General features: G+C 43.0%; 4 protein-coding genes and 1 long non-coding RNA gene across 7 annotated transcripts; all 5 read right to left on the minus strand.

Annotated features, from left to right (window-relative positions):
• Positions 1 to 6,686: 6,686 nt before the first annotated feature.
• On the minus strand, positions 6,687 to 17,288 carry LOC310795798. Its single transcript, XR_014553643.1, has 3 exons — positions 17,146 to 17,288; positions 9,212 to 9,363; positions 6,687 to 6,846 (listed from the first exon to the last, which is right to left on the minus strand). It is a non-coding gene; the product is annotated as an uncharacterized lncRNA (long non-coding RNA).
• A 925-nt stretch (positions 17,289 to 18,213) lies between these two features.
• LOC310795261 (tripartite motif-containing protein 16-like) lies at positions 18,214 to 19,878 on the minus strand (the record flags this gene model as incomplete). Its single annotated transcript, XM_083657319.1, has 1 exon — positions 18,214 to 19,878. The coding sequence occupies one exon, from the start codon at positions 19,876 to 19,878 to the stop codon at positions 18,214 to 18,216; it is 1,665 nt and encodes a 554-aa protein (XP_083513445.1).
• A 10,487-nt stretch (positions 19,879 to 30,365) lies between these two features.
• Positions 30,366 to 39,191, minus strand: LOC310795795 (tripartite motif-containing protein 16-like; the record flags this gene model as incomplete). Of its 3 annotated transcripts, XM_083657886.1 has the most annotated exons (4): positions 30,366 to 30,658; positions 33,235 to 33,374; positions 35,950 to 36,178; positions 36,500 to 39,191. In XM_083657886.1, the coding sequence occupies one exon, from the start codon at positions 39,174 to 39,176 to the stop codon at positions 37,512 to 37,514; it is 1,665 nt and encodes a 554-aa protein (XP_083514012.1). In that variant the 3' UTR covers positions 30,366 to 30,658; positions 33,235 to 33,374; positions 35,950 to 36,178; positions 36,500 to 37,511. The 3 variants fall into 3 exon arrangements, with proteins under 3 accessions (XP_083514012.1, XP_083514011.1, XP_083514010.1); XM_083657885.1 differs by lacking the exon at positions 35,950 to 36,178 and having other exon boundaries at positions 36,500 to 39,176; XM_083657884.1 differs by lacking the exon at positions 33,235 to 33,374 and having other exon boundaries at positions 36,500 to 39,176.
• Positions 39,192 to 46,356: 7,165 nt separating this feature from the next.
• LOC310795262 (uncharacterized protein) lies at positions 46,357 to 70,415 on the minus strand (the record flags this gene model as incomplete). The annotated part of the gene is made up of 3 exons (XM_083657320.1): positions 46,357 to 47,687; positions 53,729 to 54,151; positions 68,756 to 70,415. 3 exons carry the CDS (start codon positions 70,413 to 70,415, stop codon positions 46,357 to 46,359), a joined length of 3,414 nt encoding a protein of 1,137 aa, XP_083513446.1.
• LOC310795796 (uncharacterized protein) lies at positions 62,428 to 68,726 on the minus strand. The gene is made up of 3 exons (XM_083657887.1): positions 67,681 to 68,726; positions 66,535 to 66,626; positions 62,428 to 63,714 (listed from the first exon to the last, which is right to left on the minus strand). The coding sequence occupies exon 1, from the start codon at positions 68,225 to 68,227 to the stop codon at positions 67,712 to 67,714; it is 516 nt and encodes a 171-aa protein (XP_083514013.1). The 5' UTR covers positions 68,228 to 68,726; the 3' UTR covers positions 62,428 to 63,714; positions 66,535 to 66,626; positions 67,681 to 67,711.
• Positions 70,416 to 72,089: the final 1,674 nt, after the last annotated feature.

Below are 72,089 nucleotides of genomic sequence, written 5' to 3' on the forward strand. Positions count from 1 at the left end.
CTTCGATGAACGAGCGCAGAGATACGGACGTATTTTCAATGAAGGTAACTTTCAGAAAAAATCATGAAAATGCCAATTTTCGACTGCCAGCTAATTTTCACAAAAAACATAAGCTAGCTTCATTGATCCATCCATCTCGGTCTAAAGGCTTTAAATCAGTAGTTTGCACTGGAAAATCCGGGTTCCCAGGTCATGTGACATGTTACCATGACGATCACTGTAGTGTATATTTCATATCAAACTGCATGCAATTGGGTGCTATGCCAGCACTGATCAAAATTTGGGGCGGGGGCAAACACAATAGAAGCTACAAATTTGATGTCTTGACTCGAGCTGAGAGGTGTAAGATCAGAAAAATAATTATTTTTGGGGAAAGTAGCTGGGAGTCGGAAAAAATGTATTTTTGCTAAATTAACATTGAAATCAATGGGAAAACTATGCAATGGATTTTGAAGGCTTGTAACTCCACCAAATGTTCAACCAACTCCAAGGTTAGATATTAACACGTTCAGTGCCAGCGACGCCATATGGCGTCATTAGAAATTTACCGTACAGTGCCAGCGACGCCAAATGGCGTCATAACTCCAAATTGTTTTTTTTGACGGGGGGGTGTCGATCTAAGCTTCTTACGTCGCCTCTAACAATATTGTAGCTATTGGAGGTCGATAACCTATTTTACAAACCCATTAGGTGGCGACAGCACTCTCCTGATCAGAGAAAAAGGAGCCAAACACACAGAAATAGTCACTGGGGAAAATGAGGAAATCGCATCGCATCCGTCCGTATGCATCGACGTGCCTCCATAAACGAGCACAACGCCAGCTGTGCCCCCAGCAGCAGCATCCGCTGTCACAACTGAGCACCTCCATGTACGCTGCAACAGCACATTCACATAATCAGCCTTATTATTCCGAACTGGAAGCATGCCAGCCCGTGACAAACACACGCGGAACCAAAAAGCTGAATGTCGCGCACCATTCACTGTGTGTGCGCAGCAAACTCAGCAGAGACTGAGAGCCACCAGACACATAAGACACACCCAGGAGGCGTGTGCAGTTGAGGGGGGGGGGGGGGGGGGGGGGAGCACGCAGAGCAGCCTACATCCATGAGAGCAGCATACACTTCACCCAGACAGACCCAGACATCAGAAAATTAGCTTCAGAGTCAGTGATGTGCTTGAAATGTTTAATTTCACAAAAGGCTCATTATCTCAGCTCGTAGAAAAAAAGGGATGTTTTTGCTTCAATCAAGCTATCTTCTCCGGCTCATAACTAAAGAACGGAAAATGGGATCAATAAACTTTTTTTTGCAGGTGATAGAAGAGAGTCTCATCGTTATTTGTGCGTGTTCAGTGTTTACATAGTAATTATTAAAAAAATTATATGACTGTTTTAAAATGCATTGCGGCCTATGTGGCACAGCAAGCAACCTTTTGCTCAAGGGCCGTGGCACTCAAAGTGTTAAGGTCAAATTTAAAGGTATTTGGTAGGTTGGTAGTTTTAATGGTTTTAATACGCCGGCTGCTGGATCTTAGGGGGAACAACGTGAGTATAGCACTTACTTTGTGCCAGGAACACTTTTTTAGGGTAGCGGAAGGGTGAATTACAATAATAAACCAAAAAAAATGATGGGGAAAATTTCAGGCCTGAATTCCCAAGACTTTTTTTTCCACAGAAAAAAATAAACACAAAGCACACCTTTAGATCCATCTGCTGGACCAGGGGGGTACAATAAGGGTGTTACTAAACCTTGAATTTGTGAATGTGATCAACCTTGTGGACATTCTGTTTCTTATCCATTAGGTATCGAGTATCATATCTGTATCGAGTATCGAAGCAGATATTTATGGGTTATCGTATTGTTTAAAAAAATCCATAATATCCTGCATCCCTAAACACAAACAGGGAAAAATGGTGGAAAATCAGACGATGGCTTATATGTGTTCTGTTGATTGTTAAAATGTGTATGGGTATACAGGGGTGATGATCCCATGCACCGGCCGTATGCCAGGTTTCGACCTGGCCTTGTTTCCTTGCTAACGTGCTTGACTTTTAAATTGATAGGTTTGTTAGATTAGAATGTAATCCATGAACCATTTTAGATTTAAAGCACAACATATTTCCGTTGAACTATGAAGCTTTTTATTTTTCCCCCCTTTTTTTCCCCCTGAAAACGTTTTGCGGACCCCCTTGCAAAGTGCCATGGACCCCTGGGGGTCCCCGGACCCCCATTTGAGAACCACTGGCTTAGATAACATGTGAACTTAAAATAACAAAATGATTTGCTTGGCAGTATCATAAATATGAAATCAAAATAGCAATATAACTTGCATGAGTCATGTCTTGATATGAATTTAGACATAGGGTCATTTACTATTTAACAACAACACGTGCAGCTGATTACAACGTGCAGCCATGAGACCTGCTGTCAAGCAACTTTTGAAATCGCAAGAATATGTCGCCAATGTCGCATGATGGTCGCCAAATTACGACTGAAAGCAGGTGACCACTGACTGTACATTTCATTTCAGGGCCGTCCCTACAGTAGCCTAAACACTAGTGCGCTCAGTCCCTGTTGCTGAAGAGTGGACAGATGGCTCACAAGTTTCATGTCTCTCTACCAGCTAGTCCAATTTCATCCATCACAGAGAAACCTGTCAGAAATCAAGGTAAGACCTTTGACTGTCTGCACCCATAAGGTGGTGGACAAATCAAGCCTGCCAGGTAAGTAAGGCCTGGATTCACCAGCATGGATTTATTGATCCTATGGCCCCTATTCATCTATATGACACCCTTGTGTTTACTGGAGAGGAGCTTTGAGGGGAAGCCAGATCCTCTGCAGATGATCTGTGAGCAGCACTGTTTCATACCAACAGAAACACCAGCTGAAGCCCATACGACCAGAAGACAATGAAAAGTAGAGTTCACCTGTAGGCCTGTTGGTGCTGCTTCTGATTGAATATCATGTTTCTATAAAGATTGAATATCATGTATCTATATAGATTGAATATCATGTTTCTATATAGATTGAATATCATGTATCTATATAGATTGTCTCGAGGGACTTTCCAGACGAGAGTTGTGTCTCTCACTGACCTGACAGGCAAAAATGGGCTGCCTGTAACTAGTGAAAAGAGTGAGGGGGAGAAATGCAGTCTGATCGTTCCTTAGGGAACAGTTTATGACGATATGCGTCGAAAACGGGAATAAAACTGTCTATTTAAATGGAGGAAAAGCATGGTGCCACTTGGCCCTCACAGAGCTCCATTCTAGGAGTGGCTTGGACGCTATTGATCTCAAAACAACGCCTAGGACGACAAAAACGCTGCGGAGAGCACTGGGTGAGTCGTCAGATCATAATTAATGTGAGGAGAGGGCTGCAGGTTAAAAAAAAACGAAATTCTCCTCTAGCGTCGTGGTACGGCAAAACTAGGGTTAAACCTGAAGTTACCTCGCTAAGCCAGTAATCTTGTTTCGTGGTACAGGCTACTGGAAAAGGAAGCTACTATTAAAAAGAAAACAAATGGTATGCTGCCCTGACATAAAGGATACAACATGGATAAATAAGAAACAAATAAATAAGAAAATGTATCAGTTTCATATGTATCTTTAAAGAATATGTGCAGCACCAGTAGCCATTCAGTCAAAATGGGAGGATATGTTGGACATGTGCATCCCATGGGACAAAGCTTTTTCTTGCATTTACACAACTACCTTTGATGTATCCATTCGAATTTGACAATTCAAACTAATCTATAGGTACTTGCCTACTAAATTAAAATAAACTACTATGAATACCTGCTGCGTCAGCATGCGCTTTCCCTCGCCAGGCCTAACGTTACTGGCAGCTGAAAGGCCAACACACTCATTAGGGTACATTATGCTACGTGGATGGCCCATCAGCAGCTAACTAGCAGTCAGCAGCATGGCTATATTACAGGGTCAAAAGTTGCCTATCGATTCCCCCCTCAGCCCCCCTGACAAGCAACTATCAAGCAGATGACGTGAATAACCTCTTTCTGTCGCAGTAAATAACACACTTGTTAGACAAGTTAGTTCGCCTACTTCACTCACCTCAATTGCTTCAAGCCGCGCAGTAGAGTGCAGAGTACCTGGCTGGCTGCAGACAGTGGGGGGCCTCCACGCCTTCTTCTTCTTCTTTTATAGATTTGATTAGCAGTTGGCATCCTTAAATGGTGCATTACCGCCACCTACTGGACTTTGATGTCTTCTTCATAGTTGGGTTTGATTGATTGATTGACTTTATTTGGTGATGTCAACAAAACAGGGCACAAATACAAAAACAGACAATCACCGAGGATAAAAACACAATAAAGCCCAACCAAGGCTTATTTCCATTGCGGTCCTCTGAATTCATAAAACATAAAAGAGACAGACATGAAACACGGATGCGTATCACCGTCAACACTCAGATTAAGATTAGTAACATTATTACTAGTTTGAAAAGTAATAAAGGCACACTTCAATATTATACAATACATATACATTTGTTGTTATATGTACAGGAATTACAGACATAAAACACATACAAACAATAAGAAGAAAAAGGTGAAGTTATTAAGTTGTCCTTTATTTATCCCATGGGGAAATTCACCATGACCCAGACGCACTTATTGTCTGAGTCTGTGGAAATTCGTCCCTCAGCGCTTTCTCAATCTCCTCTCCGGAAATGTCAACAATATTCAGAAACCTTCTCGCCGCGTCCATCATCATCGCAATCTTTTCCTTTTTTCCTTTGACCTGTTCTGCACAATTGATCACCATGGCCATGAACGTGAGAAATCCTCTTTTGTTCACACATGTGCTTTGTTCAATTCCCTTCTGTTTCTGTTCTGGTTCCCTTTCGACTTCCTCCACTTGATCATTTCTCTCCACTCTTTTAACTGCTTCAGCATAAGAGATCCCATTCCCTTCTACTCTGATGTTGTTCACTTTCACTTCCTGTATTCTCTTTGAATAGGCTACTTAATATGTAACTTGCTCCTGAAAGCTGGTACCCCTTAGCTTTCACAAGTGCATCACATTGGATTGAAGGCCTTCTCAGTGCAATTTGTGCGGATCTGTCCCCCCGGGCTGTATGTTTGACACTCCTGGTGTAAACCTAGAATAAAGTCGAAATACCAGCAAAAAACAACAAACAAACAAAACAGTGTTCAACTCTCAATCGTTTCTGTGGGTGCTGAATCCTCAAAAAAATTAACAGAACTCCAGGACAGCACTCCAATAAGTTTGATACTTTTTATTGCCGCACAAACGTTTCAGGCCAGACGCCCTTCTTCAGTCAGTGTGCCAAGTAATCTGATGATTACTTGCCACTATAAATATCAAACTTATTGGAGGTTCGAATTTATGCTGTGCTACTTCCAAACCATAACCACTAGGGAGCGCCAGATACAAGCTACTGTGGTGCATTTCATATCACTGCTACAGATGCACCACCAGATGCAGCTCATGACCATCGACATATTATATCTCAATGAGACATGTCAGAAACAAATGGAGAGAAGAGGAAACCAATAAATAAAATCTTGACAGTAACCTTTATTGAATCAAAATGATTTTTTTACACATAATTTTGAATCAGGAAATACTTTTTGCAAACTACAACTTTGCATGAACATCAATTCTGAATGACATATTTTATTAAAAACACCTTTATCTGTGGATTAGTTTATAAAACATGACATAAAGACACCGTATACTACACTCCTCACAAAGTGCAGGTGATGTTATTTAACACACAAAAGAATTCACCATTTCTTTGACAAACACTGGCCTCCACCTCGAAGACTCTTTGACAGGAAATCTCACAAATATATTGTTTTTCTTAGGAAAAACAAAGATGACACATATATATATATATATATATATATATATATATATATATATATATATATATATATATATATATATATATATATATATATATATATGGCACCATTGTAAACTGTGGCGAATGTAACATTTGAAATTTCTACAACAGGGCCACAATATAATACGTAACCCATTGATACCTGATGCAGCATTTGTGTGTGTATCCCTTTAAAGGGATACACCACTTTTTTGGAAGTTTAGCTCATTTGCCACATCCCCCCAACATAACCAAGATACACCATGCCTTACTGGCACTGTCCGCTCAGTTCACAGTGAGCTACAGTTGTGAAGTTAGTAATTATCGGCATAGAATGGAGGCTAATGGTACGGCTGTTAAAAATCTGCCAAAACACACAAATCACCGTGCCAAAATACATGGTGTGCTACGGGTACTCACCACACGATGAAATATTAATCCAAAATGCACATAATCTGTGTTTTTGGAAGGAAAAGAGGTCGGCGGGCATGTTTGGAAAGTAGTGCCGGCTACCTCTTTTCCTTCCAAAAAGACAGATTATTAAGGCCTGGGGCCTTGGTGCTGCGGATGAGGCTGCAGATGTAAGGGCTGGGGAGGCTGCGGGTGCGGGGGCCGGAGCTGGGGCAGCTGCGGCTGGGGCGGTCCCCCTGGGTGGGGAAGTCGGGGATGGGGCTGCTGAGGGTGTGGAGGATGGAGAGGAAGCGGCTGTCCTGGATGTGCCTGGGGCGGAGCGGGGAGTTGGGGATTGAGGTGGGCGAGGTGAGGGAGGGGGCCTGTGTGGGGGTGTAGGGGCGGGGGCAGCACGAGGGGGGGTAGAGGCACCAGCAGGTTGTTTGGAATGACGGCGACTGGGGAGTCTTGGGATTCTCCCTGTGCTGATAGCGTTCTGACGATGACCTCCCGGGCCTCCAGGCACTGAATCCTTGTCAGCTCCACGGTAACATAGTCCGCCATTGGGTACAACACCTCCGCTATCTGGATAAAAAAAAAAGACAATATCAGCAACAACAAAACTATAATCATTTTCAACAACGACACAAATCTATCTAGCTATCACTGACCATCACACTAGGTTGTGAGGCCACCTGTATCTGCATGACCCTGGTCTATGTGAGGCCACCTGTATCTGCATGACCCTGGTCTATTCTATTCTACAAAATTATATTCTGTGAAATTGGTCAAGCCACTGTCACACAGAATGTGGGTCAAAGGTTGTGAAAAGGCGGAGGCTCTGCTTGCATTCTCTCTTCCCACCTACATGACAGAACTGTGTAGGGATGGGTAGGTATTATTAGAGATTTTGCAAGATGTGTTCCACTGTTTCTCAGCAATTTCTTTAATTGAACAAACCTTTTTAATTGGTTCTCGTAGTTGTCAGTTTGCCTTTGAGCAGATAGAGACACTGCATAACACGTCATCATTCAGAAGCCACGCCCAAGACGGGGGAAAACAGAAACCCCCCCCCCAATCCTGGCGTTCTCCTATGTCGCGTGCATGGTTGCGTGTTGCACACAAAGATGGTATATACGGAAGATGAACACTCCAACTTACTTCCTTGACAGCTAGATCCACATTTTCTTCTCGCCAATTCTCAATGGCTTCCTTGTTTTGCTCAGGAGTACAAAAAAACTTTAACTGGCGATTTTTTGCATTTGTTGTCTGCGCAGCCCACCACACAACAGCTTTTAGCTATGTTTAATTCAAGGAAAATTACACTGGTGTGTGGAAATAATTATTTGTATTTATTGGTTTACTTTTAGCAGGTTGGTGTCTATATATGCTGTTAGGCCCATGTGCTAAGTTATAGTTTTATTTGAAGTCAAAACACATTGTCATTGTTTTATGTAACTGTCACAGAAAACAACAGATGGGTGTTCATTTCAAGACATGATGGTGTGTTGGTATATTGTGGTGTTCACCAGAGGGAGTGAGAGACTTTACTATGGCTTTCACAGATGATTGAGATACCTGCACCACCACTGAATCATAGGTAGGTGGCACTGTGGTGTAGAGTATGTTGAGGGCACATATGAGATGACATAATGTCATGTTCAAAAGGCAGACACTTGACTATTAACACTCCCTCTGTCATGTATCCTCTCCAGTGTTGGGCAAGTTACTTTCAAAATGTAATATACTACATATGACTAGTTACTTTCATTTGAAAGTAATAAGTTACTTTACAACATTACTGTCTGTGTAGAGTAACTCGTTACTTATTACAATACTTTTTTGGATTACTTTTACCAAAACAACAACAGCAGCAGCAGAATGACATGGCCGCCCCGGAACATCCCGAAAAATAATTTCAACCGCCTTGAAGTCAGTGTAAACAATCCAACATTCTAAATGTTATTATTTTCCTTTGTTATTGTCATCTATAGTGGTTATTTGCATAAAAACACATAGTTTGATTATTTGATGGTGCTTTGGTAAAAAATAAAAAAAGTAACTAAATTTGTAACTTGAGTTACTTGACAAAGTAACTGGTATATTACTGAAATCCTATAGGTAATAAGTTATATTACTGAGTTACTGCTAAAAGTAATATATTACATGTAATATGTTACTTTTGTAATTAGTTACCCCCAACACTGATCCTCTCTCACCTATCATCTACATAAAACACAGGTAAAACAATTCACTCACCTGTATGTAAACTCATCCACTAATGCACAGTCACTGACGCTGAGAACACTTGAATCGTGAGTGGTGCTCTTGTCCAGGACTACTGTCATAACCATGATGCCATGACACATGTTATTAACATGAAGGAGGCTTTATGAATGTTTGTGACAGTAAATGATGTCACTGTTAATGCAATGTTGACGTTGTTTGAGATGTCTTCGTTATGACAACTTGACATGAACCAACACTGTGTAATTACACTTAATGATATCTTAATGAACAGTTCAAATTGTACCACTGTTTGTTGAGGTCAAGGAAAATATGAATGACACCGTTGTGAACTCATTTGAAAGTGTAATTGCACTTAACGACATCTTAATGCCTGCTATGTCATGTTTATGACATGGTTATGTCAAGTTGTCATAACTAAGACGTCTCAAACAATGTCAACATTACATTAGCAATGACATCATTTACCGAATGACACTTAGTGACAAGAGTCGTAAACATCTGTAACGCCTCCTTCATGACGTCATGTCATGGTTATGAATGTCATGTCAGTCGTCATATCATGACGACTGACATGAACGTTGTATCATGACGACTGAGGGTGCATAAGACTCATATGCATCCTCAAGTAAAGTGTTACCCCCTCGTTCAATCAAGTCGTGTGAAATGTAAATGAAGCATGCATGCTAAGTTGCTAGCTCACCCTCTGTCCTTTAGTGCAGACTGCGTAGCCAAGGACATTTGCCCCATTGGATGTCCCTGTGGGAGAGAGGAGGGGGGGCTTCCAGCGCACCTGTAGCACCCCTGGAGCCTGGCCACAGAGCACCTGAACCTCCTGGGGAGGATTGGGAGGGCCTAGTAGGTAGGAGGAGAACAGGGGTAAGAAGACATGTTTACGTATGATTCCTACTGACAATGGATGGCTGGTGTAGCACTAACATACCAAAAAGAGGGAAGTGTGTGTGAAGGATTCATTAATGCACAAATGTGCACACCATGCACTACTATGCCCAGACACAAGGGGGTGCAACATGGGGGGTAGGGGGGCATTAGTGACACAACAAACAACTTTTTTTCTCTCAGTGCTGTAACAGTTATTGACATAATCATGTGACAGGATGATGAAAAGACCTTGTGCAAACTTTGTATATCGATACACACGACCCATGTGGATAGTTGATGGGATGGTGCGCGGTAGCGAGGCACATTCATGAGAACAAGTGTGCTGTTGTCAATTTAGTGAAATGTCACTTAACTATTTTAACATTGCTTTCAATAGAGAGGCAAAGTGACCGCCTACTTCCTGCTTCAGCGCTGCACCAGAGATTTTCATCCGCCATTTATTTTCCCATCCACATTTCGTAAAATGCTTATATAAAAATAGTTTTACTGGTTCAAACCAAACGGTACAGATATATTTAGAAACAGGAGAGATTGCATAATATTTCACTGGGACCAAAACTTTTCCAAAAAAAAATTCGATGTTTTTTTTAGTTTTGGTCCGAGTGAAATGTTCTATGGTTTCTCCCGATTATAGCGTTAGCTGAACCGTTTGGTTTGACTATTTTATAAGCATTTTACGAAATGTCTATGGGAAAATAAATGGCGGATGAAAATCTCTGGGACAGTGCTGAAGCAGGAAGTGACGTTCCACTTTGCCTCTCTATTGCTTTTAATACAGCACACTGCAGAGTTGTGATGTGGAATCGTCTCGTGTAAAACTGTACTGTCATATTTTCTGAAACTCATATCTTCTCTAGTCGCTAGTAACAGTTTAATGCTCTCAAAATAAAATGATATAGGGCCCTGGGCCACGTCAGAAGACGGTTTTGTCTGATGTGCAGGAGACAGACTGAGACTGAGTGCAGGCCATTCTTTGTCTCTCCTGGGTCTCTCCTGGGTCACTGGGTAAAACATGCACAGCTAGGATGGCTGCGTTGGAGCAGAAGCAAAATGCACACTGATACAATGTGGTCATTTCAGTGAGCAGGTGAGGAGGTGAGGTAAACGTTCCTCCAGTGGCATTCCTTTATAGAACATCTGTCATTCCAGGCTGAGGAAACAACTCGTCAAAATGACAACTGCTCATATCTGGTGGTGCTTTGTTGTCATCTAATTAGTGGTGTGCACTGTGTCGTGAGCAAGCATGGGCAAAATTGTATTTGAAATTGGTTTCATATATTAAAGTGTGCTTAATTTACTAGACATTTTAATAGAGACAACATGGTAATCACTTATTATTATTATTAATATTATTTTATGCTAGAACCCTAATCAAATGCTATTTTGCCCAGATCTCATCATCAGTTGCCCATGCCAAACATAATTTATGTCCCACTCATTCTCAGTTTCATGACTACAGCTGTTTCCCAAAAGTATCATAACACTAATATCATCTCTGCCCATTTTGTGTTCGGTAGAAGAAGATGGTTTCATGGTGAAACTTGTGGGAAAACCTTTCATTCTGACCTGTTCTGCAATATGGAGTTGGACCTAGACAAAATACAATATACAACAATGGCAGGGTAAGGCAGTGTCTACTCTTCCTCGGCTGTGTCTCCTGTATGAGATGTCACAGCACAGTAGCATAACCTAATCTTTTACATGTTATTACGCTCTCTATTAACCCATTGATACCTGACGCAGCATTTGTGTGCGTTAACGCGGTTCGCGGTCTTAAAGGGATACACACACAAATGAGGGATATACACGCAAATGCTGCATCAGGTATCAATGGGTTAAAGGAGACAGTAACACACAATGATAACAACTGTAGTCCTCCAACTTCTATTTGTCTGACATTAATACTATTTCAAAACATGTAAAAGGCAAACATGTTAAAAGTTAGCCTGGTAAATAAACCATCCTGGTCACGTTTTCATTCTCCGCCCCCAGCCATTTCAAGAAATTATAAAGTGCACGGGACCAATCAGGGACCTGCCTCGTAGTTGATAACATAACCGACCAATCAGGGATGCTGCTGGCAAAACAGTATAACTATGGTGGCTCATTGAGCAACGAGTGGTAACGTTAACCTCAGTCAGTGGCGGACTGCATAATCGGGCACGTCAGGCAAATGCCCGGTGGCCTGGCCTGGCCTGCCAAAAAAAAAAAAAAAAAAAAAAAAGATTTTTTTTTTTTTGGCAGGCCAGGCCAGGCCACTCACTGAACAGCAGGCCAGGCGCCGCCTACTGGTTTACTAGTGGTTTTATTACTTTATTCAGGTTTAAAGTGGGTGCATCTCATTGTGAAATTGGACTAGGCCCAAATTGGGCTTCAAACGGCCCAAATCGGGCTTCAAACAGCCCAAATCTGGCTTTAAACGACCCAAATCTGGCTTCAAACGGCCCAAATTGGGCTTCAAACGGCCCAAATTGAGCTTCAAACGCCCCAAATTTTCCGCCGCCGCCCTTCGGACGCCGGCACACGTGTCGGCCCGTATCGGCCTGGCCTGCTTGGTATCTAATGCCCGGCCTGAATTATGATCCCAGTCCGCCCCTGACCTCAGTAGAGTAAAAACAGCTGTAAGTGCAGCTATCGTAGAAATAGACTCAATAACAATTAAAGAAGAACAGGAGTTTCTTGGTGGAAAAGACGTTTTCTATATTCCTCCAAATGGATTTGGATTGGATTTGGCTACGCTGATTGGCTGAAGGAGTTGTCTGTCGATGAAAGTACTCCCGCCCACCCACTGAAATCATTAGAGTGAGATCACGTTATCAGGATGGTTTTAGCCAGGCTGGTGAAAAGTTAGACGTCTTCCACACGACTACATTTGCATACGGACAACGTCCACAGACTGTGGCAACGTTAGTCGTGAGTATTCATGTGAAACGGTATCTCTGAGATCAACAGGAAGTCAAAATGAGCCTTGCTGACCTGCAGCCAGAGTGCAGAACTCCACGCCCGTTTCCTTCTCTCTCTGCTCCAGAGGCAGTTGCCATGGCACCTGGTGCGGCCGCGCCACCACTGTCACCTTGTAAACCGTCATGGCCTTCAGGTTGTGGAAGCGTAGCCGGCACCGCCCCGCCTTCACCGCCGCGTGCTCCGCCCCGTCCAGGAACACCGTGTGCGCGTAGTTGCTGTTGCTCGGCAACCAGGAGAGCTCGGCGGTGTCGCGCTGGATGTCGTCCACGCGCAGACCGCACGTCGCCACCACCACGTTGGCCCCCACCAGCAGGGTGCAGCGCGGGGGGGGGCCTGGGAGCTTCAGTGCCCAGGGGCCGCTGGGGGTGTTAATCTGGCTCTGTCTATTGCAACAGTCATTGCATAGCTTTGGTCGCCCCTGCTGGTCTAAAAGTGAAAAATGTGGTAAGGCAAGTCAGCTTTTATATACAGTGGATTTTATACACAGATGTTTACAATTCATTCAATTATTTCTAATGCCACCTTAGCAATGTCTATTCAATGCTTCACTTGTGCCAAAGCAATACAATGTTTTTGAGTTAAAATATCTTCAGTTTGGGGCTTTTCCAAGCAAATATTGATATATGCGATTAAATCAGCAATATATATTTCTGCCACCCCTTAACCTTGTACCCCCCTGGTCCAGCAGCTGGATCGTAAGGTGTATTTTGTGTTTGTTTTTTTCTGTGGAAAAAAAAGTTTTGGGAGTTCAGGCCTGAAACTTTCCCCATCATGTTTTTTTGATTTATCATGGTAATTCACCCTTCCGCCACCCTAAAAAAGTGTTCCTGGCAAAAAGTAAGTGCTATAATCACGTTAGAACCCCTAAGATCCAGCAGCCGGTGTATTAAAACCATTAAAACCACTTTTTTGAGACCTCCAGGAAATTTTTACAAAATTAATCTATTTTATTTTTTTTCAGCGGGCATCCTGGACCAAACACCTTTAAATTTGACCTTAATATCTAACCTTGGAGTTGGTTGAACAATTTGGTGGAGTTACAAGCATTCAAAATCCATTGCATATTTTTCCCATTGATTTCAATGTTAATTTAGCAAAAAAAAAAAAAAAAAAATTGACTCCCACCTACTTTCCCCAAAAATAATTATTTGTCTGATCTTACACCTCTCAGCTAGAGTCAATACATCAAATTTGTAGCTTCTATTGTGTTTGGCCCCACCCCTGTATTTGATCAGTGCTGGCATAGCAGCCAATTGCATGCAGTTTAACATGAAATACACAGTACAGTGGTCGTCATAGCAACATGTCACATGACCTGAGAACCCGGATTTTCCAGTGCAAACTACTGATTTGAAGCCTTTAGACCGAGATTGATGGATCAATGAAGCTATCTTATGTTTTTTGTGAAAATTAGCTGGCAGTCGAAAATTAGCAGTTTCATGATTTTTTCTGAAACTCACCTTCATTGAAAATACGTCCGTATCTCCGCGCTCGTTCATCGTAGCGACTCGCCGATAGCATGACTGGAATCGCCGTCGAAAATTGACCATAGATCTCTAATCGTGTTTTGTGGTTGTAGGAGCTTTCTATCGCTCCCGGTTTGAGGTGCGCTCAAAGCACCGATGCACAGTAAATCCAAAGCCGTGAAACGAGGCTCTTTCTCGGGTAATGTTGCTGGGCGCCTCGGTGCGGATGTCTGCCTGGATGTCTGCCTTTCTTCGCTCCCCCGTGCTGCTCTGGGAGCAGGTCACCACAGGCCAGTCACCCGGATGGCAAAGATCGCTCATGAACAACATCCGGGTCGTCTTCCAGATACTTCCTGTGGACTTCCGTGTCATAGAGCTGGCCCGTTTCGTCGTTTATCGATCAATATCTGGCAAGCAGCCAGATAGGCAAAAAATATGGATGGATAATAAGGATTGCAATTCTCAAAAGATGAAATAAGTAAGAAAATAATTCCTCCGCGAAAAATGTGAGAAATCCCAGGCTCAAATAATCCCACAGGGGGATATCCAGGTGGCATTGATGGGTATGCAAAAAAATCATATTTTGTCTTTTCTACTGTAAATTTGATTGTACAGTAAGTACAGTAAACTGGCATTTGAGGGGTTAAAATTATGAGTAAGCATGACATGTTGATATGAGGTATGAAGTTACCAATGGATAAGAATCAATATAAAAATCATAATAATAATTATAATAATTATTTTGAATATAATTGATTATCAATATCCAGCTGCTGGATTAGGCCCGAAAACGGGCCTCATCGTCAAACTACCAAAGAAGGGCGATCTGTCAAACTGCAACAATTGGAGAGGAATCATGTTGTTACCAGTCACCAGTAAAGTCCTCAGTCGAATTATACTAAACAGACTAAATGATCAAATTGACCACCACCTTCGAAAAGAACAGGCAGGGTTTAGAAAGGGAAGATCCTGTGCAGAGCATATATTCACACTGCGACAGATAATGGAACAGAGCAATGAATGGAGTACAACCATCTATGCCAATTTCATTGACTTTGCTAAAGCATTTGACAGCATCAACCCGAACAGTATTGTGGAGAATTCTAAGCCATTATGGAATTCCCAACAAGATCATCTCTATAATCAAGATGCTATACAGAGACTTTGGGGCCAAAGTTATCTGTGGATCCAATCTCACTGAAGAATTCATCATTAAAACAGGAGTCAAGCAAGGCTGCTTGCTTTCCCCACTACTTTTCTCACTTTGCATAGACTGGCTCATGAAAGAAACAACAGGAAACAACAAAAGAGGAATATCGTGGACATTCACAGAAACTCTCGAGGACATTGATTTTGCAGATGACATTGCTTTGTTAGCCCATCGCCACCAGGACATACAAAGCAAAACAGAAGATCTAGCAACATATGGCAAACAGATCGGTCTTAACATCAACACTGACAAGACTAAATTCATGAAGGTAAACCCAAAATCCAACCAGCCACTCACCATCAATAGCAAGAACGTGGAGGAGGTACAGGAATTCACCTACCTGGGTAGTAAGATAACAACAGATGGAGATTCAGGGGCAGATGTCCAGGGCAGGATCTCTAAGGCAAGGGGAGCTTTTGCAGCACTAAGAAACATATGGAAGGCATCCAAGATAAGCACAAAGACAAAGTTGAGGATATTTAAGAGCAACGTCCTTGGGGTTCTCCTGTATGGTGCAGAATCATGGAAAGTGACAAAGACCATCTGTCACAAGCTAGATGTATTCCAGACAAGAAGCCTTAGGAGGATACTGAGGATATTTTGGCCTAGGACAGGGGCACTCAATTAAAATTCAAAGAGGTCCAGTTAGAGAAAATGTCCTCAAGCAAAGGTCCGGAACATTGTAACGTAGCTTACGCTATGATTTCAGTGCCATTGAACTCAATGATTGAAGTAGCCTAATGGTACAATGTCTGTATGTAGTCAACAACTGACTGTTAAATCTAAATAAACATCAACAATGCTTATTTACAGTTTTCATATTTAACTGGATTAATTATACATAACTAGCCTACTATAATAAATAAATGATCTTTTCTCATTTCAAGTAAAATAATGCATTTAAAAATAACATACAACAGAGTGCTTTGGAAAAATGTGCATCTTAAAATGAAGTGCTTTAATTTAAGAGAAATAAGTTTCCCCTTTTCTTCACTCCATTTCACATTTAACACTCTCAGCCAACAAACAACCTTTTCTCTTGAGAGAAGTGAGCTCCCTATCTATCTATCTGTCTGTCTGTCTGTCTGTCTGTCTGTCTGTCTGTCGATCAACCTCGCATGCTGTTGCGTTGGGCAGTGAGTGTGCCCTGGTGTGTGTGTGTGTGTTTGCTCATGTGTGGCGCTTCCATAGACCGGTCAGGATCGCACCGCACTTCACACGAGACATACTGGTTTTGATCTGCCCGTAAGAACAATGAATGGACATGTAAGAGTGGTTTCTTTTGAGCACACCATGTGAAATTACTATCTCTCGCGTCGCGTCACCTCCCCTCCGTCCGTGTGCTCGCAGCACCACTCGAAGCAACAGAGAGAAATGATTCGCTTATTTGATTGGCCGAGTAGCATCACGTGTGATGATTTACAGCGCGTGCATTGGTCTGTGAGCTTCCTGGCAGATAAACCAGTAGTACCGTAAATACTATAAAAGTATGTGCCGGTTAAAATAGAAACCCTCCGTGAAAATGTAAGTTATCAATGATTTGTAGCACTAATTTGTAGGTTATAGGGCTCGGTCCGGATAGGACGATGTCTCGGTCCGGATGCGGACCGGAGTCCGGACTTTGAGGATCGCCGGCCTAGGACAATCTCAAATGCAGACCTTTACAGGAGAACGGGCACGACCCCACTGTCAAATGTGATCAAAAACAGAAGGTGGATATGGATCGGACATGTTTGCAGAATGGACCCAAGTGCTATCCCAAGGGTGGCCATGAGATGGACACCACCTGGAAAAAGAAAACGAGGCCGACCCAAAGAGACATGGAGAAGATCTGTGGAAAAGGAAATGAAACAACTGGGATGGACCTGGGGCCAAGTGCAGCATTGGGCAGCAGACAGGCAGCATTGGCGTTCGTTGGTAAAGACCTTATGTGCTATCAAGCACGAAGAGGATTAAGTAAGTAAGGATTAGGGGTTTTAACAGGCAAAAAATATAAGTAGGGTACAAGGGTTAAAATCTTCATGCCACCCCATGAATGTTTCTCTATATCCGCCCCTGCGCAGAGTGACAGAGCTTAGTGTCAAACACACTCACCCTCTTGGTAGTGATCACTGGGATGCTGCTCTCAGTACTTGGTGTTCCTCTGCTCACGTCTCACCCGGGTTTGTGCGGCGTTGCGACGGGGCTGCGTCATCTTGGCTGTGGGCTTCTTTACTCCATTTCTCACCACAGAAGTCCACGGCGGCGACCTCGGCATTGGCGTTGGGAGTTGTATGCTCTCTGTAGCCGCTGCATCAGGAGGGTCTAACGCCGTCGTCACCTCCTGTTGACCAGGTCCCGTCTGCTTCTGCACCAGCCGCAGTCCCGAGGTCCAGGACTGTCTGGGGTAGACCTCCTTCCACCGTCCTCCAGCGCTGTCTGTCACCCGGCAATTCACAGCCGCTGTAGCCGCCGTCAGGTCCTCGTTCACGGTCACCTGTGCTTCAATGGCCGGGCTCCTCAGACCAGAAACCTCGCTGCTCAGTTGCTCCACTCTACTGAGCAGCGCCGAGGCGTCCATATTGCCAAACAAACCCAACAGGTGGAAGTTTGTCCAAAAAGTGTGAGACAAACATGGCCATGTTCTCCCCAAACTCATGAAACAGGCTCAGGCTCGCCTTGACGTTTTTAGAGTCCTTGTCGCGACCTGTGTGCTTAATTTGAACAGAAAGCCGTTGGACTTCTCAATCCAGTCAGATGCGAAATTGTTTGTAGCCAACAAGACAACTTCATCGTGGCTAAGAGTCCTCATTTTGATAGAGATAAAATATAGGACACACAACAGTTTGTGTTTTCATATGAATACATGTGTGTTTGGATACTCGCTATCACTGACTGATATAACACAAAGAAAAGAGCGCCACCTACAGGAAATCAAACATCATCCACAGGAAATTCAACTTGGAAAAATACATCACAGTCCCGCCCACACTGTTTGATTGACAGGTGATCTGTGGGCAGTGCAGAAACACCACAGCAATGAGAACAAGATGGAGAGAGAAACAAGCACGCACGCGCGCACACACACACACACACACACACACGCGCGCGCGCACACACACACACACACACACACACACACACACACACACACACACACACAGCTGCTTTAATAAGTCCTGTCTACTTGAGCTTACACAGCTCAGCAGCTCCACGGTAAAAACACAACAGTCCAGGATGGAGAGGCTGAGTGAAGGTGGTCTGGACTCTGTGGAGGAGAGTCATGGTTTCAGAGACGTTGTAGAAGGACAGAATACCTGCTCTGTGATCCAGGTACACTCCTACTCTGGAGGACAGAGGAACTGAGATGAGAGTTTTGATCCTCTTATGTGTGAACTCACAACTACTGCTGTCAGACTCTAATGACCAAGACTTGTCATTGCTTCCAAATCCACTTTCACTCCCTGTTCTGCTAATATCTTTATATGAGACTGCTATTAAAACAAACCTCCCGCTCCACTTCACCTCCCAGTAACAATGTCCAGTCAGACCCTCTCTACTCAGGACCTGACGGGAGGTAGTGAATCTGTCTGGGTGACTAGAATATAACTGTGCTTCACTCATGCATGTTGCTTTTCTGTTCCCCTCAGATAATAACAGCCGTTTGTGTGCTGTGTTTGGATCCAGTGTGATCTGACGTGAATATTGTAAGAAGTCAGCTCTGGTCTTGGGCTCTGGTTGTGGCAGTAAAGCATCCTCTTCAGTCACTGTCAGTGAGATCTTAGGCCGTTCCTCTGTCAGAACGTCCTGTAGTTTATCTCTGACCTCTGACACAGCTGCAGTCACATCCTCAAAGTAACACAGAGGACGGGTATCGATCCTGGGTGAGTCTGTAGATTGACTGAGACGTGACAGCGAGGGGTAACTGTGGAGGAAGTGGATGTGATCCTCTGTGTGTGAGAGCTGCTCCAGCTCAACGTCTTTCCTCCTCAGCTCAGAGATCTCCTGCTTCAGCTTCTCCTGAAGTTCTTCAGCCCGACTCACTTCCTCTTTCTGCTGGGATCTGATCTGCTGCTTCACCTCAGAGCTTCTCTTCTCAATGAGACGGACCAGCTCAGTAAAGATCTTCTCACTGTCCATCACCGCTTTATCAGCAGAGAGATTCATAGCCTTCAGGTTCTGTTGAAGCACCTTCACGTCTTTCTCTCTGCCCTGCAGTCTCTTCTGGATTTTTTGCCGATTCACCCCAAGCTCTTTCTGCCTCTCTGCCCTTTCTGCTGCAGCTGAGACTGTGTCGTGTCCCTTATGTTCATCCATGGAGCAGAGATAACAGATACACTGCTGATCAGTATGGCAGAACATCTTCATCACCTCGTCGTGACGAGAGCAGATGTTCTCCTGAAGCTTCACGGTAGCTTCCACCAGCCTGTGTTTCTTTAATGGAGCTACGTCATAGTGACGTTGGAGGTGCTGCTCACAGTAAGAGGCCAGACACACCAGACAGGACTTGAGGGCTTTCAGCTTTTTCCCAGTGCAGACATCACAGCCCACATCTCCAGGTCCAGCATAGCAGCGATCAGGAGGAGCAGCTTGGAGTCCGGTCTTCCTCAGGTCCTCCACCAACTCTGCTAACATGGTACTTTTCACCAGGACAGGCCTCGGTGTGAAGGTCTGTCTGCACTGGGGGCAGCTGTGGATTTTCTTCTGATCCTCTGCATCCCAGCAGTCTTTAATACAGCTCATGCAGTAGCTGTGCCCACAGGGAACAGTCACCGGATCCTTCAGTAGATCCAGACAGATCGAACAGCACCATTTCCCCCCGTCGAGCTGAATTCCTTGCTGCGCCATTTCACTTGTCAGTGACAGTGAGTCAGATACTGGCAGATCTGTGAAAGGGGAGGAACAGGAAATAGTTAGAAGAGGTCATGGGCAGCTGGCTTCAATACCAATATCATCAACCTGAATCATGTTGTGAAATTCAAAGCCAATTGTTATGGTACAATAGAAATATTTTAATTAAGGATACACCTATGTTTATTGAATCAATGTTTGAAAAAGGAATATAATTTTTGAATGATCTTTTGAATAGTGGGGGTGAAATCATGTTGTATGATGAGTTCATATTAGTATAATGCTTGCGACTCCTTTAGATATAATCAACTCTTTGCAGCTATACTCCAGACCTGCAGGCTATACCACGAATGTTGTATAAGAAGATCCAGGATCTGTCCCTTTATCTGGTTTGTCTAAACCAGATAAGCTCGATTGTAGTTAACTTGTACCACGAACGTAGATCGGCACTCGTTAAGTGGAACCAGGTTTTTCTAATCAAGTTGAGAGCGCGTGCACATGAAAATGCTCGTGCACAGGAGCTCGTGCCCGCAAAAGAGGCGTGGTTTTTAAGCTTTTACAGCGCCAGACACACCTATTTCCTCATTCATTCAAAGCCAACTACTACTATGTCAGAATCAAAATCCGCATTGGATATTTTTAGTCTGTTCCCGAATGATTGTCTAAAGTTACCACTTTTATCCACATCAGTCATTTATTTGAAGAGCGGTTTCGGCCTCCTCCACGTATCCTACAGCAGCTCAATTCACCCTCTCAATAAACTCAATAAAACCGGCATGTCTTTTTTGCGAGTGGATGCAGTGTGTAATCTATCTCAGTCCAAAATGCGTATGTATAGACCATTTAGGCTCAATGAATAATAATGATCTCATGATGTCATGATGTGTTTAGTCGCACTGATTGAATAATTCCTATAGGCTAATCAATAAAACAAAGAATGATAATAAAATTGAAAAAGGCTTCTGAACTGAATTGACACGGTACATGCAGGCATAGATTTAATTTATAAAAAATAGCTTATTTTGTGGTCACATATATAGGCTATTGTCAGCAGAGTCGCATATCTCCATATAATGATGGTGGAAATATGAAGTTCAATCACATCATACAGGCCAAAAGCAACACAGTTGCAGCTGCAAAATGCAGGAGTAGCCTAGATATGAATAATCTGTGTGCAGGCGATCCCATATTAAATTGCTTAGATGTAGTAGCAGCTATTCTAGCATGTATGACCATTTCCAACCCAACGTCAGCCTCAGCTCCGTTGCGCTTTGGAGATGTTTATGTAACCTTTTTATGCCGGTTTACTCTCTCACTCACCATTCAGCTGCAATCGATCGGCGGGGTCAAACAACGTATCTAGGCTACTTGAGAGCACAAAAATGAATATAAAAACATATTCCAAAGTGGTAAGTAGGGCTTAATTTAAATGTAGCCTGCAACAAGTGCAAGGCTTTAGTCCTTGATTAATTCAACAAGAGCCTTTTTTTTTTTTTTTTTTCATTTGAATGCAATGTATTTTTCATATGGGGACCATATGAATGGTGACTGGCTGTTTCCAGAGAGCTGATTGGTAAGCAGGTGGGTCTTTCATGGGTTTTGATCTTATCCTCTGAACTTAACCTGCTACAAAGCAGGTTAGCCATAGAGCATAAGTTGCTATGGTGATCTATCTCGATAAGAAGTTAACTAGCGTCGTGATACGTCAAAACTAGGGTTAAACCTGAAGTTACCTCGCTAAGCCAGTAATCTTGTTTCGTGGTACAGGCTACTGGAAGGGGAAGCTACTATTAAATACAAAACAAATGGTATGCTGCCCTGACATAAAGGATATCATACAACATGGATAAATAAGAAACAAATAAATAAGAAAATGTATCAGTTTCATATGTATCTTTAAAGAATATGTGCAGCACCAGTAGCCATTCAGTCAAAATGGGAGGATATGTTGGACATGTGCATCCCATGGGACAAAGCTTTTTCTTGCATTTACACAACTACCTTTGATGTATCCATTCGAATTTTACAATTCAAACTAATCTATAGGTACTTGCCTACTAAATTAAAATAAACTACTATGAATACCTGCTGCGTCAGCATGCGCTTTCCCTCGCCAGGCCTAACGTTACTGGCAGCTGAAAGGCCAACACACTCATTTAGGCTACATGATGCTACGTGGATGGCCCATCAGCAGCTAACTAGCAGTCAGCAGCATGGCTATATTACAGGGTCAAAAGTTGCCTATCGATTCCCCCCTCAGCCCCCCTGACAAGCAACTAGCAAGCAAGTGACGTGAATAACCTCTTTTTGTCGCAGTAAATAACACACTTGTTAGACAAGTTAGTTCGCCGACTTCACTCACCTCAATTGCTTCAAGCCGCGCAGTAGAGTGCAGAGTACCTGGCTGGCTGCAGACAGTGGGGGGCCTCCACGCCTTCTTCTTCTTCTTTTATAGATTTGATTAGCAGTTGGCATCCTTAAATGGTGCATTACCGCCACCTACTGGACTTTGATGTCTTCTTCATAGTTAGGTTTGATTGATTGATTGACTTTATTTGGTGATGTCAACAAAACAGGGCACAAATACAAAAACAGACAATCACAGAGGATAAAAACACAATAAAGCCCAAGGCTCATTTCCATTGCGGTCCTCTGAACATAAAACATAAAAGAGACAGACATGAAACACGGATGGGTATCACCCTCATTAAGATTAGTAACATTATTACTAGTTTGAAAAGTAATAAAGGCACACTTCAATATTATACAATACATATACATTTGTTGTTATATGTACAGGAATTACAGACATAAAACACATACAAACAAGAAGAAAAAGGTGAAGTTATTAAGTTGTCCTTTATTTATCCCATGGGGAAATTCACCATAGTGCAAATTACAGTGTTTATCATGTATATAGTGCTCCCATTCATGATACTGTATGATATATAGCTCCTCCCATTCATGATACTGTATGATATATAGCTCCTCCCATTCATGATACTGTATGACCATTCTATGACCCAGACGCACTTATTGTCTGAGTCTGTGGAAATTCATCCCTCAGCGCTTTCTCAATCTCCTCTCCGGAAATGTCAACAATATTCAGAAACCTTCTCGCCGCGTCCATCATCATCGCAATCTTTTCCTTTTTTCCTTTGACCTGAGGCCTGTACTACGAATGTTGTATTAGAAGATCCAGGATCTGTCCCTTGATCTGGTTTGTCTAAACCAGATCAGCTCGATTGTAGTTAACTTGTACTACGAAGCTCGTTTGCCACTCGTTTAGTGGAACCAGGTTTTTCTAATCGAGCTCTAGGCTCGTGCACATGAAAATGCTCGTGCACATCAGCTCGTGCACATGAAAAGGGCGTTCTCTCCGACGTCTGACCATCACAACATGGAGACGCCAAACACGTCATCGGCCACGTCTGGCAGCAGCAGCAGCAGCAGAGCCGCATATTTTTCGCTTGAGGAGCAAACGCTCATATTCACTAAATATGAGGTTTATAAAGATCTAATCAAAACAACGGGAAACACCGTTGCACATAATAAGAGGCGAAAGCAGGGCTGGCAAAAAATTGCAGATTGTCTAAATGCGTAAGTTATTCAGCTTGCTTGATTTCGCCACCAAAGTTCAGCCATTTCCGTTGCGCACACGGTGCGCTTTGGAGAGGTGCGCTTTGGAGACGTATGCTTTGATGTGGCAATTCCAATGAAATCAATGTGTTGCTTATACAGTATTGTGCTGCGAGTATGACCCAAACCTTATTCTTATAGTTGCAACTCCAGCGGAGCTAAAAGAACATGGGAGCAAGTAAAAAATAAATATAAAAATGTCATCCAAAGCGGTAAGTTGACTTAACCTTAATATTTTATAAGTAGGCTAATACACACATAGCTTAGGCCCTACATGTATATTGCTCCAATCACTCTGTCTCAGGATTACATTGATATACAAAACTAAAAGCACAATTAAATAGCTTTGACATTGCTTGCAGCTAACAAAAAGAAAAATGAAAGCAGGAAGACGGGAGGAGGCCCTGCTACACCCAACTACACCACTGCTGAGGAGCTGGCTCTAGCCAACAATGAGGGGCGCCCCTTGATGGAGGGGGTGGAGGGGGGGTTGACATCAGACCCTGGTAGCCCCTGCTCTTTTTGTACAGGGTATGTGTCAATGCTACATTTCTGGTTTGCTCGAAAGACAATTAGGCTATATAGGTAACATGCATGCAGCATGCCTATACTTTCTCTTTAGTTGAAGGTGACAGACTGGTGCTGATGCCACCGCCCAGCCACACACTGACACCTTCCCAGGCAGAGGTACCAATGAAAGCAACTTGTCATACACTGGCATGTCATCTTTGCTTACTGATCATGGATGAAATACACCATTTACATGTAGGCTATAATTTCCCCAGGTGGGCCCAGAGGAGGACACCGTCACGCTGTCTGTGTGCTCAGACGAGAGGGACTTGTTTGAGGTAGGCTACACTGTTAACAATTTGATGCAGTGTTCAACCATCTCAACATAGATGGTGAGAGTATAGACACTTAGCTGTAATTTATGTAACTGCAGCTGCCTATGAAATCAATTGTTTCCATTGAATGTTGTACATTTTGCAGGAAAACCTGCAGGAAGGCCCTTCTACCCCTCCCCAAGCATCCACGTCTGATACCCATACACCTAAGAGAGGAAGAGGGTCACGAAATGTAGGTGAATTAAGCTGAATTCAAACAGGGTAGCCTAGTCACTGTGACCTCTGTCTTCAAGTGAGCCTTGCAAAGGGACAAGGCTTGCATGCCAAAGCAACTCTATTCTGTCTTGAATTTGTTTCAGGTTTCAGCAGACAATGTGAGGGCTCTATATAAAAGAAAACTGGAGCTGGACATTATATACTGTACAAGGAGTTGCTCATAAAAACGGCCAGGCTGCAGGTGGAGGAATTGGAGGAAAGAAAGAAGGTAAATCAGTTAACACACTTATGTCTATGCTTTCATCCCCCACCCACACTGTAAAACAGTTCAGTATTTCTCTCATTTTTTCACAGGAACGGGAGCAGCAGAGGATGAGGCGGCACAACAATTAAAATAAAGAGAAAATGATTTAAAACAAAGGCATGTGTGTATTTAATTTTTATTTTAGGCAAAAAATTGCTCTGTGATGGCCTCCCTGACAGCCCTGCCAGTAGGGTAGTCTAGGGTGATGGGGTCCACCACATCAGGGGGCTGTGGCTCAAACGGAGGGACTCTCTCCCTCCGTATGGTGGCTATGTTGTGCAGCACCACACACGCTGCTATGATCCTGCATGCCCGGTCTGGCACCACCCTGAGCTCGTGCAGGCAGGTGAAGCGGGCCTTCAAGATGCCAAATGTCATTTCTATTCTGACCCGGGTTCTGCTAAGAGCCAGGTTGAAATGGGCTTGTGGGCCGGCCTGAGGGTCAGGATAGGGGGTCATCAGGTACGGCAGGCAGGGGTACCCCCGGTCTCCAAGGAGCACTCCACTGAACAGCCCTGAGGATAAGAAGGAATATTGCCAACATCAGTATCACATTTCAGTTTGGGGAAGGCATGACTCAAAATTATATTAAATGTATATTTTCCATACCTTGCTCAAATCTGTGGCACAGTGTGGACTCCCTGAAGATCCGGGAGTCGTGCACCGACCCTGGCCACTTGGCATCCAGGCTGGTGATGAGTTGTTGATGGTCACAAGTCATCTGCAAAAGCATTTGGGATTAACTGTACTTCCACATAACATGATGTCAATGTGCATTGAAGTGTGCTTCATGCAGGGGGAAGTTTATTAGTCACACATCATGTATGACACAAACGTGCACAATGACGTGTGTAAATCCACCCAAAATATGGAATGGGAAACATACATGGGCAAGATGTAGCTATTCATGTCCAACTTGAATGTAAAATGTGCATTGTGCATGACAAATGATCATTGCAGGATTTACCTGGATGTTAAGGCTGTGGAATGACTTTCGATTCACAAAGTCCCCTTCATTCTCACCCAGAGGTGCAGTGATGGGGATGTGGGTGCAGTCTATTACACCCAGCACTCTGGGGAAGCCTATGACAGGAGTAGGCTACATTTATTATATCATTTATGCATCATGGGCTCTACACACTGTATAGATGGAGTAAAATGAGTTACCTGCAATGTCGTAAAAGCCTTCTTTTATGGCTAACGTGGGCAAGTGTCCCGGGAACACCACAAATCCAGGCAGTAGCTCTGTTAAAGCACGGGCGACTTTGTGAATGGTCTTGCATATGGTGTTTTTCCCGAGGTTCTCTGCATCCCCGACGCTATACATGAAAGCCCCCGACGCGAAAAAGCGTAGGGCGATGCAAACCATCTCTGGCACAGACAGGGCATGGCTACGGAGGGTCACGTTAGCAAGATAGGGTCATGCAGTAGCTGTGCCCACAGGGAACAGTCACCGGATCCTTCAGTAGATCCAGACAGATCGAACAGCACCATTTCCCCCCGTCGAGCTGAATTCCTTGCTGCGCCATTTCACTTCTCAGTGACAGTGAGTCAGATACTGGCAGATCTGTGAAAGGGGAGGAACAGGAAATAGTTAGAAGAGGTCATGGGCAGCTGGCTTCAATACCAATATCATCAACCTGAATCATGTTGTGAAATTCAAAGCCAATTGTTATGGTACAATAGAAATATTTTAATTAAGGATACACCTATGTTTATTGAATCAATGTTTGAAAAAGGAATATAATTTTTGAATGATCTTTTGAATAGTGGGGGTGAAATCATGTTGTATGATGAGTTCATATTAGTATAATGCTTGCGACTCCTTTAGATATAATCAACTCTTTGCAGCTATACTCCAGACCTGCAGGCTATACCACGAATGTTGTATAAGAAGATCCAGGATCTGTCCCTTTATCTGGTTTGTCTAAACCAGATAAGCTCGATTGTAGTTAACTTGTACCACGAACGTAGATCGCCACTCGTTAAGTGGAACCAGGTTTTTCTAATCAAGTTGAGAGCGCGTGCACATGAAAATGCTCGTGCACAGGAGCTCGTGCCCGCAAAAGAGGCGTGGTTTTTAAGCTTTTACAGCGCCAGACACACCTATTTCCTCATTCATTCAAAGCCAACTACTACTATGTCAGAATCAAAATCCGCATTGGATATTTTTAGTCTGTTCCGGAATGACTGATCTGTTACCACTTTTATCCACATCAGTCATTTATTTGAAGAGCGGTTTCGGCCTCCTCTACGTATCCTACAGCAGCTCAATTCACCCTCTCAATAAACTCAATAAAACCGGCATGTCTTTTTTGCGAGTGGATGCAGTGTGTAATCTATCTCAGTCCAAAATCCGTATGTATCGACCATTTAGGCTCAATGAATAATAATGATGTCATGAGGTGTTTAGTCGCACTGATTGAATAATTCCTATAGGCTAATCAATAAAAAAAAAATGATAATAAAATTTAAAAAGGCTTCTGAACTGAATCGACACGGTACGTGCGGGCATAGATTTCATTTATAAAAAATAGCCTATTTTGTGGTCACATATATAGGCTATTGTCAGCAGAGTCGCATATCTCCATATAATGATGCTGGAAATATGAAGTTCAATCACATCATACAGGCCAAAAGCAACACAGTTGCAGCTGCAAAATGCAGGAGTAGCCTAGATATGAATAATCTGTGTGCAGGCGATCCCATATTAAATTGCTTAGATGTAGTAGGCTATTCTAGCATGTATGACCATTTCCAACCCAACGTCAGCCTCAGCTCCGTTGCGCACACGGCACCGTGCGCTTTGGAGACGTTTATGTAACCTTTTTATGCCGGTTTACTCTCTCACTCACCATTCAGCTGCAATCGATCGGCGGGGTCAAACAACGTATCTAGGCTACTTGAGAGCACAAAAATGAATATAAAAACATATTCCAAAGTGGTAAGTAGGGCTTAATTTAAATGTAGCCTGCAACAAGTGCAAGGCTTCAGTCCTTGATTAATTCAACAGGAGCCTTTTTTTTTCTTTTTTCTTTTTCATTTGAATGCAATGTATTTTTCATATGGGGACCATATGAATGGTGACTGGCTGTTTCCAGAGAGCTGATTGGTAAGCAGGTGGGTCTTTCATGGGTTTTGATCTTATCCTCTGAACTTAACCTGCTACAAAGCAGGTTAGCCGTAGAGCATAAGTTGCTATGGTGATCTATCTCAATAAGAAGTGAACTAGCGTCGTGGTACGGCAAAACTAGGGTTAAACCTGAAGTTACCTCGCTAAGCCAGTAATCTTGTTTCGTGGTACAGGCTACTGGAAGAGGAAGCTACTATTAAATACAAAACAAATGGTATGCTGCCCTGACATAAAGGATATCATACAACATGGATAAATAAGAAACAAATAAATAAGAAAATGTATCAGTTTCATATGTATCTTTAAAGAATATGTGCAGCACCAGTAGCCATTCAGTCAAAATGGGAGGATATGTTGGACATGTGCATCCCATGGGACAAAGCTTTTTCTTGCATTTACACAACTACCTTTGATGTATCCATTCGAATTTTACAATTCAAACTAATCTATAGGTACTTGCCTACTAAATTAAAATAAACTACTATGAATACCTGCTGCGTCAGCATGCGCTTTCCCTCGCCAGGCCTAACGTTACTGGCAGCTGAAAGGCCAACACACTCATTTAGGCTACATGATGCTACGTGGATGGCCCATCAGCAGCTAACTAGCAGTCAGCAGCATGGCTATATTACAGGGTCAAAAGTTGCCTATCGATTCCCCCCTCAGCCCCCCTGACAAGCAACTAGCAAGCAAGTGACGTGAATAACCTCTTTTTGTCGCAGTAAATAACACACTTGTTAGACAAGTTAGTTCGCCTACTTCACTCACCTCAATTGCTTCAAGCCGCGCAGTAGAGTGCAGAGTACCTGGCTGGCTGCAGACAGTGGGGGGCCTCCACGCCTTCTTCTTCTTCTTTTATAGATTTGATTAGCAGTTGGCATCCTTAAATGGTGCATTACCGCCACCTACTGGACTTTGATGTCTTCTTCATAGTTGGGTTTGATTGATTGATTGACTTTATTTGGTGATGTCAACAAAACAGGGCACAAATACAAAAACAGACAATCACCGAGGATAAAAACACAATAAAGCCCAACCAAGGCTTATTTCCATTGCGGTCCTCTGAATTCATAAAACATAAAAGAGACAGACATGAAACACGGATGCGTATCACCGTCAACACTCAGATTAAGATTAGTAACATTATTACTAGTTTGAAAAGTAATAAAGGCACACTTCAATATTATACAATACATATACATTTGTTGTTATATGTACAGGAATTACAGACATAAAACACATACAAACAATAAGAAGAAAAAGGTGAAGTTATTAAGTTGTCCTTTATTTATCCCATGGGGAAATTCACCATGACCCAGACGCACTTATTGTCTGAGTCTGTGGAAATTCGTCCCTCAGCGCTTTCTCAATCTCCTCTCCGGAAATGTCAACAATATTCAGAAACCTTCTCGCCGCGTCCATCATCATCATCGCAATCTTTTCCTTTTTTCCTTTGACCTGTTCTGCACAATTGATCACCATGGCCATGAACGTGAGAAATCCTCTTTTGTTCACACATGTGCTTTGTTCAATTCCCTTCTGTTTCTGTTCTGGTTCCCTTTCGACTTCCTCCACTTGATCATTTCTCTCCACTCTTTTAACTGCTTCAGCATAAGAGATCCCATTCCCTTCTACTCTGATGTTGTTCACTTTCACTTCCTGTATTCTCTTTGAATAGCCTACTTAATATGTAACTTGCTCCTGAAAGCTGGTACCCCTTAGCTTTCACAAGTGCATCACATTGGATTGAAGGACTTCTCAGTGCAATTTGTGCGGATCTGTCCCCCGGGCTGTATGTTTGACACTCCTGGTGTAAACCTAGAATAAAGTCGAAATACCAGCAAAAAACAACAAACAAACAAAACAGCGTTCAACTCTCAATCGTTTCTGTGGGTGCTGAATCCTCAAAAAAATTAACAGAACTCCAGGACAGCACTCCAATATGTTTGATACTTTTTATTGCCGCACAAACGTTTCAGGCCAGATGCCCTTCTTCAGTCAGTGTGCCAAGTAATCTGATGATTACTTGCCACTATAAATATCAAACTTATTGGAGGTTCGAATTTATGCTGTGCTACTTCCAAACCATAACCACTAGGGAGCGCCAGATACAAGCTACTGTGGTGCATTTCATATCACTGCTACAGATGCACCACCAGACTGGCAAGAGCCAGTCATGAGACATGTCAGAAACAAATGGAGAGAAGAGGAAACCAATAAATAAAATCTTAACTTTATTGAATCAAAATGATTTTTTTTACACATCATTTTGAATCAGGAAATACTTTTTGTAAACTACAACTTTGCATGAACATCAATTCTGAATGACATCTTTTATTATCTAGGGTGTGGAGGATGGAGAGGAAGCGGCTGTCCTGGATGTGCCTGGGGCGGAGCGGGGAGTTGGGGATTGAGGTGGGCGAGGTGAGGGAGGGGGCCTGTGTGGGGGTGTAGGGGCGGGGGCAGCGCGAGGGGGGGTAGAGGCACCAGCAGGTTGTTTGGAATGACGGCGACTGGGGAGTCTTGGGATTCTCCCTGTGCTGATAGCGTTCTGACGATGACCTCCCGGGCCTCCAGGCACTGAATCCTTGTCAGCTCCACGGTAACATAGTCCGCCATTGGGTACAACACCTCCGCTATCTGGATTTAAAAAAAAAAGACAATATCAGCAACAACAAAACTATAATAATTTAAATGACACAAATCTATCTAGCTATCATTGACCATCACACTTGTGACACTATTGCATGGGTAACATGCTTAGTTGCAAGTTGCTACATATCAGAAACTCGTTAAGGTTGCTCTGTCTGGGTTAGTAGGTTGTGAGGCCACCTGTATCTGCATGACCCTGGTCTATGTGAGGCCACCTGTATCTGCATGACCCTGGTCTATGTGAGGCCACCTGTATCTGCATGACCCTGGTCTATGTGAGGCCACCTGTATCTGCATGACCCTGGTCTATGTGAGGCCACCTGTATCTGCATGACCCTGGTCTATGTGAGGCCACCTGTATCTGCATGACCCTGGTCTATGTGAGGCCACCTGTATCTGCATGACCCTGGTCTATGTGAGGCCACCTGTATCTGCATGACCCTGGTCTATTCTATTCTAAAAAATTATATTCTGTCAAATTGGTCAAGCCACTGTCACACAGAATGTGGGTCAAAGGTTGTGAAAAGGCGGAGGCTCTGCTTGCATTCTCTCTTCCCACCTACATGACAGAACTGTGTAGGGATGGGTAGGTATTATTAGAGATTTTTCTAAATGTGTTCCACTGTTTCTCAGCAATTTCTTTAATTGAACAAACCTTTTTAATTGGTTCTCGTAGTTGTCAGTTTGCCTTTGAGCAGATTAAAACCTTGTTAAAGTCGCTCCTGTCCTTGCAGTGTCTAGTCATGATCTTAAACTTGCAGTAGATGCTGGTGATTCTGCAATGAAGGACAGTCTCCTACAATATGGTTCTGTTCTGTAGGTGTGGACCACTCCAAACTTCCATCAATATCAGAGAGGGTACCCTGAGAACTATTCTTAGCTCTAAACCATTTCCATTTTGAGGTGTATATCAGCTTTTGTGGTTTGGTGAGGTTTCATTCTGTCCATTGGTCCTCCTGACCCTTCAGGTCTTGTTGTGTTTACATATTGTAATTATTTGTATTTATTGGTTTACTTTGAGCAGGTTGGTGTCTCTATATGCTGTTAGGCCCATGTGCTTAAGTGATGGTTTTATTGAAGTCAAAACACATTGTCATTGTTTAATGTAACTGTCACAGAAAACAACAGATGGGTGTTCATTTCAAGACATGATGGTGTGTTGGTATATTGTGGTGTTCACCAGAGGGAGTGAGAGACTTTACTCTGGCTTTCACAGATGATTGAGATACCTGCACCACCACTGAATCATAGGTAGGTGGCACTGTGGTGTACAGTATGTTGAGGGCACATATGAGATGACATAATGCCACATTCAAAAGACAGACACTTGACTATTAACACTCCCTCTGTCATGTATCCTCTCCAGTGTTGGGCAAGTTACTTTCAAAATGTAATATATTACATATTACTAGTTACTTTCATTTGAAAGTAATAAGTTACTTTACAATATTACTGTCTGTGTAGAGTAACTCGTTACTTATTACAATACTTTTTTGGATTACTTTTACCAAAATAACAGCAGCAGCAGAATGATATGGCCGCCTCGGGACATCCCGAAAAATAATTTCAACCGCCTTGAAGTCAGGGTAAACAATCTAAAATTCTAAATGTTATTATTTTTCTTTGTTATTGTCATCTATAGTGGTTATTTGCATAAAAACACAGTTTGATTATTTGATGGTGCTTTGATAAAAATAAAAAAAGTAACTCCAATTTGTAACTTGAGTTACTTGACAAAGTAACTGGTATAATATTCCTGAAATCCTATAGGTAATAAGTTATATTACTGAGTTACTGCTAAAAGTAATATATTACATGTAATACGTTACTTTTGTAATGAGTTACCCCCAACACTGATCCTCTCTCACCTATCATCTACATAAAATACAGGTAAAACAATTCACTCACCTGTATGTAAACTCATCCCCTAATGCACAGTCACTGACGCTGAGAACACTTGAATCGTGAGTGGTGCTCTTGTCCAGGACTACTGTCATAACCATGATGCCATGACACCTGTTATTAACATGAAGGAGGCTTTATGAATGTTTGTGACAGTAAATTATGTTAATGCAATGTTGACGTTGTTTGAGATGTCTTCGTTATGACAACTTGACATGAACCAACACTGTGTAATTACACTTAATGATATCTTAATGAACAGTTCAAATTGTACCACTGTTTGTTGAGGTGAAGGAAAATATTAATGACACCGTTGTGAACTCATTTGAAAGTGTCATTGCACTTAATGACATCTTAATGCCTGCTATGTCATGTTTATGACATGGTTATGTCAAGCTGTCATAACTAAGACGTCTCAAACAATGTCAACATTACATTAGCAATGACATCATTTACCGAATGACACTTGATGACAAGAGTCGTAAACATCCGTAACGCCTCCTTCATGACGTCACGTCATGGTTATGAATGTCATGTGAGTCGTATCATGACGACTGAGGGTGCATAAGACTCATATGCATCCTCAAGTAAAGTGTTACCCCCTTGTTCAATCAAGTGGTGTGAAATGTAAATGAAGCATGCATGCTAAGTTGCTAGCTCACCCTCTGTCCTTTAGTGCAGACTGCGTAGCCAAGGACATTTGCCCCATTGGATGTCCCTGTGGGAGAGAGGAGGGGGGGCTTCCAGCGCACCTGTAGCACCACCTGTAGCACCTGAACCTCCTGGGGAGGATTGGGAGGGCCTAGTAGGTAGGAGGAGAACAGGGGTAAGAAGACATGTTTACGTATGGTTCCTACTGACAATGGATGGCTGGTGTAGCACTAACATACCAAAAAGAGGGAAGTGTGTGTGAAGCATTCATTAATGCACAAATGCGCACACCATGCACTACTATGCACAGACACAAGGGGGTGCAAGGTGGGGGGCAGGGGGGCATTCGTGACACAACAAACAACTTTTTTTTTCTCTCAGTGCTGTAACAGTTATTGACATAATCATGTGACAGGATGATGAAAAGACCTTGTGCAAACTTTGTATATCGATACACACGACCCATGTGGATACTTGATGGGATGGTGCGCGGTAGCGAGGCACATTCATGAGAACAAGTGTGCTGTTGTCAATTTAGTGAAATGTCACTTAACTATTTTAACATTGCTTTCAATAGAGAGGCAAAGTGACCGCCTACTTCCTGCTTCAGCACTGCACCAGAGATTTTCATCCGCCATTTATTTTCCCATCCACATTTCGTAAAATGCTTATATAAAAATAGTTTTACTGGTTCAAACCAAACGCTACAGATATATTTAGAAACAGGAGAGTTCGCATAATATTTCACTGGGACCAAAACTTTTCCGAAAAAAAATTCGATGTTTTTTTTAGTTTTGGTCCGAGTGAAATGTTCTATGGTCTCTCCCGATTATAGCGTTAGCTGAACCGTTTGGATTGACTATTTTATAAGCATTTCATCAAATGTCTATGGGAAAATAAATGGCGGATGAAAATCTCTGGTACAGTGCTGAAGCAGGAAGTGACGTTCCACTTTGCCTCTCTATTGCTTTTAATCCAGCACACTGCAGAGTTGTGATGTGGAATCGTCTCGTGTAAAACTGTACTGTCATATTTTCTGAAACTCATATCTTCTCTAGTAGCTAGTAATAGTTTAATACTCTCAAAATAAAACGATATAGAGCCCTGGGCCCCGTCAGAAGACGGTTTTGTCTGATGTGCAGGAGGAGACTGAGACTGAGTGCAGGCCATTCTTTGTCTCTCCTGGGTCTCTCCTGGGTCACTGGGTAAAACATGCACAGCTAGGATGGCTGCGTTGGAGCAGAAGCAAAATGCACACTGATACAATGTGGTCATTTCAGTGAGCAGGTGAGGAGGTGAGGTAAACGTTCCTCCAGTGGCATTCCTTTATAGAACATCTGTCATTCCAGGCTGAGGAAACAACTCGTCAAAATGACAACTGCTCATATCTGGTGGTGCTTTGTTGTCATCTAATTAGTGGTGTGCACTGTGTCGTGAGCAAACATGGGCAAAATTGTATTTGAAATAGTTTTCATATATTAAAAGTGTGCTTAATTTACTAGACATTTTAATAGAGACAACATGGTAATCACTTATTATTATTATTATTATTATTAATATTATTTTATGCTAGAACCCTAATCAAATGCTATTTTGCCCAGATCTCATCATCAGTTGCCCATGCCAAACATAATTTATGCTCCACTCATTCTCAGTTTCATGACTACAGCTGTTTCCCAAAAGTATCATAACACTAATATCATCTCTGCCCATTTTGTGTTTGGTAGAAGAAGATGGTTTCATGGTGAAACTTGTGGGAAAACCTTTCATTCTGACCTGTTCTGCAATATGGAGTTGGACCTAGACAAAATACAATATACAACAATGGCAGGGTAAGGCAGTGTCTACTCTTCCTCGGCTGTGTCTCCTGTATGAGATGTCACAGCACAGTAGCATAACCTAATCTTTTACATGTTATTACGCTCTCTATTAACCCATTGATACCTGATGCAGCATTTGTGTGTGTATCCCTTTAAGACCGCGGTTCGCGGTCTTAAAGGGATACGCACACAAATGAGGGATATACATGCAAATGCTGCATCAGGTATCAATGGGTTAAAGGAGACAGTAACACACAATGATAACAACTGTAGTCCTCCAACTTCTATTTGTCTGACATTAATACTATTTCAAAACATGTAAAAGGCAAACATGTTAAAAGTTAGCCTGGTAAATAAACCATCCTGGTCACGTTTTCATTCTCCGCCCCCAGCCATTTCAAGAAATTATAAAGTGCACGGGACCAATCAGGGACCTGCCTCGTAGTTGATAACATAACCGACCAATCAGTGATGCTGCTGGCAAAACAGTATAACTATGGCGGCTCATTGAGCAACGAGTGGTAACGTTAACCTCAGTAGAGTAAAAACAGCTGTAAGTGCAGCTATCGTAGAAATAGACTCAATAACAAGAAGAACAGGAGTTTCTTGGTGGAAAAGACGTTTTCTATATTCCTCCAAATGGATTTGGATTGGATTTGGCTACGCTGATTGGCTGAAGGAGTTGTCTGTCGATGAAAGTACTCCCGCCCACCCACTGAAATCATTAAGAGAGTGAGATCACGTTAGCAGGATGGTTTTAGCCAGGCTGGTGAAAAGTTAGACGTCTTCCACACGACTACATTTGCATACTGACAACGTCCACAGACTGTGGCAACGTTAGTCGTGAGTATTCATGTGAAACAGTATCTCTGAGATCAACAGGAAGTCAAAATGAGCCTTGCTGACCTGCAGCCAGAGTGCAGAACTCCACGCCCGTTTCCTTCTTCTCTCTCTGCTCCAGAGGCAGTTGCCATGGCACCTGGTGCGGCCGCGCCACCACTGTCACCTTGTAAACCGTCATGGCCTTCAGGTTGTGGAAGCGTAGCCGATACCGCCCCGCCTTCACCGCCGCGTGCTCCGCCCCGTCCAGGAACACCGTGTGCGCGTAGTTGCAGCTTTGGTCGCCCCTGCTGGTCTAAAAGTGAAAAATGTGGTAAGGCAAGTCAGCTTTTTTATACAGTGGATTTTATACACAGATGTTTACAATTCATTCAATTATTTCTAATGCCACCTTAGAAATGTCTATTCAATGCTTCACTCGTGCCAAAGCAATACAATGTTTTTGAGTTCAAATATCTTCAGTTTGGGGCTTTTCCAAGCAAATATTGATATATGCGATAATTAAATCAGCAATATATATTTCTGCCACCCCTTAAAATCTTCATGCCACCCCATGAATATTTCTCTATATCCGCCCCTGCGCAGAGTGACAGAACTTAGTGTGAAACACACTCACCCTCTTGGTAGTGATCACTGGGATGCTGCTCTCAGTACTTGGTGTTCCTCTGCTCACGTCTCACCCGGGTTTGTGCGGCGTTGCGACGGGGCTGCGTCATCTTGGCTGTGGGCTTCTTTACTCCATTTCTCACCACAGAAGTCCACGGCGGCGACCTGGGCGTTGGCGTTGGGAGTTGTATGCTCTCTGTAGCCGCTGCATCAGGAGGGTCTAACGCCGTCGTCACCTCCTGTTGACCAGGTCCCGTCTGCTTCTGCACCAGCCGCAGTCCCGAGGTCCAGGACTGTCTGGGGTAGACCTCCTTCCACCGTCCTCCAGCGCTGTCTGTCACCCGGCAATTCACAGCCGCTGTAGTCGCCGTCAGGTCCTCGTTCACGGTCACCTGTGCTTCAATGGCCGGGCTCCTCAGACCAGAAACCTCGCTGCTCAGTTGCTCCACTCTACTGAGCAGCGCCGAGGCGTCCATATTGCCAAACAAACCCAACAGGTGGAAGTTTGTCCAAAAAGTGCGAGACAAACATGGCCATGTTCTCCCCAAACTCATGAAACAGGCTCAGGCTCGCCTTGACGTTTTTAGAGTCATTGTCGCGACCTGTGTGCTTAATTTGAACAGAAAGCCGTTGGACTTCTCAATCCAGTCAACAACACAACTTCATCGTGGCTAAGAGTCCTCATTTTGATAGAGATAAAATATAGGCCACACAACAGTTTATGTTTTCATATGAATACATGTGTGTTTGGATACTCGCTATCACTGACTGATATAACACAAAGAAAAGAGCGCCACCTACAGGAAATCAAACATCATCCACAGGAAATTCAACTTGGAAAAATACATCACAGTCCCGCCCACAATGTTTGATTGACAGGTGATCTGTGGGCAGTGCAGAAACACCACAGCAATGAGAGCTAAGCACCAAATATGCACCCCACACACACACACACACACACACACACACACACACACACACACACACACACACACACACAGCGCTGCTTTAATAAGTCCTGTCTACTTGAGCTTACACAGCTCAGCAGCTCCAGTGTTAATGAACCACAGTCCAGGATGGAGAGGCTGAGTGAATGTGGTCTGGACTCTGTGGAGGAGAGTCATGGTTTCAGAGACGTTGTAGAAGGACAGAATACCTGCTCTGTGATCCAGGTACACTCCTACTCTGGAGGAGGGAGGGACTGAGATGAGAGTTCTGATACTCTTATGTGTGAACTGATAACTATCGTTGTCACACTCTAATGACCAAGACTTGTCATTGTATCCAAATGCACTTTCACTCCCTCCTGTTCTGCTAATATCTTTATATGAGACTGCTATTGAAGGACTGCCGCTCCACTTCACCTCCCAGTAACAACGTACAGTCAGACCCTCTCTACTCAGGACCTGAGCGTAGGAAGTGAATCTGTCTGGGTGACTAGAATATGGCTGTGCTTCACTCATGCGTGTTGCTTTTCTGTTCCCCTCAGATAATAACAGCTGTGTGTTTGCTGTGTTTGGATCCAGTGTGATCTGACGTGAATATTGTAAGAAGTCAGCTCTGGTCTTGGGCTCTGGTTGTGGCAGTAAAACATCCACTTGAGTCACTGTCAGTGAGATCTTAGGCCATTCCTCTGTCAGAATGTCCTGTAGTTTATCTCTGACCTCTGACACAGCTGCAGTCACATCCTCAAAGTAGTGCAGAGGACGGGTATCGATCCTGGGTGAGTCTGTAGATTGACTGAGACGTGACAGCGAGGGGTAACTGTGGAGGAAGTGGATGTGATCCTCTGTGTGTGAGAGCTGCTCCAGCTCAACGTCTGTCCTCCTCAGCTCAGAGATCTCCTGCTTCAGCTTCTCCTGAAGTTCTTCGGTCCGACTCACTTCCTCTTTCTGCTGGGATCTGATCTGCTCCTTCACCTCAGAGCTTCTCTTCTCAATGAGACGGACCAGCTCAGTGAAGATCTTCTCACTGTCCATCACTGCTTTATCAGCAGAGAGATTCATAGCATTCAGGTTCTGTTGAAGCACTTTTACGTCTTTTTCTCTGCCCTGGAGTCTCTTCTGGATTTTCTGTCGATTCACCCCAAGCTCTTTCTGCCTCTTGGCCCTTTCTGCTGCAGCTGAGACTGTGTCGTGTCCCTTATGTTCGTCCACGGAGCAGAGATAACAGATACACTGCTGATCAGTACGGCAGAACATCTTCATCACCTCGTCGTGACGAGAGCAGATGTTCTCCTGAAGCTTCACGGTGGCTTCCACCAGCCTGTGTTTCTTAAAGGTAGAGGATTCATAGTGAGGCTGGAGGTGCTGCTCACAGTAAGAGGCCAGACACACCAGACAGGACTTGAGGGCTTTCAGCTTTCTCCCAGTGCAGACATCACAGCCCACATCTCCAGGTCCAGCATAGCAGCGATCAGGAGGAGCAGCTTGGAGTCCGGTCTTCCTCAGGTCCTCCACCAACTCTGCTAACATGGTGTTTTTCACCAGGACAGGCCTCGGTGTGAAGGTCTGTCTGCACTGGGGGCAGCTGTGGATTTTCTTCTGATCCTCTGCATCCCAGCAGTCTTTAATACAGCTCATGCAGTAGCTGTGCCCACAGGGAACAGTCACCGGATCCTTCAGTAGATCCAGACAGATCGAACAGCACCATTTTCCCCCGTCCAGCTGAATTCCTTGCTGCGCCATTTCACTTCTCAGTGACAGTGAGTCAGATAGTTTCACTTCCTCTGAACTGAAACAAGCTGGGCTCTGCTCCAAACCAAACCTCTGTTGCTTTCTTCATGTTCATGCGCTGATCTGCAGTGAATGGGCTGGTCAGCTGTTGCACTTCACAGCATGTTTACACCTATCTATAAACTGGCAGATCTGTGAAAGGGGAGGAACAGGAAATATGTGGAGAGAATAGAACTGGCTGTGTTTGAGGGAGGGGTTATCAGGCTTTGCTTTATTCCAGGAAGAGGAGCGTTAAAGAGGCAGTGTGTGTTTAAATACAAACTTACAATCAATCTCTCTCCCCCCTTATCCCCCTCACTTTAAGTGCAACATTTCAAAATAAAGTTCCAAAGCCTTGTGGAAATTAACTATTTAGATTAGAATGTCTGTCTCTCTCTCTCTCTCTCTCTCTCTCTCTCTCTCTCTCTCTCTCTCTCTCACACACACACACACCTTTGTAAGATATTTTTTACGTAGCTGTAATGGTATAATGAGTAAAAAACAAAACAGTCAAGCATTCAGAAATAATATCCTATGCTCCCCGCTCGGGCCCGTCCAGGGACCCCCATCCTGCATAAGTAGGGTTCCCAGAGTAAAACCTGGCCATTAACACCAGTGGGGATAAGAAGGGGGTGGGATACTTATCCCACCTAACAGAATGAATATAGAAAACAATATCTAGTGATAGATGTAGGCCTGTTCAACACAAGTGTTTTGAATCACACCTGCAGGCCAAACCTGATTGAAATGTGTTGTGCTTTGTGATGTGTTAACGACTCAACTACTGATGTGGAATAATAGGCCACACATGTTTAGACAAGGCAACAGATGGATGGCAGAGAGGCAGATCTCTCCTGCAGCCGCCCTCATAAGGGTCTCATCAGATATAAGTTCACTATATATATATATATATATATATATATATATATATATATATATATATATATATATATATATATATATATATATATCGTATAGCTGCCGGGGGGGGGGGTAATTTACAGTTTCTCCAGGGACCACTCACTGTGTAGGAGTATGCAGAACTGGTTTATGCTACATTACAGACTGGAAAATAATACCTTCCTAAGCAAATCCCTATAGGCTACATAATCAGAGTAGGCATAATGTGAAAATATGGCATGTTTTACACAAGTTAAGTTGAAGTAGTTTTCTTATTTTGCCCAGTGAATGTGTGCAATTTGAAAAGCATTGTATTTATGTTTGCATCTGCCAGCGGGCCATCACGATAAGAGTAGGCATACTGTGTTCATGAAGAGTGAGGAATATGTTATAGGTTATGACCAGGTTATGACTGAGTAATAAGTGGATACAACGACTCTTCTGTCATTATCATCAGTCACGTGGTCAGACCCTGTGAGTAGGCTAATGTTATTAAGTTAAGTAAAAAAAAAGAAGTTACGATTGTTACATTTCAATTTAAACGGTTATGTTTATTATTTTAATTATCCATTTCTCGCCTATGGGCGTGCTCTGTACTTAGGGGGTGTGCTCTGCCCAATAGTCCCTATCTGCAGAACCGGAGAACCCAGCCAGCAGAAGCAGTCGCCGCAAACATATCTTCCGCGTGACAGCAACACCTAGTGATGTTAAAATGCTACTTCTGCCACACAGACAGATATCTCCCCACGCAAGTACGCATGCGCGAGTTAAGCCGTGACGCCACAATTAAAGAATACACAATGTTTTTCTGTGCATACATTTTGATCTTAACACTTATTCATCTTAAAAATGAAAGAACAAGAATTTGAACAAGAATTTCACTTTCTTTTCTTGTTTTACCGATTGGTTTAATTTTCAAATATCATAAATAATAATTCCAATATCCCTACATCCCTTATGAAAACATCAGAAATGACTCACTCACTCACTCACTCACTCTGTTCACTCACTCACACAAACACACATTTGCGTTGGGCAAAGACAAAGTCCATAAATTGTTAAAGAGATTCAAAACTGCCAACTTGCTCCCCCCCCCCCTCACAATTTCTTGAGACAGAAGAAAAACATTGAATTTCTTATGACAGATTTGTTTTTATTCAGGCGACAGTGACTGAAAAGCCTTTTTACAGAATGAGTGTATACAGCAAAAAACTAAACAAAACATGACAAAGCCTTTAGATTTCTTGAGTGCCTCTTGAGTCTCTCCTGAAAATAGTGAGGAAAGGGGTTGTTGAGAGGGCTGGTGTGTCCACTCTGTCCCCCCTCCTCACGAGAGGGCTGTGTGTCCACTCTGTCCCCCCTCCTCACGAGAGGGCTGGTGTGTCCACTCTGTCCCCCCTCCTCACGAGAGGGCTGGTGTGTCCACTCTGTCCCCCCTCCTCACGAGAGGGCTGGTGTGTCCACTCTGTCCCCCCTCCTCACGAGAGGGCTGGTGTGTCCACTCTGTCCCCCCTCCTCACGAGAGGGCTGGTGTGTCCACTCTGTCCCCCCTCCTCACGGAGGAACTGGAAGACTGATGAGAATCATCACTTCGAGTGAGCTCCTAATGAGCTGTTTTTTAACCTTTGAATTGATCCAGCACTGCCCTGCTTCACAAAACCCAGTTAAACCTAACTTTGGTTGTGGAGCACAACCAGTCTTTACTGCCAATTGCACAGAAGCAACTCAAGCACTTTTACAAACTGCTTCACAGATTGATCAAACACTGGTAATAAAACTACCGGTAAGTAAATAAAAGCAATGAAAACTGTGGTAATAAAATAGCCAGTAAATAAAAACAATGAAAACTGTAAGAACAGTAAGGGGCAATGTACCCTGCCTCCGGAACAGATGCAGAACGGCACAGCAGCGAACAGACCCACACTCATGTCATCTGTCTGACGGATGTGGAATCCAACAAAAATAGAACGGGTACGGAAATGTTCCAGAGGCCGGTGTACATCGCCTGCAAGGCTGCGTTCACACTGCCGCCCCGGTACTGTTCCTGAGCACACTTGTCCCCAAATGGAACGTTTGATGTTGTGTTCCCTTCTGCGCTTTGACAAGATCCAATTCAAAAGGTGGTCTGGGGAACTAAACACTTTGGGGTTGTTGAGGTGTGTGTGTGTGTGTGTGTCAACTCTGTCCCCCCTCGATCCTCACGTAGGAACAGGAAGACTGATGAGAAGTCCTTGTTAGTGTAGCCACACAGGCGCTCATGGCGCGGTAGATCTCGTAGGCCAGGGAGCACAGAGATGGGCATCTTAGTGTTAGTGGCAGTGTTTCGGGCCAAACCAAGATCCTTGGAATCACATTTTATAAGAGCACCAGGGATTTATTTGGATAAAAAGGCAATCTTGTCCCAGGGCCATGGTATCAAAATGACTCCTGAGAGAGGGGGGAGAGAGACAGAGAGAGAAAGGTAAGAAAAAAAAATATATAAGTAACATGCTATTAACATTTGACTTCTGCTGACCCTTCAATATTCAACACCCAGAATGTGTTTGTCTCCCTCTTCTCGTAAACGGCTGGTGACAAGCCTGATTATGATGAGTGTCTACAGATTAGCTTGTCCTCTATATATATATATATATATATATATATATATATATCTTGATTATGATCAGTGTCTACAGATTAGCTTGTCCTCTATATATATAGATACCGGTATATATATATAGATATATATATATATATATATCTTGATTATGATGAGTGTCTACAGATTAGCTTGTCCTCCAGCCTTGGCTAGACTTGCCCCGTGCTTTATCGTGCTGCCCTGGGGATATAATCAGCAATTCAGCTTTTAGGACACATCACTGCACTGCTTTGATGTTTCATAAGTTCAGTTATATAGAAGTTATATAGCATCATGTTATCTGTAACCTGAGGAACTTGTGTTTTGATCTTTAAGCTGTTTATTGTACCTCATATGGTGTGCTGCTGCACACATGTTTTTTGCACTCTCTCCTATTGTGAGTAGTCTTTTGAATGTGTATCGTTTAGTTTTTTTTACATGCAACCATGTACTCCTGACGTGTAACTTCACTTCTCCGCCTTCTTGGCCAGTTCTCCCTTGTAAAAGAGACTCCGGTCTCATTGGGATTTTAACTAGTTAAATAAAGGTTAAAAAAAAGAAATTCCTCCACTTGACTGAAACATAATAACAAACATAATCACTGCTGGGCTTAGAGAAATATGGGTAATACATAATGATCATGGCTACTTCTGATTTAAAGGGATAGTTCCCATTTTTCAAAGTTTGTCCCTATTTGCTACTTCTGAATGATTGATGTTGATTGATAGAGCTCTTTCTCAGCACAATCCATCCTGATCCTCACAGTAGCTCTGGAAAGTTGGGCAAAGACGCATGAAGAGTCAAGGGGTCAGGGGTCACGCCCCTGTATGTAGGGTCACGCCCCTGTATGTAGGGTCACGCCCCTGTATGTAGGGTCACGCCCCTGTATGTAGGGTCACGCCCCTGTATGTACAAGACGTATGCACAGTCAATGGGGTCAGGGGTCATGCCCCTGTATGTACAAGCTCACTGAAGCTCACTCAAATGTACTTTGTGTGCACTGTGGATAAAATGTCAGTGAGCCTCAGTCAGCTTGTGACCTCCTCTACCTTGCATGCGTTTTTGCCCAACTTTCCAGAGCTACTATGAGGAACAGGTCTTCCAATCAACATTATCATTGCTAAGTAGCAAATAGGGTTAGACGGAGAAAAAAAGTGAACTGTCCCTTTAAGGTATTAATAACTAATACAAGCAAGCAAACAGTTCATAAAGACGTTTTGGGATTGTAACAAAAAAATCAAAAAAAGCAGGGAAAATGACTTGCTCTACTCTTACCTGTGATGAATAGCCTGACCAGAAAGGAAAACCTGCTCAGCCTCCTGCAAGCACATATTCCGCTGCGCAGCCAGGCCATAGATGATAGCCTACCAAAAGAAAAGATAATTTAAATGGCTTTTTTTTTAATCTATAATTCCAGTACTGTCTGTGTGTCTGTCTGCAATGTGGACAGGAGTGATCTATGTGATGTCATGAGTGAGTGATGTGAGTGATGACTGATGATGTCATCAATAATCTGTGTGTCTGTGTGTCCGTCCGCATGTATTGGTTTGTACTCAACAGAATTATGTAACAATTGCTCAAGTGACATCACTAATGACATTGTGACATCGTAAGTGCGCAGTGAGTGATGTCATCAGTCATCTATTTCTATATCATGTCGTGAGTAAATTTGTGTGTGTCTGTCTGCAATGTGGACAGGAGTGATCTATGTGATGTCATGAGTGAGTGATGACTGATGATGTCATCAATAATCTGTGTGTCTGTGTGTCCGTCCACATGTATTGGTTTGTACTCAACAAAATTATGTAACAATTGCTCAAGTGACATCACTAATGACATTGTGACATCGTAAGTGCGCAGTGAGTGATGTCATCAGTCATCTATATCATGTCGTGAGTAAATTTGTGTGTGTCTGTCTGCAAGGCATTACATGTTATATGCAACTCTGTGGGCCACTCTAGTGTCCCTGTCTGATGTTATCATGTGTGTGTCTGACAAAAAATCGTTGCGGTCAAATAAATTGCAGCTTTTTAAACTACAACAGCCAGGACCTGGAGGTGAGCCTTCAGAAGGTCAGGGATCTCAATAGACATGACCTGCTCACTCCCAAATCTCTAAAATTGTATGTGCCACAACTTTTTCTCCGGTGTCGCAGGAAATCAAAAAACGCTGTTCTCAGCCACTGGCATATTTTGCGCAGTGACCCCCTGGTGGGACACGCTTTTGCAAATTCCCCCATTTTTGCTCAGAAGCAATCAAGTTTAATGAGCAGACTCAGGGTCCATAAAAAGTACATACAACATTTAAAAAAACACACAGGCACATAAAAGACAAAAAACAGAAAACTCATTGCACAAGGCACTGATATCAATGTTCCGACATATCACAGATGAATTGGCCAATTTCGCCACACACACACACACACACACACACACACACACACACACACACACACACACACACACACACACACACACACACACACACACACACACACACAGCTCCATTAAGGCCCATGTAGTGGGACAGAAACAGACACAATAGAAATACACAACAATAAGAACTATACACAACATATATATAACATATATAATACACACATATATGACAGAAGAACTTAGTGTGAAACACACTCACCCTCTTGGTAGTGATCACTGGGATGCTGCTCTCAGTACTTGGTGTTCCTCTGCTCACGTCTCACCCGGGTTTGTGCGGCGTTGCGACGGGGCTGCGTCATCTTGGCTGTGGGCTTCTTTACTCCATTTCTCACCACAGAAGTCCACGGCGGCGACCTGGGCGTTGGCGTTGGGAGTTGTATGCTCTCTGTAGCCGCTCCATCAGGAGGGTCTAACGCCGTCGTCACCTCCTGTTGACCAGGTCCCGTCTGCTTCTGCACCAGCCGCAGTCCCGAGGTCCAGGACTGTCTGGGGTAGACCTCCTTCCACCGTCCTCCAGCGCTGTCTGTCACCCGGCAATTCACAGCCGCTGTAGCCGCCGTCAGGTCCTCGTTCACGGTCAACTGTGCTTCAATGGCCGGGCTCCTCAGAGCAGAAACCTCGCTGCTCAGTTGCTCCACTCTACTGAGCAGCGCCGAGGCGTCCATATTGCCAAACAAACCCAACAGGTGGAAGTTTGTCCAAAAAGTGCGAGACAAACATGGCCATGTTCTCCCCAAACTCATGAAACAGGCTCAGGCTCGCCTTGACGTTTTTAGAGTCCTTGTCGCGACCTGTGTGCTTAACTTGAACAGAAAGCCGTTGGACTTCTCAATCCAGTCAGATGCGAAATTGTTTGTAGCCAACAAGACAACTTCATCGTGGCTAAGAGTCCTCATTTTGATATAAGAACTATATAGGCCACACAACAGTTTATGTTTTCATATGAATACATGTGTTTGGATACTCGCTATCACTGACTGATATAACACAAAGAAAAGAGCGCCACCTACAGGAAATCAAACATCATCCACAGAAAATTCAACTTGGAAAAATACATCACAGTCCCGCCCACAATGTTTGATTGACAGGTGATCTGTGGCAGCAATGAAAACAAGATGGAGAGAGAAACACGCACGCGCGCACACACACACACACACACACACACACACACACACACAGTTGCTTTAATAAGTCCTGTCTACTTGAGCTTACACAGCTCAGCAGTGACTCCAGTCAATAAAAGAGAAAAACCCCCCAGTCCAGGATGGAGAGGCTGAGTGAATGTGGTCTGGACTCTGTGGAGGAGAGTCATGGTTTCAGAGACGTTGTAGAAGGACAGAATACCTGCTCTGTGATCCAGGTACACTCCTACTCTGGAGGACTGAGGGACTGAGATGAGAGTTCTGATACTGTTATGTATGAAGTGACAACTATTGTTGTTGCCACACTCTAATGACCAAGACTTGTCATTGTATCCAAATATACTTTGACTTCCTGATCTGCTAATATCTTTATATGAGACTGCTATTAAAACTCCCCCCCCGCTCCACTTCACCTCCCAGTAACAACGTCCAGTCAGAACCTCTCTACTCAGGACCTGACCGTAGTAAGTGAATCTGTCTGGGTGACTAGAATATACCGGTAACTGTTCTTCATCCATGCATGTTGCTTTTCTGTTCCCCTCAGATAATAACAGCATTTTGTGTGCTGTGTTTGGATCCAGTGTGATCTGACGTGAATATTGTAAGAAGTCAGCTCTGGTCTTGGGCTCTGGTTGTGGCAGTAAAACATCCACTTGAGTCACTGTCAGTGAGATCTTAGGCCGTTCCTCTGTCAGAATGTCCTGTAGTTTATCTCTGACCTCTGACACAGCTGCAGTCACATCCTCAAAGTAGCGCAGAGGACGGGTATCGATCCTGGGTGAGTCTGTAGATTGACTGAGACGTGACAGCGAGGGGTAACTGTGGAGGAAGTGGATGTGATCCTCTGTGTGTGAGAGCTGCTCCAGCTCAACGTCTGTCCTCCTCAGCTCAGAGATCTCCTGCTTCAGCTTCTCCTGAAGTTCTTCAGCCCGACTCGCTTCCTCTTTCTGCTGGGATCTGATCTGCTGCTTCACCTCAGAGCTTCTCTTCTCAATGAGACGGACCAGCTCAGTGAAGATCTTCTCACTGTCCATCACTGCTTTATCAGCAGAGAGATTCATAGCCTTCAGGTTCTGTTGAAGCACCTTCACGTCTTTCTCTCTGCCCTGGAGCTTCTTCTGGATTTTTTGTCGATTTACCCCGAGCTCTTTCTGCCTCTCGGCCCTTTCTGTGGCAGCTGAGACTGTGTCGTGGCCTTTATGTTCCTCCACGCAGAGATAACAGATACACTGCTGATCAGTACGGCAGAACATCTTCATCACCTCGTCGTGACGAGAGCAGATGTTCTCCTGAAGCTTCACGGTGGCTTCCACCAGCCTGTGTTTCTTAAAGGTAGAGGAGTCATAGTGAGGCTGGAGGTGCTGCTCACAGTAAGAGGCTGTCGTCTCTTAAGGCAGTGGTGTGTGAAAAGTATGTTCAGAAATATGCAGAAAAAGGGTCGAGAGGCGAATGTCAGGTCTCAAAAAACAGGGTTTATTTGAAGAAAATAGACTTGCATTCAAAGGACAAGATGGCTGGAAAAAATAACCACCGAGAGAAAATCAGAATATGCTCTGTCTGTTTTTGGCGCGCATCGACTTAAATAAACTATGACTCTCCTCTGCTCCTCCTCTCTCTAACCTTTCAAGTTCCTAGCCCAGAGCCCCCTCTTCTGCTCCTCTCTGCCCTTAAGACAATACAGCTGCTGTTTTTGTGTGTGTGTGCCTCTCCCTTCCTGCGTTTGAGTGTGTAAAGGTGTGACTTCTTCTGTCTTCCATCCTTTGATAGCAATCAATGCCTTTTGTTCTAATCTTAAGTCCCCTCATTTACTACTCTCTCCCCCCTCCCCAAAGGAGTCGGACTGTCTGGCCTTTGTTCCCTCTGCTCCTAGTCAGTTAAAAGCCAGTACTAATCTATTCTTCATACATCCTAACTTAATATTTAAGAATAAAAGACAACTACAATATACTATAAGTATCACTAATTATGATAGGCAGTGGGCAGCTGATATACCACATGCCCCCCTTGCTAATGAAAAAAATACATTAGCACAAAAAGTCAGATTGTTAACTTACTAAGGGTATGTTTAATACTAGGCTATCCAACTAATCTCTAATCCTAAATCCTATTTTCTCTTCTCTCATTTGTCCTTAAAACATGCCATTTTCACTCAAACAATCCCCATCTCTCCTATTTATTGCTATTTATCATCGATCCTCGATTTGGGATCTTACTTAAATTCCCACACACAGGGATTACTTAAAGTAAGGTAAAACTACTTCATTTTTTTCTTTTAACTCTTAGCTCATTTTGTTCTCAAATAACCTCCCAAGAAGATCAAACATTTCCTCTCTACTTTTCCACATGCTCTGCAAAGAGAAACACTGATCATCTCCCACTTCTTCTCCATCGCTCCAATCATTTTTCTCTTTGCCAAGAATGCATCATTGCAGGATTTTCATAGATATGTCCAATCTCCTTTAAACATTAGTGAGGTATAATCTTCAATTCTGGCCAAATAATCACTCTTTCTAGAAAAAGTGCAAAAAAGACCAGTGAGATTATTACGCCTATCAAAGCAACCTTCAGCCAATTCGTTGCCATTTCCACATGCATTAAACTCTCTATTTTACGCCAGACTCTTATCATTTGACTATAGCTCTGAGACCTTCAAAAATAAGTCCAATTATAATCAACATTTTCCTATTTACTTACCATCCAAATTGTTGTCAATTCAATTCAAATTAACCTATATCACTAATTTTACAAATCTATATCTACTAGAGAAAATCTCCCTTAACTCATACAGTTTTAGTCTATAATCACAGTTATCAACATTCTTAAACATTTTCTTCCCACTATTACACACATCAAAAAATATAAAAACCTGTAAATCCAAAAACATACAAATCTGCAACATTTAACTTCTTCAGATTCCATTGTGTTCCTCAAAAACCCCTTTTATCTTTTAACCCCAAAGTTTCCCAAGTCCAGCTCCAGGAGAGTGTCTCCCAGTGCTTATCCAGGGTCAATTGTCCCTTGTTAAGTCTCTGAGTCCTTGTAACCCCCAGACAGCAATATTCTGGACACTCCTGGTTCCTCTTCGGCAATTTCCTGAAAGCAGAAAAAACAACCAGTATCTTGCCCCGACAAATTTTGAGGATAACACATTGGTCTAACAATTATTTTCCCTCTAAATCAATCATGCTCCCTCTAAATCGGACATGCTCATTCCATTTTAGCGACTCTCCACATTAGCCTCTTTAAACAGTAACCTTTTCCCCTCTTTGGTTTCCCTTAAACAATATTTATTTACAATAGAAGCATATGCCTCCTTTTCATTTCCCTTATTAATTTTCTCTAAGTCTCTATTTATGGCTGAGAGCATCTCTGATTTAGTTACACACTAAGTTACCTCTCACACATTTTGAGGTCTCTATATACATCAATTGACACTCATACATTCCCCTCCATTCAGTTTAATCAATTCACAACCCTCACTTCTATGTAAATTAAACTTCATAACAACCTCTTAAAAAAGTAAAAAGAACAATAATTTCCACACAATTTTTCTCATTGAAATAACTCATGCAACTCATTTCAACAGGTTTTTCCCTTTTCTATTTTTTCCTTTTTTCCTCCTTCCCCCCTTTAAACTCACCTCAAGCCCACCTCTCACTTCTCTACTCTTTCTAAGGCCTCCTACTCAGGCTATTGTTCTCCCATAAACTGAAACAAAACATCTCCCACAGTCACAAAAATCCCCCTCTCAAAAGAACCCATCTCCATAACAGACATGACAACCAATGAACCAAATCATAATTGAATCTCCCCAATTTCATATGACTACATTAAACAATCACTTGATGTGTCCCATTAAACTCAATCATCGCGTGCACTCAATGACCAATTTTAACAGAATGTACTGCTATTCTATAATTTCAAAGTTGTCAAACCCCATTAAATCTATGAATCAACCCCAAACATATAACACTCTTGTTACACCTTCAATTCCCATACATGCTTCATAGTTATTCATGTTCATATCCACCTTGATGTTCTTCCATTTTTTTCCCTTTACCTGGGCCGGGCCCTCAAAAATAATCATCATCAGATGCTTGTACATACTTACCCCTCACCACAACTGTAGAATTATTATTATCCATACCCCCCTTCTTCCTTCTCTAATGTCATAAAAATCCCCCAAAAACCTCTTATTCAAACAATTTGAACCATTAATTATGTACTCAGAACTCTCAGTTTGCTTGTTGCAAATTATCTGCTTTTTCCACTATTTTCCCCTTCATTTTCTTATCATTTTCCCCCAACTTCAAACCACCACTCATTCACACTGAAAAAGATGTCACAAATGAAATCCCACTCATTCACTTCACTCATTATATGATAAAACACTCTTTCCCTTTTTTTTACTATGCCTAAAAATAACTCTCTGCATTTGCCACCATATGTTCCACATATTCCCTAGAATATGAATCAACCTTCTATCACCCATCTGTCGCCAATCAACTTCCTCTGACCCTCTTTAATTACCATCCTATAAATCATGACATCACAAATCATAAATCATCATTCACTCTCCTCTCTTCAACATACCATCGCTTTCATCAAAAATGTTTCTCATTACCAACTCCCCCAAACACATTCTCTCTCTCAAACCATCTGAGACATGTCCAAATAATACCAACAACCCACTCAGATCCTATCTGCATCCTCCCCCCAACTAAATGCATTCACACTCATCAACAATAACATTATCCTCCATCAGATAGATTTCACAACCGGCATCAACCATCACTCATGCAGTAAGAATCCTATCTATCTCATCTCACACTCAAATCAACTCAAATATACTGAAACTTATAGCATGCAAAATCAACCATTCACACCCCCATGTAATAATCTTCCTCATTATGTTTTATTATACTGCAATCCCCCTCTCTCTCTGAGCATGGTGTCGACCTCAATTCACGCAGTTCACTCAAACGACAGGCTATTAGTGCCAACGGAAGTATTTCTATCCAATTTAGCCCTTTTTTTCCCCCAAATTCTCACTAGACGGTTTTTTTAAAGCACCCCATATAAACATAATTTTTTGCAAGAGCATTTTGATAACTCTGTCCACAGATTCATGACCCTTTGTCCAAGGTAACTCAATCTAGTATCCCCCAACTAGGAATGATCTCTTTATACAGAAACTTAGCCACTGAGTGTACATCCTTGTGTTTCATCAGACAGGCCTCTACCAATCTGCTATATTTGTCAATAACAACTAGCATGTATCTCTTCCCCCCCACTGGCTTCACCACATCACAGTCATTTAACCATTAAATCTCGCATTGGCCCATTTGGTGTTGAAATATGCCCTAGATGAACTAGAACTCCTCTCCCCTCACTCTGCATACATCTAACTTATGTGTTGCACATTTAGCTATCACTATCTCTTTAGGCTTCATCATAACTTGTAGCAACTTCATAATCTGCACACTGTGTTGTATTGGTGTGCCATCAGTTTTCCTAAACCCACGACTCTTCCACACTGCTCCAAAAAGATGACAGACTGAATGTGCATACCCCAAGTCTATATGTATGATCACTCTCTTACCTTCTGCCAACCTACATGCTTCTGTCAGAGCCATTAATTCTGCTAATTACTGCCCTCATTGCTCCTATGTTTCCCTATTCATAATCCTCAGCTACCCTCAAAGTCACATATGACAGACCCCCTCCTATGCTATACTCTCTCTTCAAGAAAGTCATCTTTGTTTATCTTCATTGCTACCCCCCTTTCTGTATGAATGAGCTCTCTGTACAGCTCAGCAGCTGCCGAACGAGATATGTGATTAGTAACCCTACTGTAAATCACTTTATGTATGCTGACGATTTGATTATCCTGCCTCCAAATAATACTGGTTTCCAACAATTGCTGAATATCTGTTCTAACTATGTAGGTCTTCTTGATGTAAAATACAATGCTAAAACGAGTGTCACTATAATCTACAGAACCAGAAATGACAAGAATCTCTCCCTTCCCTCCTTTTTATCCTGTCTGGGCAGGTACTAGCAGTTTGCTGTCCAACTAAATATTTGGGTCATATTATAACTGCTCAAATGAGTAATGATAATGACATGTACAAACAGAGGCATATACTGTATGCTCAAGCTAACATGCTGAGGAAGAAGTTTTAATTTTCTCAGATGATGTAAAGGTAAACCTGCTTAGAGCCCACTGTACTCCTCTATATACTGCCCCCCTCTAGGTCAAGTAAAAGCAGACTAGCATTAAAACCTCCAGATTGCTCATAACGACTGTCTGAGGATCCTTCTTAGGAAGCCAAGGTGTAATACCACTAACAAAATGTTTTATGGAACAGGAGTGAGCACCTTTCATGTCCTATTGAGAAACCTGATGTATAAGCTTATCTGTCGTCTGAATATGTCTCAGAATATGCTCATTATGTTGCTGTCTCAGCCTAATCTCAGTGACATTAAATACCTGCCTTCCATCTAAAAACATTGGTACAGTGCCTTATCGTAGTATTGTTGTTTTGCTAGTGTTCTTACTGTGTTGCTTACCTTGTTTTACCTATATTATATATTTCTTATTGGACCTTGTCTCTAACAATACAGTAATGATGATAATGTTGTCACCAGCAGCTAAAAATAATTCTCTGATGTTCTTCTACTCTAGTGCATCTCTCCTTAACATAGCCACTGGAATATTATCTAAACAAGTATTAGTATTCTTCTCTGTTGCTTAAGTTACAACTCCACTAGTGAGTGGACAATATCAGCTGCTTAATCCTCGTCCTCTCTAGTTCTAATGCAGGTGAACGCTGCTCCACTATCAGCCATTACTTCTAAAAGCTAACCCTTAATGCTCACACTAACAATAGGCTCTAAATCTAAACTGATCACCAGCCGATACCTCCCACTCTCTATTCAATAAACCTCCCTATTGGTATGCTCCTCCTCCAACTGGTCCCCTGTAGGAGTTTACCAGCCCCCTGCCTTGTTGCCCCTGCTGCATCCCACCATAACCTCCCCTCTGGTTGCCTCTATAACTTCCTCTACCGTTCAGCCCCCTCCTCACTCTCCCACAGTCACGTACCAAGTGTCCCAACAACCCACATGCAAAACATCTCATCTGCCTCACTCCCTGGTCATAACTCCCTCTAATTAAGTTCCCTCTAACTCCCCCTCTCCACTGCTGCTGAGGCGCTGCAAAAGGCCACGGATATTCCATTCGACCTATTACCTGTGTCTGAGCTTGAATCGGACCTTGTGGCATCGATCGACTATTGGACTGCACTACTGCTACTACTGCTTGTTTCCTGTCTTTCTCTTGGCTATCTGTCAAGTGTATCACATACTCTAAGTTCCTTCCTCTCACCACCATCGGCTCCATCTTTCCCTCTCCTCTATTCTCACTTCTCAGACTGTATCTCCTCTCAGCCTTCTTCACCCTAGCCTTCTTCTTATCTAATGCTTCCATGTCCTTTCTCATCCGCTGACGTTCTTTCTTACTGCTGGTTCCAGCTTCCATCTTTCCCTGTAGCTCCTCCCTTCTCTCCTCCAACTCCAATAGTTCTGCTCTAACTATCCTCAGCTTCTTTTCTGCTTCCTCATCCTCCTCTGAGTCTTCACTGCTACTAGTTATGGCACACGCACTCCCTTTCTTACTTCTGTCTCTCTCAACTCTAGACCCTCTCTTCTCTGTTCCAGCTAACAGCTTCCTCACCCCTGCGTCATCTCCTCCACACTCATCATCCCCCTCTAACTCAGGTGCTCTATCTCCACCTTTCCTACCCTCCCTCCTGTCCTTATCCTTTCTGTTCTCTTTCTTCCCCTCATCTGGGTATAGCCCAATAGCTGACTTACAATCCCCTGTCTCTATCACTCTGTCATGACCATCTGTCCTCTCATACCTCCCCTCCTTTCTGATAAGTGGCAACTGAGAATGGGTCACTACCTCACTCTTTCTCTCATATGGAGGTGTATTGCTCCTTTCTAAATGTGTAAATGGGGCGTCGACCTTTGTCATCAACATCCCTCTCTCCTCCAATTTCTTTAAAATAGCATCTGTCACTTCCTCTCTCCTGTCATCAGTCACCTTCAGCAACTTTTCTCCCTCTAAAAAGAACAACTGCAAAACAGCTAACTCCATCTCTCTCTTCATCTTCCTCTTCCTACCCTTCCTACCTCTGTTTTCTTCCACTTTGTGAGACTCAATCAGTACTTGTAATGTTTTAATTACCTCCAGGTCAAATGTCCCATTAGTTGGCCATGGATTTTTGATATCCAGCCATCTCTTGTTCCATTTGTCCGAGACACTAGCTATATTTCTTATTAATGGGTTATTCTGCTCCACTATCCCTACTGGCCTAGAGGTCTTGCCTGCTCCCACTCCCATTTTAAACAGTATTTACCCTCTAAACTCCCAAAATAAAATATCAGCTGCTCAAAACCCCACTATAAAAACACAACCTATTTAATGTGTACTATTATGTATTCTGTAAATATAAGTTTGCCAGTGGACCAATGCAAGATTCAATAATATCCTAAAGTGATGTAATTCACAACTCCGCCACCTATGGGAAGTACTACGAATTTGATCGTACAAATTTACACTATATCATAATTACAATCAGACGTCAGCTGCTGCATTCACCTTTTGAGAAAAAGAAACAACTACTCAAATTGCTACCATACTATTTTACCAATACCTGAAAAAGAAATGGGAGAAAAAACACAGCCAAACAGTTTTCACCTCCTCTCGTTCCCTGGAAAAGAAAAACCCCCACCTTTCCCCACCAAAGTGTTTACACTCTGGCCTATGTCAACACTCTGTCAAAAGTGTCCTCTCACAATGAAACACTCAGTGCTCAGTCAATGGCCAAAATTCCCCATCACTATGTAAATTAACAAAAATACATGTGTTCCTAAACCTATACGTCTCACCACAAATGTGAATGTAATTATGTGATTATAGTTTTAACGAATCTGTGGACAAAATTCTCACTCGCCTTTTCAATCAAAGACCTCTCGCACACTGCTGACGGATTTCGATGACAAATGGAGATGTCGACCCAGTCTGAGCCTGTTGATTCAGCATCAATCAAACATCGTAGCCTCCATCCCCGTTTTCCTCAGCCGGAGACAAAAGACAAAAGACAAAAACATGTTCAATACACTATTGCTTAAATATCACATTAGACCAACTCATTCCAACATTCAACATTTAAATCATAAACCCAGTATATACCCTCATGCTAAGTCCCACTTGACTTAGAGTTCTGGAACCACTATAATATTTTACAACATAGGAGACCACAACAACCCTCTAAACTAATGCAACCCTATAATGACATCATTTAATAACATTCCCAAAAAATCATTCAAATAGAAAGTCAGATCCATCCAAACATCCTAGATGTATTTACACAATCATGCAAATAACCAAACCTCTTTTAAACTCCATTACATATCAACCATTTAATCTAAAATCATTAAAAGACTTAATCTAATCCACCGCCTTCATCCCATCAATCTCTAGGTTACCTCTATTTATAATTATAATTAATTATTTATATTTTATTGCATTTCCTTTATCGCTATTTAATCTAATTATTGTTAGTGCTAACATGTAACATGCAAATGTGCATCCTTATAAGACGCGTCTGTTGTGAGTACATTTCTATGTGATACACTATTCATTTTACCCAGAAGATGGCGCTGTTACACTGGATATACCACAATCACCTATCTAAACCCAAGCTTCCATTCTCACACACACAGCCAGATACAGCAATGCTCCACGTAACCCAAGCTTGCATTATAATCGTGCTAAATTATTTTTGTTTAGTTTTTGAAATATTCACCTTGAAAAAGTATTCAGAATTTAATCATTTAACACTACAAAAATAGAAAAAAATGTAATCCCATTATCTACAGACCAATTATATGCCTATGTCACAATGACAACAAGTAGCGTCAGATGCGCAAAACGGAGGCAAAAAAACAGACTCCGCGCAGCCCTGTCAAGTAGGTTTCCAGTCGCCCGAAAACTATTCGAGCTAGATTTGTCTTCGTGTTGTACAGTGGGATGCCAAAATCGGAAAGCTATTGTAGGAGAGTATTCGGATCCGCCTATTCCCACTTAGTTAATAAAATAATAAACGATCGAACCAGGCTGTAACATTATAATTTACCTAATTCTCCCCTCATATCCTGTTCTACGCAATTCGAGGGAACATACACAGCCTCGCACACATGCAATAGAACACAACACAACACTGAACAGTCTGTACACTATCTGCAAAGCAAGGACTAAAGTTTTACCAAATCCCGTCAACTCATACTGCTTTTAATGCCAACCGTAAATGTCTTTGGTTGCAAGCCGAAAGAGAAAATCGTTAAAAATGCCCAACTTTGCAGTGCTCTCTCATTTCATATCAGGCAAACTATAGGCTGCAGCCACATCGCTCGGTTAGTTAACAACCAAGTAACATTAAATAATGTCTTCATTGAGTTGTGTGCATTATCAACATAACAATATCTCTTTGCAAGTTACAAAATAATTATCTACGCTATCCCCAGTTCTAAAGGAATGTACGATATGTATGGCTGGCCATAGGCTTGGCCAATCGACAGCGCCAGTGCGTATGCGTCTGTAAGACATATCCCATCAAACAACGTTAATTTCAATGCATATCATTGCTTATCACTAGGCGATAAGCTGTGGTAGTAAGCAGACAACTGTATTTTAAACTAAACTATAACTATGTGTTTCAGATGAGCACAGGGCAGACCTGACAGCGGGGCTTTCACACAGTTCCCAATGTCTCATCAAAGCTAGACTGATGGGTTTTTTACGATGCGCGCAGCTCAATGTTGACCGGCTGTATAAGGGGTCTATAGCTATTATCATTACAAAAAGAGAAATAGTAATATAATACTGTAGCGAATCAGCAGTACACATACAGGGGTGAGCATTGGTAGTGTCTTGACTGCAGATATGAACTGATGTGTGGGAGTGCTTTATTGGGGAACACTATGCTGTGGGGATACTTCCGGAGTGAACTGAGCATGCGCGTCAGTCTTCACACACTACTCGAAGGGAAAGCTGCTAGCTTTGAGCATGACAACCGCTGAGAGTTGTGGTTGTAATATAACTAACTGTGAATAAAGACCCTTGTACCATCAAGAAGCCTCTGCCTCATGAGATACCGGATACGTTACAATACTGTAAAAACACACTTAAAATTAGTCCGGATCTAATTCCCATGTCTTATTTTTAATGAATAGGTTCATATTAATTCGTATTAATATCAATCACCATAATGATCCATCACTGTATATCCCTCTATTTTACTTGTAGCTTTACTGTGAATAAACTCTTGCTTATCCGTATACCCAACTTAAACCAACCAAATAATGTCATCAAAATGATTTAATTATACGCCTCACAACAGCGTTGTACTGATGCACCAGGCATGTTCCATGTTAACGTCAATTCACTCATTCACTCATTCACGTATCGTTCATATTCAGCTCTCATCCCCCAAACAGCCAGCAAGCACACATTATAGCGCTGTAAATAGTCACAATATTAACCACCAATGAATGCCTTTTCAAACCAAAACCAGTTTATAGTTAACTCAATGTATTCACTAGGCCACATGAGAGCCTTGCTAGCAATAGTTAGCTGCTAACCTTAGCATGCTATGAGCTAGCCACATTGACGCGTTAATGCTACATGCTTACGTGCCATGCCAGCTGGCGCCTCCCACACACGGATATTTTAACTCCGCCTCTTAATACACACTCGCGCTATCACTCCAAATACTCTCACTCATTCCACAAACTCCTCGCGACAACATCCATGCAACAGTCATTTCTCAAGTGCCCACAACAATCACATTCTATAAACAGTCCGACGCCATTTTCTCACAACCACACTTTCACATTCGCGTTTTCCTGGAAAATGTCCCATGTGGCTTACCGTCCTTCCCGTACGTCTACCACAAGCCCGCTGGGAAATGTAGTTTCCACCACAGTAACATAACACCACACACACAGTCGCTACCAAAACAGTCATACTACCACACAAACAATCCTTTCAGACGCATCTCCACATTCTACCACAACAAACAAACTCAACAGTCAGCATTCAGCCATACATTACGCAAAAACTTCAGCCATTTTCTCCTCATCCTCTCCAACCAGCCACTTCCGGTCATTTCACATGTCCTTTCACCCACACTCTCTACGCACATACACTCACATTCAACCATCTATATTTAATCTCCAATCTCTCCTACTTAATGTAACAAATATCACCAACATCTGACTCCAAATGATACTCTAATTAAGTGCTATTTTCAACCACTTTCACACAACCCCGGCCGGGTTACGAACACTTACATTTAACAATACAAACAACATCACACAGCAACACATCACCAACGCGCATTTTCAACCTATTTGTAAACACCATAATCTAAACTATTTCTTTCGTGTGACTTTTAATCAGTGAGTGCCAAATACACTCTTTTAGGTCTTAATTTATCCAAACTTACACACGCATTTCCCAAATGGATTGTGTGATCAACCTATTTAAAATCTGCGTTATCTCAGTTGCCTTTCCAAATAACTACACACATTTTAACTATCTCCTATAGGCAACCAACGGCTTCGGACCGCATTGCCTATATTGCCATAATTTGATCAATATTCGGGTCCATAAACAATGCCAATTAATATTTCTACTCAACTTGGAGGGCAGAGGCTAATTATTAATTGTTGTCCTAGTTTAATGTGTGCTATCATACACAGGCCCACCTGGCCTCATCTCCTGTCTTCCACGGACAGCGAGATAATTTAGTACAGTTTGCCATAGCCAAAAACTCGCACACAACATATATTATTGGGCAAACTTGTCGTCCTTATTCCCCTCCTTTTTTAACCATATTGTCCAACAACTCCCACACACCACCTGCGTGCTCATTTTTGAATAGGACTGTGTACTTACCGCAAGAAGCAGCTGAGCGACCCGCACTTGGCTGGCTCTTCCGTCCTGGAGCGTCTTCTCCGGGAGGTCCAAATTCATCACGTCGGCGGTCACCACTTGTCGTCTCTTAAGGCAGTGGTGTGTGAAAAGTATGTTCAGAAATATGCAGAAAAAGGGTCGAGAGGCGAATGTCAGGTCTCAAAAAACAGGGTTTATTTGAAGAAAATAGACTTGCATTCAAAGGACAAGATGGCTGGAAAAAATAACCACCGAGAGAAAATCAGAATATGCTCTGTCTGTTTTTGGCGCGCATCGACTTAAATAAACTATGACTCTCCTCTGCTCCTCCTCTCTCTAACCTTTCAAGTTCCTAGCCCAGAGCCCCCTCTTCTGCTCCTCTCTGCCCTTAAGACAATACAGCTGCTGTTTTTGTGTGTGTGTGCCTCTCCCTTCCTGCGTTTGAGTGTGTAAAGGTGTGACTTCTTCTGTCTTCCATCCTTTGATAGCAATCAATGCCTTTTGTTCTAATCTTAAGTCCCCTCATTTACTACTCTCTCCCCCCTCCCCAAAGGAGTCGGACTGTCTGGCCTTTGTTCCCTCTGCTCCTAGTCAGTTAAAAGCCAGTACTAATCTATTCTTCATACATCCTAACTTAATATTTAAGAATAAAAGACAACTACAATATACTATAAGTATCACTAATTATGATAGGCAGTGGGCAGCTGATATACCACAAGGCCAGACACACCAGACAGGACTTGAGGGCTTTCAGCTTTCTCCCAGTGCAGAAATCACAGCCCACATCTCCAGGTCCAGCATAGCAGCGATCAGGAGGAGCAGCTTGGAGTCCGGTCTTCCTCAGGTCCTCCACCAACTCTGCTAACATGGTGTTTTTCCCCAGGACAGGCCTCGGTGTGAAGGTCTGTCTGCACTGGGGGCAGCTGTGGATTTTCCTCTGATCCTCTGCATCCCAGCAGTCTTTAATACAGCTCATGCAGTAGCTGTGCCCACAGGGAACAGTCACCGGATCCTTCAGTAGATCCAGACAGATCGAACAGCACCATTTTCCCCCGTCCAGCTGAATTCCTTGCTGCGCCATTTCACTTCTCAGTGACAGTGAGTCAGATAGTTTAACTTCCTCTGAACTGAAACAAGCTGGGCTCTGCTCCAAACCAAACCTCTGTTGTTTTCTTCATGTTCATGTACTGATCTGCAGTGAATGTGCTGGTCAGCTCTTGCACTTCACAGCATGTTTACACCTATCTATAAACTGGCAGATCTGTGAAAGGGGAGGAACAGGAAATATGTGGAGAGAATAGAACTGGCTGTGTTTGAGGGAGGGGTTATCAGGCTTTGCATTATTCCAGGAAGAGGAGCGTTAAAGAGGCAGTGTGTGTTTAAATACAAACTTACAATCAATCTCTCTCCCCCCTTATCCCCCTCACTTTAAGTGCAACATTTCAAAATAAAGTTCCAAAGCCTTGTGGAAATTAACTATTTAGAATGGTGTTTTCTCTCTCTCTCTCTCTCTCTCTCTCTCTCTCTCTCTCTCTCTCTCTCTCTCCGTTATGAAATAGTTAATATCCTATGCTCCCCGCTCGGGCCGCGCCGCGTCCAGGGAGCCCCATCCTGCATAAGTAGGGTTCCCAGAGTAAAACCTGGCCATTAACACCAGTGGGGATAAGAAGGGGGTGGGATACTTATCCCACCTAACAGAATGAATATAGAAAACAATATCTAGTGATAGATGTAGGCCTGTTCAACACAAGTGTTTTGAATCACACCTGCAGGCCAAACCTGATTGAAATGTGTTGTGCTTTGTGATGTGTTAACCACTCAACTGCTGATGTGGAATAATTAGGCCACACATGTTTAGACAAGGCAACAGATGGATGGCAGAGAGGCAGATCTCTCCTGCAGCCGCCCTCATAAGGGTCTCATCAAATATAAGTTCACTATATATATATATATATATATATATATATATATATATATATACCGTATAGCTGCCGGGGGGGGGGGGCGAAATTTACAGTTTCTCCAGGGACCACTCACTGTGTACAGGAGTACTATGCAGAACTGGTTTATGCTACATTACAGACTGGAAAATAATACCTTCCTAAGCAAATCCCTATAGGCTACATAATCAGAGTAGGCATAATGTGAAAATATGGCATGTTTTACACAAGTTAAGTTGAAGTAGTTTTCTTATTTTGCCCAGTGAATGTGTGCAATTTGAAAAGCATTGTATTTATGTCTGCATCTGCCAGCGGGCCATCACCATAAGAGTAGGCATACTGTGTTCATGAAGAGTGAGGAATATGTTTTAGGTTATGACTGAGTAATAAGTGAATACAATGGCTCTTCTGTCATTATCACATCATCAGTCACGTGGTCAGATCATGTGAGTAGGCAAATGTTATTAAGTAAAGTAAAAAAAAAAAAGTTACGATTGTTACATTTCAATTTAAACTGTTATGTTTATTATTTTAATTCTCCATTTCTCGCCTATGGGCGTTCTCTGTACTTAGGGGGCATGCTCTGCCCAATAGTCCCTATCTGCAGAACCGGAGAACCCAGCCAGCAGAAGCAGTCGCCGCAAACATATCTTCCGCGTGACAGCACCACCTAGTGATGTTAAAATGCTACTTCGGCCGCACAGACAGATATCTCCCCACGCAAGTACGCATGTGTGAGTTAAGCCGTGACGCCACAATTAAAGAATACACAATGTTTTTCTGTGCATACATTTTGATCTTAACACTTATTCATCTTAAAAATGAAAGAACAAGAATTTGAACAAGAATTGCACTTTCTTTTCTTGTTTTACCGATTGGTTTAATTTTCAAATATCATAAATAATAATTCCAATATCCCTACATCCCTAATGAAAACATCAGAAATGACTCACTCACTCTGTTCACTCACTCACACAAACACACATTTGCGTTGGGCAAAGACAAAGTCCATAAATTGTGAGAGAGATTCAAAACTGCCAACTTGCCCCCCCCCCCCTCACAATTTCTTGAGACAGAAGAAAAACATTGAATTTATTATGACAGATTTGTTTTTATTCAGGCTACAGTGACTGAAAAGCCTTTTTACAGAACGAGTGTATACAGCAAAAAACTAAACAAAACATGACAAAGACTTTAGATTTCTTGAGTGCCTGAGGGCAAGGTCTTTAGTGAGGAAAGGGGTTGTTGAGAGGCTGTGTGTCCACTCTGTCCCCCCTCCTCACAAGAGGGCTGGTGTGTCCACTCTGTCCCCCCTCCTCACGAGAGGGCTGGTGTGTCCACTCTGTCCCCCCTCCTCAGGAGAGGGCTGGTGTGTCCACTCTGTCCCCCCTCCTCACGAGAGGGCTGTGTGTCCACTCTGTCCCCCCTCCTCACGAGAGGGCTGGTGTGTCCACTCTGTCCCCCCTCCTCACGAGAGGGCTGGTGTGTCCACTCTGTCCCCCCTCCTCACGAGAGGGCTGGTGTGTCCACTCTGTCCCCCCTCCTCACGAGAGGGCTGGTGTGTCCACTCTGTCCCCCCTCCTCACGGAGGAACTGGAAGACTGATGAGAATCATCGCTTCAAGTGAGCTCTTAATGAGCTGTTTTTTAACCTTTGAATTTATCCAGCACTGCCCTGCTTCACAAAACCCAGTTAAACCTAACTTTGGTTGTGGAGCACAACCAGTCTTTACTGCCAATTGCACAGAAGCAACTCAAGCACTTTTACAAACTGCTTTGCAGATTGATCAAACACTGGTAATAAAACTAAGTAAATAAAAGCAATGAAAACTGTGGTAATAAAACAGCCAGTAAATAAAAACAATGAAAACTGTAAGAACAGTAAGGGGCAATGTACCCTGCCTCCGGAACAGATGCAGAACGACACAGCAGCGAACAGACCCACACTCATGTCATCTGTCTGACGGATGTGGAATCCAACAAAAATAGAACGGGTACGGAAATGTTCCAGAGGCCGGTGTACATCGCCTGCAAGGCTGCGTTCACACTGCTGCCCCGGTACTGTTCCTGAGCACACTTGTCCCCAAATGGAACGTTTGATGTTGTGTTCCCTTCTGCGCTTTGACAAGATCCAATTCAAAAGGTGGTCTGGAGAACTAAACGCTTTGGGGTTGTTGAGGTGTGTGTGTGTGTGTGTGTCAACTCTGTCCCCCCTCGAACCTGACGTAGGAACAGGAAGACTGATGAGAAGTCCTTGTTAGTGTAGCCCCACAGGCGCTCATGGCGCGGTAGATCTCGTAGGCCAGGGAGCACAGAGATGAACATCTTAGTGTTAGTGGCAGTGTTTCAGGCCAAACCAAGATCCTTGGAATCACATTTTATAAGAGCACCAGGGGTTTATTTGGATAAAAAGGCAATGTTGTCCCCAGGCCATGGCCTCAATGACTCCTGAGAGAGGAGGAGAGAGACAGAGAGAGAAAGGTAAGAAAAATATATATATAAGTAACATGTTATTAACATTTGACTTCTGCTGACTCTTCAATATTCAACACCCAGAATGTGTTTCTCTCCCTCTTCTCGAAAACGGCTGGTGACAAGCCTTTTCTTGTCACCGCTTGATTATGATGAGTGTCTACAGATTAGCTTGTCCTCTATATATATATATATATATATATATATATATATATATATATATATATATATATATATATATATATATATCTTGATTATGATGAGTGTCTACAGATTAGCTTGTCCTCATATATATATATATATATATATATATATATATATATCTTGATTATGATGAGTGTCTACAGATTAGCTTGTCCTCATATATATATATATATATGTATATGTATATATCTTGATTATGATGAGTGTCTACAGATTAGCTTGTCCTCTATATATGTATATATATATATATATATATATATATATATATATATATATATATATATATATATATACATATATATATATATATATATATATCTTGATTATAATGAGTGTCTACAGATTAGCTTGTCCTCTATATATGTATATATATATATATATATATATATATATATATATACATATATATATATATATATATATATATATATATAAATATATATATATATATATATATATATCTTGATTATGATGAGTGTCTACAGATTAGCTTGTCCTCTATATATGTATATATATATATATATATATATATATATATATCTTGATTATGATGAGTGTCTACAGATTAGCTTGTCCTCATATATATATATATATATATCTCTTGATTATGATGAGTGTCTACAGATTAGCTTGTCCTCTATATATGTATATATATATATATATATATACATATACATATATATATATATATATATATCTTGATTATGATGAGTGTCTACAGATTAGCTTGTCCTCATATATATATATATATATATATATATATCTCTTGATTATGATGAGTGTCTACAGATTAGCTTGTCCTCCAGCTTTGGCTAAACTTGCCCCGTGCTTTATCGTGCTGCCCTGGGGATATATCAGATATATATATATATATATATATATATATATATATATATATATATATATCTTGATTATGATGAGTGTCTACAGATTAGCTTGTCCTCCAGCTTTGGCTAAACTTGCCCCGTGCTTTATCGTGCTGCCCTGGGGATATATCAGATATATATATATATATATATATATATATATATATATATATATATATATATATATATATATATATATATATATATATATATATCTTGATTATGATGAGTGTCTACAGATTAGCTTGTCCTCCAGCTTTGGCTAGACTTGCCCAGTGCTTTATCGTGCTGCCCTGGGGATATATCAGCAATTCAGCTTTTAGGACACATCACTGCACTGCTTTGATGTTTCATAAGTTCAGTTATATAGAAGTTATATAGCATCATGTTATCTGTAACCTGAGGAACTTGTGTTTTGATCTGTAAACTGTTTATTGTACCTCATATGGTGTGCTGCTGCATGTTTTTTGCACTCTCTCCTATTGTGAGTAGTCTTTTGAATGTGTATCGTTTAGTTTTTTTTACATGCAACCATGTACTCCTGACGTGTAACTTCACTTCTCCGCCTTCTTGGCCAGTTCTCCCTTGTAAAAGAGATTCCGGTCTCATTGTGATTTTAACTAGTTAAATAAAGGTTAAAAAAAGAAATTCCTCCACTTGACTGAAACATAATAACAAACATATATATGTCCTTTATTTACACATTTAAATACATGTGTCATCAAAATGCACTCTGGCAGTTTAAAATGAGCAAACTGAATTGCAGTGCACAATACATATTAAATATTAAAATTCGTTCAATATCTAAAAAAAAAACCATAATCACTGCTGGGCTTAGAGAAATAGGGGTTAATACATAATGATCATGGCTACTTCTGATTTAAAGGGATAGTTCCCATTTTTCAAAGTATGTCCCTATTTGCTACTTCCGAATGATTGATGTTGATTGATACAGCTCTTTCTCAGCACAATAGGTTGAGGCCACGTCTCGTCATAGACGCTGGTTTAGCTGGCTCAGCCTGGCTGGGGGCGTGGTCAGGGTGGGGTAAAAACCCCCGTTCTATCCATTCAGCAAAGTTAGGATTTAGCTGATAGCCCAGCCCAGGCAGACACGATCGGGGATTTAACCACCGCAGTAAACGCACATCTGAACAGACGTCTTGTGTTCTGCTCTAGAACCCCCAAACCTGTAGTTTAGAGCCGCAGCACCGTCTTTTGGTGAGTCAGCCCATGAGATATATGGGCAGTTTTACCCCACTCGCGTGCCAGCCGTTTAACATTTTGTGGGTGTTCCCAGACATGCAGACTGTCACTATCCATCCTGATCCTCACAGTAGCTCTGGAAAGTCGGGCAAAGACGCATGCACAGTCAATGGGGTCACGCCCCTGTATGTACAAGCTGACTGAAGCTCACTCAAATGTACTTTGTGTGCAGTGCACTGTGGATAAAATGTCAGTGAGCCTCAGTCAGCTTGTACATACAGGAGTGGGACCTCCTCTACCTTGCATGCGTTTTTGCCCAACTTTCCAGAGCTACTATGAGGAAGAGGTCTTTCAATCAACATTATCATTGCTAAGTAGCAAATAGGGTTAGACTAGGAAAAAGTGAACTGTCCCTTTAAGGTATTAATAACTAATACAAGCAAGCAAACAGTTCATAAAGACGTTTTGGGATTGTAACAAAAAAATCAAAAAAAGCGGGGAAAATGACTTGCTCTACTCTTACCTGTGATGAATAGCCTGACCAGAAAGGAAAACCTGCTCAGCCTCCTGCAAGCACATATTCCGCTGCGCAGCCAGGCCATAGATGATGATAGCCTACCAAAAGAAAAGTTCATTTAAATGGCTTTTTTTTTTAATCTATAATTCCAGTACTGTCTGTGTGTCTGTCTGCAATGTGGACAGGAGTGATCTATGTGATGTCATGAGTGAGTGATGTGAGTGATGACTGATGATGTCATCAATAATCTGTGTGTCTGTGTGTCCGTCCGCATGTATTGGTTTGTACTCAACAAAATGATGTAACAATTGCTCAAGTGACATCACTAATGACATTGTGACATCGTAAGTGCGCAGTGAGTGATGTCATCAGTCATCTATATCATGTCGTGAGTAAATTTGTGTGTGTCTGTCTGCAAGGCATTACATGTTATATGCAACTCTGTGGGCCACTCTAGTGTCCCTGTCTGATGTTATCATGTGTGTGTCTGACAAAAAATCGTTGCGGTCAAATAAATTGCAGCTTTTTAAACTACAACAGCCAGGACCTGGAGGTGAGCCTTCAGAAGGTCAGGGATCTCAATAGACATGACCTGCTCACTCCCAAATCTCTAAAATTGTATGTGCCACAACGTTTTCTCCGGTGTCGCAGGAAATAAAAAACGCTGTTCTCAGCCACTGGCATATTTTGGGCAGTGACCCCCTGGTGGGACACGCTTTTGCAAATTCCCCCATTTTTGCTCAGGAGCAATCAAGTTTATTGAGCAGACTCAGGGTCCATAAAAAGTACATACAACATTTAAAAAAACACACAGGCACATAAAAGACAAAAAACAGAAAACTCATTGCACAAGGCACTGATATCAATGTTCCGACATATCACAGATGAATTGGCCAATTTCGCCCCACACACACACACACACACACACACACACACACACACACACACACACACACACACACACACACACACACACACACACACACACACACACACACACACACACACACACACACACAGCTCCATTAAGGCCCATGTAGTGGGACAGAAACAGACACAATAGAAATACACAACAATAAGACCTATATACACAACATATATACATATATAATACACACATATATGACAGAACTTAGTGTGAAACACACTCACCCTCTTGGTAGTGATCACTGGGATGCTGCTCTCAGTACTTGGTGTTCCTCTGCTCACGTCTCACCCGGGTTTGTGCGGCGTTGCGACGGGGCTGCGTCATCTTGGCTGTGGGCTTCTTTACTCCATTTCTCACCACAGAAGTCCACGGCGGCGACCTGGGCGTTGGCGTTGGGAGTTGTATGCTCTCTGTAGCCACTGCATCAGGAGGGTCTAACGCCGTCGTCACCTCCTCCTGTTGACCAGGTCCCGTCTGCTTCTGCACCAGCCGCAGTCCAGAGGTCCAGGACTGTCTGGGGTAGACCTCCTTCCACCGTCCTCCAGCACTGTCTGTCACCCGGCAATTCACAGCCGCTGTAGCTGCCGTCAGGTCCTCGTTCACGGTCACCTGTGCTTCAATGGCCGGGCTCCTCAGACCAGAAACCTCGCTGCTCAGTTGCTCCACTCTACTGAGCAGCGCCGAGGCGTCCATATTGCCAAACAAACCCAACAGGTGGAAGTTTGTCCAAAAAGTGCGAGACAAACATGGCCATGTTGTCCCCAAACTCATGAAACAGGCTCAGGCTCGCCTTGACGTTTTTAGAGTCCTTGTCGCGACCTGTGTGCTTAATTTGAACAGAAAGCCGTTGGACTTCTCAATCCAGTCAGATGCGAAATTGTTTGTAGCCAACAAGACAACTTCATCATCGTGGCTAAGAGTCCTCATTTTGATATATATAAGAACTATATATAGGCCACACAACAGTTTATGTTTTCATATGAATACATGTGTGTTTCTACTCGCTATCACTGACTGATATAACACAAAGAAAAGAGCGCCACCTACAGGAAATCAAACATCATCCACAGAAAATTCAACTTGGAAAAATACATCACAGTCCCGCCCACACTGTTTGATTGACAGGTGATCTGTGGCAGCAATGAAAACAAGATGGAGAGAGAAACACGCACGCACGCGCACACACACACACACACACACACACACACACACACACACACACGCACACACACACACACACACACACACACACACACACACACACACACACACACACAGTTGCTTTAATAAGTCCTGTCTACTTGAGCTCACACAGCTCAGCAGTGGCTCCAGTGTAACACCACAGTCCAGGATGAAGAGGCTGAGTGAATGTGGTCTGGACTCTGTGGAGGAGAGTCATGGTTTCAGAGACGTAGAAGGACAGAATACCTGCTCTGTGATCCAGGTACACTCCTACTCTGGAGGACAGAGGAACTGAGATGGGAGTTTTGATCCTCTTATGTCTGAAGTGACAACTACTGCTGCCACACTCTAATGACCAAGACTTGTCATTGTATCCAAATCTACTTTTATCCCCTGTTCTGCTAATATCTTTATATGAGACTGCTATTGAAACATCACACCCGCTCCACTTCACCTCCCAGTAACAACGTCCAGTCAAACCCTCTCTACTCAGGACCTGACCGCAGTAAGTGAATCTGTCTGGGTGACTAGAATATAACTGTGCTTCACTCATGCGTGTTGCTTTTCTGTTCCCCTCAGATAATAACAGCCATCTGTTTGCTGTGTTTGGATCCAGTGTGATCTGACGTGAATATTGTAAGAAGTCAGCTCTGGTCTTGGGCTCTGGTTGTGGCAGTAAAACATCCTCTTCAGTCACTGTCAGTGAGATCTTAGGCCGTTCCTCTGTCAGAATGTCCTGTAGTTTATCTCTGACCATTGACACAGCTGCAGTCACATCCTCAAAGTAACACAGAGGACGGGGATCGATCCTGGGTGAGTCTGTAGATTGACTGAGACGTGACAGCGAGGGGTAACTGTGGAGGAAGTGGATGTGATCCTCTGTGTGTGAGAGCTGCTCCAGCTCAACGTCTTTCCTCCTCAGCTCAGCGATCTCCTGTTTCAGCTTCTCCTGAAGTTCTTCAGCCCGACTCACTTCCTCTTTCTGCTGGGATCTGATCTGCTGCTTCACCTCAGAGCTTCTCTTCTCAATGAGACGAACCAGCTCAATGAAGATCTTCTCACTGTCCATCACTGCTTTATCAGCAGAGAGTTTCATAGCCTTCAGGTTCTGTTGAAGCACCTTCACGTCTTTCTCCCTGTCCTGGTATCTCTTCTGGATTTTGTGCCGACTCACCCCGAGCTCTTTCTGCCTCTTGGCCCTTTCTGCTGCAGCTGAGACTGTGTCGTGTCCCTTATGTTCATCCATGGAGCAGAGAAGACAGATACACTGCTGATCAGTACGGCAGAAAACCTTCATCACCTCATCATGACGAGAGCAGATGTTCTCCTGAAGTTTCCCTGAGGGGTCGACAAGCTTGTGTTTCTTTAATGGAGCTACATCATAGTGAGGCTGGAGGTGCTGCTCACAGTAAGAGGCCAGACACACCAGACAGGACTTGAGGGCTTTCAGCTTTCTCCCAGTGCAGACATCACAGCCCACATCTCCAGGTCCAGCATAGCAGCGATCAGGAGGAGCAGCTTGGAGTCCGGTCTTCCTCAGGTCCTCCACCAACTCTGCTAACATGGTACTTTTCACCAGGACAGGCCTCGGTGTGAAGGTCTGTCTGCACTGGGGGCAGCTGTGTATTTTCTTCTGATCCTCTGCATCCCAGCAGTCTTTAATACAGCTCATGCAGTAGCTGTGCCCACAGGGAACAGTCACCGGATCCTTCAGTAGATCCAGACAGATCGAACAGCACCATTTTCCCCCGTCCAGCTGAATTCCTTGCTGCGCCATTTCACTTCTCAGTGACAGTGAGTCAGATAGTTTCACTTCCTCTGAACTGAAACAGGCTCTGCAGCCTCTGCTCCAAACCAAACCTCTGTTGTTTTCTTCATGTTCATGTGCTGATCTGCAGTGAATGTGCTGGTCAGCTCTTGCACTTCACAGCATGTTTACACCTATCTATAAACTGGCAGATCTGTGAAAGGGGAGGAACAGGAAATATGTGGAGAGAATAGAACTGGCTGTGTTTGAGGGAGGGGTTATCAGGCTTTGCTTTATTCCAGGAAGAGGAGCGTTAAAGAGGCAGTGTGTGTTTAAATACAAACTTACAATCAATCTCTCTCCCCCCTTATCCCCCTCACTTTAAGTGCAAGTGACTTGCAAAAAGACGTGTTCCGTATTGAACTGATACGGGACGCGCTTTGTCCCGTATTGGAGAAACATTGCAGTGAAAAGAGTGAAGCGCTATTTGTGAGCGAGACAACTCTGCCACCCGCTGCTGTTCTGCCCCTCAGCTCGGCCTGTCTGTGCTGTGGTGTCATGTTACTGCTGTTCTGCCCCTCAGCTCGGCCTGTCTGTGCTGTGGTGTCATGTTACTGCTGTTCTGCCCCTCAGCTCGGCCTGTCTGTGCTGTGGTGTCATGTTACATTCTGCTGTTCTGGTCCTCAGCTCGGCCTGTCTGTGCTGTGGTGTCATGTTACCTTCTGTTCTGCCCCTCAGCTCAGCCTGTCTGTGCTGTGGTGTCATGTTACCTTCTGTTCTGGTCCTCAGCTCGGCCTGTCTGTGCTGTGGTGTCATGTTACCTTCTGTTCTGCCCCTCAGCTCGGCCTGTCTGTGCTGTGGTGTCATGTTACCTTCTGTTCTGCCCCTCAGCTCGGCCTGTCTGTGCTGTGGTGTCATGTTACCTGCTGTTCTGCCCCTCAGCTCAGCCTGTCTGTGCTGTGGTGTCATGTTACCTGCTGTTCTGCCCCTCAGCTCAGCCTGTCTGTGCTGTGGTGTCATGTTACCTGCTGTTCTGCCCCTCAGCTCAGCCTGTCTGTGCTGTGGTGTCATGTTACCTACTGTTCTGCCCCTCAGCTCAGCCTGTCTGTGCTGTGGTGTCATGTTACGCTGCTGTTCTGCCCCTCAGCTCAGCCTGTCTGTGCTGTGGTGTCATGTTACCTACTGTTCTGCCCCTCAGCTCGGCCTGTCTGTGCTGTGGTGTCATGTTACCTACTGTTCTGCCCCTCAGCTCAGCCTGTCTGTGCTGTGGTGTCATGTTACGCTGCTGTTCTGCCCCTCAGCTCAGCCTGTCTGTGCTGTGGTGTCATGTTACTGCTGTTCTGCCCCTCAGCTCGGCCTGTCTGTGCTGTGGTGTCATGTTACCTTCAACTACCATAGAATGCGCTTCTCCACATTCTTGTGAGTCACGACCAATGAGCAGCGCTGTCAGCGTTGCTATAGATTCAATAGACTGACGACATCACGTCGTGACTCAGCCAATGAGTGTGTTCTGTTTTGCACATTGAGTTACTTTCCTAACCTGAACCAAGTTGTTTTACTTGCATAACTTAACCAAATGTATTTACTATAACCCTGGCTTGCCATTTGCACTACTGTTTGTTTTTTCTTAAGATACCACTGTTTTATTCTAAAGAATGAGAAACTTTGTTTTGTAATGCCAAAATAAAATTCTTGAATGATAAT

Source organism: Poromitra crassiceps (genome assembly GCF_964638095.1).
Source record: "Poromitra crassiceps genome assembly, chromosome: 21".
Lineage (NCBI taxonomy): Eukaryota > Metazoa > Chordata > Actinopteri > Beryciformes > Melamphaidae > Poromitra > Poromitra crassiceps.

What these genes read in the sequence shown, in the direction of transcription:
- LOC310795796 (XM_083657887.1), bottom strand. Translation starts at nt 68,227, where the DNA reads ATGAGTTTGGGGACAACATGGCCATGTTTGTCTCGCACTTTTTGGACA.